This window comes from Metopolophium dirhodum, chromosome 1, assembly GCF_019925205.1.
Source record: "Metopolophium dirhodum isolate CAU chromosome 1, ASM1992520v1, whole genome shotgun sequence".
NCBI lineage: Eukaryota > Metazoa > Arthropoda > Insecta > Hemiptera > Aphididae > Metopolophium > Metopolophium dirhodum.
Genome location: NC_083560.1, coordinates 97,217,049 through 97,289,137, shown reverse-complemented (window position 1 = coordinate 97,289,137; position 72,089 = coordinate 97,217,049). Strand labels below are relative to the sequence as shown.

Sequence of the window (72,089 nt, the reverse complement as noted above, 5' to 3'; positions counted from 1 at the left end):
ATTTTCTAAAAGTAAGTTATCTAAATCGACAGGCGCAGCTACTACTCGATTCATTATTAAACGTAATGACCAGTCTTTATTTTTAAACGTACCTGGATATTTATGATTTATATACATTTTCAAATGAATTACAAACGATCCTTTTTGTTCAAAACAAGCGTCGTTAAATTCTGTTCGATATTCAACACGGTTATATAATTCTTTAGACACAACTATACCGTTAGACGGTACGGTTTCATTGCTAAAAGTCACCACGGTCGGCATAGTTTTAAAGTCACAAATATGAAATTTTTCTATATCTAAATATTTGCATAATAATACATAATGATTGCACACGTTAAACGTACCGGATAGAATAAAAGGTAAATCAAAATAACGTTCACGTATTGTGTTCAAGGCTTTTATTATTTGCAAATAAGATGACGTGTTGTTAAAATCTTTTTTAAACTCCTGTACAAAATTTATATAATAGAACAATTTTGAGTCAACTAATCTTTCTAATTTACAAACGGTCATACGAGCGTCGTTATAGAAATCAAAATCTTGACCTACGACTACGTGATATTCTTTTTCAGTCATATACAGCGGTGACGTGGAATACCGTTCATAATCGTTTACAGGTGATCTAGGTATAAACGTAGTGGTTTTTAAATAAGTACTAATTTGTGTAGACGTTAGAAATTTTGTTCGATTTACGGCTAAAAAATCTTTACCTGCATGGAATTCTATTAATTTCTGACATATTTGTTGTTCTTCAAAACGTTTATTTGTTTTTTTCAAAGCGTTTATGCTTATAAAATCAACACGATCTACAAAAGCTGTCAATTGTTTAGGTAAATTTTCAAAATGTTCACAATTATAATGTATTAATACGTCAAACGTATCATCGATAGGCTCATCAATAGCTGATGGTAAAACCGATCGAGTATTTCGTTTTACGTCATATTGTACATTGTTTTCTTCTTCGATTGACCATAGAGTATTTTTTGTACTTATGTTGTCAGGATAAATAATTTGTCGTGTTTTTTTTAAAGTATTTGATATATTTGTTTCTGACAAATTGTCGTCGATCCTATTGTCTGTAGTCGTTAAATGATAAACATAAATTATTATAAATATTGAAATTATTAACGTGTAAATTATTAATAAGATTTCAAACATTATAAAATCATTTAAAAGAAATCAACATTTGTAAAAATTATACAACTATATAACATATTTCTATGTTTAATCTTTTTTTTCTACAATAATATTTGTAGAGTGTCTTAGAGTATAAAAACTACGTGTACTTGGCGTAAAAACTTTTTTCAATTGATGACATTTGTTTTTATTTGTTTTATAAACATAATAATATTGTAAATAATAGATTGACAAAATAAAATAAAAAAAAAATACTTGAATAATTTTATTTAGATATTATTAAATTATTTTAGTAAACAGTCTATACGGATACAAATATACAAATATTAAATAACAAGACAATCATTTTAGTACATATTTGTATATTGTAATACAAATATTATTTTTTTTTATTTCTCTTGGATTCTTCATAGTTGTCGGAACCGTCAATGTTTTTACGTTTTAAATTATTTGTACAAAAAACAGAAGCTAAAAATTTAAAATTGTTAAACATTCTAGACGATATTGCTCTTTTAACAGTGTCACTCGTGCTGTTGAATAAAAATTCGTGATCTTCTGCTTTATTATAGATATCTTTGAACCGTTCATCTACGTGTAATTGATATTCATAATCTACCAAATTCATCAAAAGTTTCTTGTCGTATTCTCGTTCATCAAATGTTTGTTTTATTATTCTCGCTTTCGTACGCATTGTTTTGGCATCACGGGCCAAAACTCCGGCTGCTTTTTTCAGTTCTTTGTATTTCAGTATATCAAACAATGCACCGTTCATACACAAGTGAAAAGGTTGTAACGTACCGCTAACCGTGAATAAAACTGAACGATTTTTTATAAATGCGCAACAATGTGTGTTGATGCCAAATTCAGAATTTTTCGACACTCGTGGTAATATTGATCGACCAAATGGTCGGAATAGTCCAGATATTGTAAAAAGTTTAGGATCTGTCCATTCGCGTTTGCGACTTGAAAAAAATACTGTCACATTGTCAATAATCAATTGTTTGTCTAATAAATTATTGTGACCCGACTTTGTAGGATCGTAACATTTTAAACGTAAACAACGTTTCATTATTTCTGCTTCACTGAATAGCAGACGTGTTTGAAGATTGTAGACAAAACGATTTTCCTTGGTGTCTTTTGTTTTGAACGCCGTAATATCTGTCGAATCGCCGTTTACAAACCTCACACATTCCGTAGGCATTCTAACAACTGTAAAAGCGTGTAATCGTACATATATAGTACATTCATTACCCAACCTGTTGTATATGTTGACAGTAAACTGACCCGTGTCGTCGGCGTCACGTGCTTGCAAAGATGGTACAATTGTCGGATCTAAGCAAGATATTTGTGGAATTATTATAAATTGTTCTTGGAGTTCAGCAGTATTGGTTTTTTTTATGATTTTACCATCCAAAATTTGTCGAGATTCAATTTTTTGAGGTATTTCTATTATGTACCCGGTGTTTAAATTTTGAACAGTATTTGGTAAACATCTAGGTACTTTTATAGTAAACATTGGCGGTGTTAAACGAAAAATACCATTTTTTGTTTTTTGAACACTACTGTGTACGAAAAGAACAGACTTAAAATCTTGTACTTTTATAACGCGAGCACTGGACGAATTCATTTTATCTTGTTTTTGTATACTAAACAATTCCGAAAACACTTCGTTGGTGACTTTTATGTCGAATTCTTCTTCGATTTCAATCTGTTTTGTCCGGTCCCGGCAAAAATCTACAGAATCTATGATTTTTCTTTGTAATTTTTGCAACGTCAATCGTTTGTCGTCTATTGATTTAGAGACACAAGTTTCGTTTGGCATTTCTTCGGTGGATATTTTGTCACAACGTATAGAAGGTTGAAAATTTAATACGTCTTGAAAATTATCGTAAACGTCCCATAATTTCGAGCGTGTTTGTTCGTTGAATGTTCGCGGATTTTTTGCAGTCATAATGTAAAAAGAACTCACATAAATAATCGGCGGCCTTACGATAGTTGTTTTGTCGAAACTGTTTGTGTATTGTCAAAATCGTGGACTTTATATTCTAATTTTAACCCCTTCTACTATCTCAATTCTATTCAAAATCAATTTTGTATAAAATAACAAACCGGTGGTAATAGGGCGTTACCTTTTGCTAATTTGTTTTTGTTACACCGATTGACTATATAAGATAATATTTTCTATCAGATATTAACGTATACATTTTATATAATATCTTTTATTATATTTAACTAGTCGATTTTTTCTTTATCGTTCAAAATAATGACTACCAACATTGTGTTATATCGTGTAATTTTTATTTTATACGTATCAAGTTTGCGTATTGATTGCTTTGTTTCAAACTGTACGGAAAATTGTTTAAAAAAACAAATTTATTTTCAAAATAATGAGCGAAATTCTTACGACGTTTCAACGAGTTGTGTTCCTAGTCAAGACGTGTTGATATGTGAAAATTCCGTAAATGTTTTTAATACATCGACAATGTATAATTTTGAACGGTTTAAAATTATATACATAAATTTTACACAACGAGAATTAACTGAAAATTTATTAAACACCGGCGATCGTGTTCAATCGTTAACGATAACATACAGTTTTTTGGAAATTGTAAATCGCTGTACTTTCCAATGCGAAAAATCAATTGAAACAATTGATTTATCTAATAATAAAATTAGTTTTATAGAAATGGATACATTTAAATTTTTAAAGAAATTACAATTTTTAAATCTTTCAAATAATATGGATTTATTTTTTGACAAAACATTTATTTTGCGATTACAACCACAGTTTTTACAATCGGCATCTTTGTCGTCATTATCAGATTTAGATAATTTAAAAGTTTTAGATATACAAAATACATTAGTTATTGATAAATATTTAGATGTATTTGAATCTTATTCTTTTAACGATGAACCAATTATACAATCCATGATCAATCGAAGCTCTTTGGTATTATATACATCTAAACATTTTATCGTTACGTCAAAAAATAATTGTACAATGTGTGATTCAAATATGTTTTCTTATTATACATCAAAAAACGTACAATTTTTTTGTACAACGACAATATATTCTTATATTATAAGAAATCGTGAACAATTTGATAATATTTTTTGTTACAACTTATTACAAAAAAAAAATTTCAACGACACTAATGACGTGGTGGTAGAAACAAGAATCAATAATTTCAAAACAAAAACTATGCATCAGATATTGTTCGACACGTTAGTTATTGCAACTCCATATTTACCAAGTAAATCTTTATTTTTGAATTTAACCACTGAATTTAAGAATTTTGTTTGTGAAGATACAAATACAACTGTAAAGCAATTATCAATTTTAAACTGCAATAATACATCAAAAAATGACAAATTATCAACTATAAACGTTTCTGATTACAAGTTTAATTCAACTACACAGATTAGTCCAGTTATTTATGTAAACGAATCGTTCGGCGGTACCGTGAATGGTACCGATTTGGATAATCGTAGTTTTGAACAACAAATACATTTAAATACGACTACACAATCTGATACAATTACATCAATACATAACAATACTGTTCAAAAGACACTTTTACACGATCAATTTAAAAAAGAAGAAATAGAAACGATCACAAACGTGTCGTACACGGAAAATAAAACCGAATCGGAAAGTGTTTTTGATCGTGTTTACAATGAAAATAATTCGGATATGAATCCACAAGTTGAGAAAAATTTAAATCTTCAATTTCTTACAGCCATAGACGATAAATCAAATAATTTAAATATATTTGTTTCGCCAACAATAAATGAAACGTGGAAAGAAAATAATCGTAATTTAGATTTAGACAACAACTATTCGGATACACCTACACAATTTCGTTCTTTTTTACCAAAAACAAATATAACATCAACAGAAAAAACCGACGTCGTTGCGACATCTTCTGCGACAAATCTAGAACAATCTGTTTTGATATGTTTTCTCGAATTTATTATTATTTTGTTAACAATTATAAGTACATTGATTGCTTTTTTTTTTATAGGAAAATATTTTGCAGATAACTTTTACAGAAATATCACGGAAATGAATTACACGCCCGGACCCGACATTGAAATCGATGGACCTAATACCTACGAAGCTCTACGTCCTACAACATATTCATCAACTTTATATACAGTTGACGATGACATCACATCGATTACTACGGAAAATCCAATAACGCTTATAAAAACAACAGAATTGTAAAATTGTTTAAAAAAAAAAAATTGTATTTTAATTTTTCGTCATTTAACGGGTAATAATTTTTATTATTTTATTCAATATTTTTTTTTTTTTGGTAATATTATGATATAATATGTTTAAGTTGAAAGTTGCAATCCTTTGTTACACAAAAAGTTATAAATAATTTACAATACGTTTAACTCTATTGTATTTTATTTACTATTAGATTATAGTATTTGTATTTTAGTTTTTAGTTATTTAACGGGCAATAATTTTTATTATTTTATTTAATAAAATTTAATATGATAATATTATATAATATTCATTGTTTTTTTTTGTTGGTAATATTATAATATATTTTTATGCTAAAAGTTGCAATCCTTTGTTACACAAGGATAAAACATAAATAATTTACAATTTAATACAATAATCATTATGGTTTAAAAATTTCTAATTTCTATGTTAAAACTTAAGATTTATGAAATAATGTATTCAATATAGTGTATACAACAAAGTACGAGTATTGGTAAAGTAAAAAAATATATTTTCTTTTATTTGGGTAAAAAATATCGTATGTTTCCTTTATTTAACTCTTCATGTCTTTCTACAAACCACCATTCGGACGGTATCAAAGTTTCTATTGTTAATTCTTTGTTTAAAAATCGTACATCTGTAGTAGACGATCGTGAATATGGCTCACGTGAATCGGTGCATTGGTTAAAATTAGACACTTTTATAGTTTCGTATTGTGGAAAATTCGGAACGTTTAACTGTGGTAATTTTATAAATTGATTTTTATCAGAATTTTGTTTTTTTGTTTCGGGTGAGTCAATTTTGTAAGACGTTATAAAATCTGATAAATTAGGAACCATATTTTGTTTTATATTTGTCTTGGTTTGTGATTCTTCAAATCTTACAGATTTACCAATAGATTTTCCTAAATTTTTACAACCTTTATCTGACGACGATATGTAATTTTCATTGAGATTACAATGGTTTACGTCTTTTAAATTTTGTTCACACATTTGTTGTTTACAAAATATATTTTCTTCATTGTCTACGTCGGCCATTTGTCTAAAAGAGTTAGGAATTGAAAGTATTGGTGGATGTACTACAGAGCTAGTTTCGTCGTGTTCACGATGATTTGCAAACAATGTTGTGGGTCTAGTAAACGACGTCTGTGGCTGCAAGTCTGGATGTAATTCATAATACGCAAGACATGAATATTTACCGTGGGTCCCGTTTAAAATGATACCGTGATCGTAATACCACCATTCTCCAGAACAACACATTGTATAAGGTATAAAGGATTCGGGACATTCTGTAAAATTTTCGCACTTATCAAAAGATACGATCCATTTGTCGGAACAACAAGTGTTGACCGACCGATCAATCAATCGTAAAACCTCGTATGTACAATGTACTTTACTGTTGGCTAATTTTGAAGTAGTTTCGCTGCGTACGATTACCACTGTGTTTTCAGAATCGGAGGTGTATAAACAAAAATGATAACGATAATTTAAGATTCTATTAGTAAATCTAATCTTGTCGTTAGAACATAAATAAACCATAGACATTATAGATTTATATTTAGAAGATTTTGGTACATTTATGTAACCGGTAAACTCGCGAGTATTTATACCTTTTTCTTGGTTTAGAATTAAAGTTTTTATTTTTTTTGACGAGTTATTATCATTTTTTGAAACTATTTTTACAGTCACATTGTTAATTTTAAAGAAATCATCCGTTAATTTTGAACTTTTTTCATTTAATTTACAAAAGGAAGACATTGTTTTTAATTTTTTTTTTTTATAAAACTTGTAAATTTGTATTATAATAACTATATTGAAAAAAAAATACATAACACATTCAGATACAAATAATAATTTTTTTTATTAAAAAAATATGCAATCGTTATTGTTGATTTACAATGATGATTATGGACAAAAAAAATATTAAACATATTATATAAATTTGACTGTTGTAAAAAAAAATACAATTTTCAATACAATACAATTTCAATGTTAAAATTCATAGGTTTTAGTCCTGTTACATTGTAACAGTTCTGACATTATCAGCGTAAACAACTTCGAATATATTATTTTCATTTTGATGATTATATGTTTTCAATATGATTCGTAAAATAATTATTAAAAATACAATTAAAACTATAACCACTGTAAACATTGAAAATGAAAATACAACGTACGTAAAAAAAATTTAAAAATAGTATTATTATCTATATATATATATATATATATATATATAATCTAATTACAAACTGTTTTCAAATATTTCCGTGTAGAGATTTTCTTCATAATCTATTGATTTATTTTTGTAATCTCTATTATTTACGATCACGTCAACTGCATCATCATTATAACAAATGAATTCGTTGTGTAAAACATTTCGATTGTTATTGTTTTTTATTTCATCTACACCGTCTGCTGTCCAACGACCATAAGACGTGTCGTGGTTGTCTTTTTGAAGTTGTAAATTTATGAGAAAATATATAATCCAAATCAGCGCTATACACGAAATGAACAAAAACACTGTCATAATTATACAAAACATTACCAAGGTCCATATTAAATACAAATAATAATTTTGAAACGTCATTGGAAAAAATTCAAAATCTTCATCAGAATATGTATTTTTTATATTATATTCTTCGTCGAGTCTAACCAATTGTTTTATACGATTTTCATTCAACGCGTTTGGTGGAAATAACAAATCGTCCAAACAAGTTATTTCTTGGACAACTAATTCATCAGATTTGTTTTGCATATTTGTCGATGAACATTCAGCAGATAGTGTATTATTTTTATTCAAAAACATTACGTGTCCACATGAAATGTTTTTTTTTAAAAACAAATTTAAATAGTAAACATTTTGTTGGCAATCACAAACATAACTTATCGCTCGAGTATCATTGAAGTCTTCGTATGTTATACATAACAAAAACCATGGTTTTATTTCTGACAACGTTTTCAACGTTCCCAATTGAACAGTTTCTCTGAAAACGTTTGTCATCATTAAATTTAACGTTATTAAATTTTTCATCGATGATACGTCGAATAATGGTAAACTTTTCAACACCAACAATGGGTTGTATGATAAATCCAACGTTTTCAATTTAAATTGGTGAACAAACATTAATGTATTTACGTGCTTGATACAATTGTGCGAAATATTTATATGTTCTAAATTATATTCGTGTTTGAATAACGCTTCGGGCAAGTATTTTAAACACTCGCTGTATGTGAGTTTGAATGATCTAACTCTGTTGTTTGTGTTTAACAAAGTTTTATGTCTCATCAACCGTTCTCCTCTAAACGATATTATTTCAATATCAATGTCCGTCACGTTGAATAAAATTGTACGATCAAAAGGTTTGAAAATCTTATGGCATTGCACCGAATTCATTAGACATTTACACGTTTCACAAGTAGTGAACATATTTGATTTGGTATCCGATACGATTTCCATATCGTTTGTCATTGTTTGGATTAATTTATTGAAACGTTTCATATTTGCAGATAGATTATTTTCTATATAATTTCGTTTAGTCGTATAGATCGACGGAAAAATTAAAAAAAATGCGTAAATAAATGTAGAAAAACGCATTGTTAATAATTATTATACAAACTAGAAAAAAACTATATATAGAATATAATTTTATAAATAAAAATAACGTAAACAGTTTATTTTTTTTTTCAATCGGTTTTTAATTTCTTGATAAAAGGCTCTATACTCAACTGTTGACTAGTGCCGTGTCTTTCGAACTGGTTAGGTATTGCAAATTTCAAATCTCTTTTAACACTTTCTGATGGTGTCAAATTATTCGTCACGGCTGTTGTTATTTTCCCCTCTTTTGATTTTTTGATTTTTATATCGTTCAGTCGCCGTTTTAATTTAGAATATATGTCACAATCGTCAAACTTGACCGTTAACGCGTAGACAAAAGCGTTGACATATTGTTTCATACCGTTTTCCGCAGTTATTTCTACAAATTCGCATTCCGGATATTTTTTAGTGATTTGTTCAAACGTTTGTTCTTCAGCGATTGTTTTTAAAAAATGTTTTGTATTTTCATTGGCGGCATACGTATTAAATTTTGTCAAATCACAAACCCTGTTAACAATTTCGAATCGTATCAGATCTCTGTCTTGTACGAATATATCATTTTTATTAGCGCATAATGCATCTTGCATACGAGATTCTTTTAGACATTCGTGAATCCAAGCACGACTTTCAACGAGCGGTAGACTGGCTAAACTCATTATTGTATTTTTCATGCGTAACAACACCGGCATTGTAGTACTGTATGTGAGTTTTTTTTTTTTTTGTTTCTGATCGCGTGACAAAACCCGTGTCGGCACACGTTGATTGTAAACTAAAAATTGCAAATGTTCACGAGCTTTACATCTTTCTTCAAAAGTATCTTTAGAAATAGAATTTATGGCTGCAAATATTATGTCATTTGCTCCTACCGGAACGTCGTAATATAAATAATTACCGTAGAGCAATTTTTCGTGTATTTCGTCCAATGTTATTGGTTTCAGATCAGTAACGTTAAAATTTAACAATACCGACACCAAATGTTTCAATTGATTTGGAATTTCGACACAATTGATATTTTTTGCAGACGTTACTCTAGAAACTGCAACGTACAGACTTTGAAACGTCGATTCGTGTAGTAAAAAAGAAACTTTATTAGATATAGTTCTCCCTTGACTCATATAAATTGACATAGTAAACGCAGGGTATATAGGAAAATTAAACAGGTCACCACGATCTATTATATTTTTTTGTGTATCGTTTCCGTCATTTAACATGTAACTTAAATGTTTTTCAAACACAACGTTTGAACATTTTCCGCGTTGAATTTTTATTAATTTTTTTGTCTTGTTCAAACGTACAACCAAAGTTTGCGCGGTATCCGGCTCATCGCTACGAAATTCTATTTTTTCCAAAATGCATAGAGAACGTTCAGTCATTTGATTCAAAAAATATATATTACCCACGACGAGTGGTAAAAATGGAAGATATTTACCGGGACACCATTGTTTGGAAAATTTTAACAATTTCAGAGGTTTGATTGACGACGATGAGCCGCCTTCCGAATTAATAAGTTCTACGGCTTGATGATATCTAAACGTCGGGTTTGGTAAATACATACCAGAATTGCAGAAACGTTTTCCGAATATCTTCTCGTGATCTACACTTGGTTTTTTTTCTATAACCCATTCGGACGTGGGTATTTGGTGTTCGTGTACAAGAGCGTGAACTTTGTCTGTCAGATATTTGTGGTACATTGACAATATCGTGTCGTCTGTGTTTACACTCTGTGTCATATTTTCATAAAACATGGCACTTATCAATGCGTAACCCCAGTCGTCTAAAATGTTTTCCGACGATAAAGTTCCGATAAAATTTACTTTTTCATTGTACGATTGATCGGTACAACGTTCGTTACGAGACAAATGAAATATTTTAGCGGAAAAAGCCGAAACGATGTTGAATGCAGAACATTGACCAGCGTGACTAGAGTTGTGTATATTTTGTAATTGATAACGATCACCACATATCACCGCTCCAATATTGTATTTACGTAATGTCATCATTATTAAAAACAAAAAAGGTTTCGGTATTACGGTATATTCGTCTAAAATCAATAACGGGTTGACAAAGTCTTCGGAAAGTATGTTCAGATCAATAATCTTCAAAAGACTGACAATAGCGTTTATAAAATGTTCAACACTCATGCAACTACTGAGTTGCATTTCAAGCGTTTGATATGTGAAATATTTTATTTTCAATAAACGCATTATAAACGACGCCGTAGTAGAACCGTTAGCAGAAAATCTATAAGTATGTAATAAATCACGTTTGTAAATTACGACATTTGGGACGATTCCAGTGACTAACGATAAATGATTAGCCAACGTCAACATTGTAAAAGTTTTACCAGTACCCGGGCCTGCTTGCAAAATTACAATGTCTTTGGATTGAGATATCACGTAATCGAAAACAACACTTTGTTCTTTATTGAGATTACTACGTGCGTATAATTGTCTTTCGAATCGTATGTCTTCAATGTCTTTTTCCGGAGTAGTTTTCGACATCGAGTACTCATGTTTGATTTTTAAACCATACGGTATTTTGTAACGTTCTCCGGTTTCCAAGTCTAATATCGTATATGTCGGCGAGCATTTTGGTATTAACGGTTCGGGTTTAGGGACATCGTTGATATTTAACTTATCGACAATTTTTTTATAAACTTCGGAATTTTCCATTTTCCAAAACAATTGAATATGCACTAAACTGTATATTGTTGTAAAAAAAAAAAATTGTCACGTGTACGAGCCAAGGCGGTCATGCGGTCACTGATTGCGATATAAATAAATCTCGTAGTTTTATAACAGTATCGTCATTAATTAAATGTCTATTTATACCCAACAAAATCAACAAAACTATTAAGAATAAAAAAGCCAACAAGTATACACCTGAAAAAGCAAAAACCAACACACCTATAGCCATCAAAGTCGCGTAGTCGGTACAGCTACCCGTAATGGACACTCTGTCTAGAAATTTTTTATTAAACGCGTCATAGTCTTTTTTGTCAAAAGTAGATCTTTTTACAAGTTCACGTAAACTCGCGTTCGTAGCCATCTCATTCAAATCTATATCCATACCTTGAGAGAGATCATATACTTCAGATTTATCTATAAAAACACCGTCACTATTTGTCGATAAACTATTTATGTACACCGCACGTTCAAAAAATGCTAAAATAGTAAATTCCAAAATGTCATCAGAATCCAGTAGCAAATCAACAAGATGTTGAAAATTGTAATCAACCGTTGCCATGTTAAAACGTTGCCGTTGCTCAATTTCACCGCTACGCATAAAAGCCATCGGAAAATCGACTGGGTTTATGCTTTGATATCCATAAGGATCCCACCAACCAAAAGCAAAATCTAATGCCATAGCTACGAGTAAAATCCAACTTATAGGGTTGGTCGCGTACAAAGTAACTTTGGCCAACATTAATGCAGATTTTGCGGCGATTTTTAACACTACTCTGGTTACCATAGTTTTAGCCATACTTCGCACCACAGCCGTGATTACTGGTCGTGAAAAAGATTTTTCCATCAATGTTATCATATTTTTTGTCAGCACCGGTTGAAGCGTTTCAATGGTTTTTACACAAAATTTTCTGAGTTCAGACAAAGTCGTTTCGAACGCCAGATTTATTGCAAGACTTTCCCAAAGCTCTGGCGATTTAACCATTTGTATCAAAGATTCTATTGTAACTTGTATAGTTTTTTCAACTTTTTCAGATGTAGTCATTATAGGTTCGTTGTTTTCTACGTCGTTCCTGTTGTTGTCGTCGTAGTCGTCGTCGTCGTCGTCGGTGTTGTTGTCAATTATTTGTGTAGATGATTTTTTTTCGACATTGCGTTTGGAACGTGTTGATTTAATAGGTTTTTCGTACGGAACATTCATTAACTGTGGTAATTTAAAATTTGTGTTGACATCCGACCGCCAACCTTTGACCGTTAATAACGGATCGAGTTTTTCGGGCAATTTTACTAGATCTGTAGGCAAAGCGAAAGGTTCTTTAGATTGGTTAATTACGTAACTACGTACTGTTGATTTTACAGTATTGATGAGATTCATTCCAACAACCACGTCCAAAACGTGTTCTGTCCCCGTGTACGAACACGGCCCGTATTGTTTACCTTCTTCTTTGATCATAACGGTATCGTAATAATTACAATAAGTTTCGTTATTTACGTACGTGAAACCGCAACCGTATGGGTCAGAAGTGTCTTTTATTCTAGAATAACCGGTCGGCATGTCGTTTACACGTTTTTCGTATTGAACATCGCTTCGATAAAATGGTTTTTCTAAAAAATTTACAGTCTCTTGGGGTACCACACGACATTCCCCAAACGCATAGTTCAACCAAGGTGTGACGGTTCGAGCTTCTCCATTTTTTTCATACGTAGGTTTATCCGTCATGTTAAAACACGCGGGCTGACATTGTACGTCCCATTTATCGTCGCCGACTCGGTAATAAGAAGCTATATGATCGGGTGTGCACATGTCTTTTTCACGAGTCTTATTGCATGATAATTTTTCGCATAATCGTTTCGATATTTTAATGTCAATAATTTTACATTTGTTTTTCAGTGAAATTGGTATATAAAAATCTGCAGAAGTCGCGTCACGCACAGTGTATTCTAAATAGCTGGCCAAGTGAGGAGCTTTTTTTAACAAACGTTCCAACATTCTTACTTTAAAATTATATTCCGCGTATTTTTCTGCATTCTTGTGATCTACGGAAGTATATTCCATTTTATATTACTTATAAGTGTATTTGAAAAAAAAATCCGTCGAAATAGTTTTCTATATTATATAATCGTAATTATATACGTAAAATGTGTGAACCTACTAATATTATGTCGTCGTCGTCGTCGTCGTCGTCAAACGAATCTTATAAAACAATTTTAAATCGGATCGAAACTATATTGGATAAAACTATAAAAAACTCTAAAACAAACGTATTGTGTTTAGACGGAACTTCTTGTTGTAAAAAATCATCAATATTACAAGCGATTACAAACGGCCCAGTGTTAAAAGTTCAAAAATTTAGAAACATTGTAAACAGTACAACTTACGCACCGTCAACAATGGGATACGTATGCGCCGGTATGTTAGATGTACTTAAAAGTACAAATGTAACCGTGATGGATAGATCACCGTTGAACGTTTTAGAATGGCATTTGTTGTGGAAACTCATGGACGCGTACGTAAAACAATTTGGAAATACAACTCCAAATCTTCAGAATAAAAAACATGTTGAATTTTTCGATTCTTTCGATGACGTTTTTGATAATCTAAAAGACACAAATTTTTATAAATTTTTTCGCTGCCGTTTAGATATCTTGACCGTTATCGATAGCAACATAGTCCGATGTCGCAATACACATTTGACTCGAAACATGGGTTCTGACTCGGAAAGAGCCAATTGGAAATTTTATACATTTTTTCAAAATAGAATGTATACACGGTTATACGATTTTATAGATTTATCTTGGTTTGACGAGGACGATACGTGTAATCAAAGAGACGCAATCGATACAATTTCGACAATATTGAAACGATGGATGTTAAAAACACCAACAATAAAACCCGCAGACGTTGTTTACAGACAAATAAAAATGCCGAATTCCATGGTTACAAAAGATTTGACGTTACGAAATTATAGTTCTTTTGTCTATAGATCTATGATTAAAAGTCATGTGAACAAAATTGTGAAAAAACATAAAACGAGTTTAACGTGTGACGACGATGACAATGATATTATTTTAGACGTACCAAAATTGGCAACTATTGCAGAACCCATTTCAGGTTTGTTAATAAAAAGTGCTGAGTTTACAATACCGACTAAGAATTCAAACGATTACGAAGACAAAAACATTAATAATGATTGTACGTACAATAGTGATGCAGACAGTTTTATCGAAAATACCAACAACGAAGACTATTCTGATGAGTCTGAAGACGAAAAATAGTAATATTAATTATTTACTCAATGAAAATTTCAATAAATATAAACTTTATTTATAATTATATTTTATACTTTTACATTATAAACTTTTACGTTTATCAAAATATTAAAAATATGCTCTACTGATTATATTATTATTGTGTGTGTGTGTGTAAAAAAGTATAACATGTATAATGTATAATTTATAATATAATATGTTATTGACGATATAGCTTTATTTAGACGTTTATAAGACATTTTTTTTTTTTAAAATACAAACATTTAAACAAAAAAAAAATAATTCATATATTGAAAGACTATATTATTATAATATAATTTAATAAAATTGTATTTGTTATAATTATTTAATTTTTTATTATTTAAAAAAAAGTGTGTCGTCAGTGTCGTCGTCGTTGTTGTCTCTCCTTGTACGATAATAGTGGATAGTATTGTCGTGCGTGTTGATTCTGTTGTGACAAAAAATAAAATAATAATATTGTAACAAAAAAAAAACATATTATTAAAAATATTTACATAAGGAATATATGTTTACGACAATTTAAACAATGCTTTACGCTTCGGCGATTGTGTATTTTTGTGTTTTGTCCGGATGAATAACATGTTAAAAATATCTGTACATCAAAATCTAGATACACTATCGGAAAAACAAAAAATACAAATCGATAATTTTTCAATCGTACACGCTGTCGGATTATTAGATAGACACGGCAATGGTTATAATTTTTACGAAACGCATGTCGCTACACTTTCTTCTGATAATGATCGAATTCACAATAAATTTCGCGTGAAATATCCTCACGACATTGTGCCATTCTATATGATAAAATTTTATGGAATTGAATATTTCATAGACACAGACACGGACTATGATCGAAACAGTGTTTTAAAACAGAATAATGTCACATCTACTACACTAGGTGAAATGTTTAAAACTTATGGAATATACGATACCGACATTAATATGCATTTTTATGAGTTATCGAATTATTCGGAAAACAATTTGTTTCAATTGTTATTGAAAAAAATTTACGAAAACAAATACTTTTTTGTACCGATATTTTTCTGCGAAGCGTTAGAATTTTTAAAAGACGATCAGAGTCAAATTTATCAATTGAGCGCTAAAGGCGAATTGGATCCACGCATAATTGAAAACAATGAAAAAATTACTTACAATTTTAATAAATACAAAGATATATTGTATTTTTACGAATCTTGTAAATCTTTGAAATATAAATATGTAGGAGCTTGTAATTTATTCAGTACTAAAACAAATCGTAAAATTTTTTCAAATGACACCGCAAGATTAATAAAATATTTTCGTATTCTGACGAACAAAAACAATAGTAACGTGTTTAAACTCAAAAACAAAAACGGTAGACCTGGTGTAAGAATTACTTGTGATTACATTTTAATACGGTCAAATGCCACAAAACAGATGAAAATCAATTGTGCAGCGTCGATAAACGAAACTTTTAGAGAAAGATATGAAAAATTCCGCAAGTAATGAATGAATCGGACAATAATATTGATTTTACATTGGAGCATAGAAATCGTAATAATAATAGAGTTATTTTTTATTTTTATTTGTCGTATCGGCAAACAGGTAAAGTAACATCCTTTATTGATCCGGAGACTCACCTACTGTCTCTTGGTATTTGAAAATATTTTTTACTGCTTGTTTTCCAAGGCTGAATATTTTACGATACAGAGACATACCTACCGTCTCTTTTTGGAGACTGTAAGATTTTTCATTATTATTCGACGAGTAATGTTTACGATTTTTCAATTCAGAGACCTACCTACTGTCTCGTAAGACTTTATTATTAATTTTCTACGATTGAACGTTTACAATAATTTTCGACTCGGAGACCAACACTGTTCTCGACTTATGGAACAGCGTTTAAAACTCTTTGTTGTGGTGACTTACCGCGTTTACCTATAATATTTTTAAATTTGGAGACTTACGTACTGTCTTTTGAAATTAAATATTTTTTTGGGTTTAGAATTTTTGATCTGGATACCTAACTACCGTCTTTTTCTACGTGAAATCATTGTTAGTACATGTGAATAAACCGTTGAACCCGCGAATTTAAAATTAATTTTTTTTTTTTTGTTTGACAAAATCTAAATTTAGAATATTTTTACTGCGGAGACTCACCTACTGTCTCCCGAAACTTGATATAAATATTACAATTCAATTTTTTCTCGTAAAGTGTTTTGATAATATTATACAGACTTTTGCGATAGAGAATTATTATAAAACGTCTTTGAGTACGTATAAATATTATGTAATAATGTTTAAAACCTAAATTTAACAGATTCAGAGACCTACATACTGTCTCTCAAAAGTTAAAAAATTTTGTTATACTTTTCGATCTATAATTTTATTATAGAGAATTACAAAACGTCTTTGTGTGTGTATACAATATTAATATTATGTAAAAATATTTTTTTTTTTTACAAATTAGGTTGAAAATCTAAATTTAGAACGTTTAGAGACCTACATACTGTCTTCCAAAAGTTAAAAAATTTTTTTATACTTTTCGATCTATAATTTTATTATAGAGAATTACAAAACGTCTTTGTGTGCGTACAATTAATATTATGTAAAAATATTTTTTTTTTTACAAATAAGGTTGAAAATCTAAATTTAGCACGTTTAGAGACCTACATACTGTCTTCCAAAAGTTAAAAAAATTGTTTTTATATTTTTTAATTAATAGTTTCATTATACACTGGTTAAGTACATATTATTATTATTATTATTATTATTATTATAAATATTGATACGTAAAAATTTAGTACAGAATTAAATCTAAATTTATCATATTTGGTTTCAGAGACCTACGTACTGTCTCTAAAAACTGAAAATATTTTTTTTCACGTGTTACGTTCAGAATATTAATATACTCAATATCGACATGCCGAATGTAATATTTCTCTTTGTCATATACAATTAACATTTCATGTAATATTACCTTAATAATTAAGAGACCTACGTACTGTCTTTTTTTCAGGGGACAAGAGTACGTACGCCGCGTACCGGTTCCGCCGGCGCGCGACGGTCGACGTCGTCCCCACTTTTTTTTTGACAGTCGTCGGTACGCGCTTGCGCCGTTCCTTTCCCGCGCAACAATTCACCCCTCCTTCTCATAATATGTCTATAGACTTTTTATTTTTTTTTTTTCGTCAATCGAAAAGCATAAAAATCGCTGAGAGTCTCACCCTGTTCGGAACATACTTTATTTATTCTACATTAATTGCACTTTGAGACAACCGTATGATCCAAAATTTGATAAATATCCGGTAATAATTAGATACCAACCTGGTTTTTTCAAAACTTAATCAATATTTTTTTTTTTTTGAATTAAACTCATAAAATAATCATTATTGTTTTATTAAAAATAATCGCATTTGATAAACTGTAACAACTTGATTATTTGATGTAAAAAAAAAAAAAGTACAATATTCGTTATTAATATAGCGTTAAATCAACAATACATTACATTACATTTTTCATCACAAATATAGATTAGTCTGATTAACGAAAACGTTTTCGTGTTACGTAATCCATAACTGCAGAATAGAATATAAATTATTATAAATATATGGATATGGATAATACTCGAAATGTAATACATCGCGAAAAATGTATACAAAATAATAATAATATATAAAACTAGTCAAAGCAAAAGATTATGAAGAAAAAAATAACGTTAAAAGATCAATCGACAATGACGTTTTGACGGTAAATCCGATAGCAGAAAAACATCCGACCGATGACGGACAAAAAATTATAGACGTTGATTCGAAAAATAACATGGAACAAATTTACGAAAACAGTACAATAATATCGGTAAACAAAGACGTGTCGCTTACTTTAAATAAAATAATCTTCGATAATAATCAACAATTTACAGAAAACATGACAATCGATCGCGTGTTAGATTTGAACCGAGCCCGTCGATATATACCACAATACCCTCGTTTACCAACAAATTTAAACGGTTATAAAATACAAAATGTCGAGACTCTGACAAACACTGGAATATATAAAGATTGGAACACCAAAAGTGAAGATTGATCTAATATATGTACGGTCATGTTGGAAGCCGTGAGATTTTTACATACTCAAAAATTAAAAAATATCTCAGAATACGAGTCTGAAGTTTCGACAATAAAAGCGTACGTTGATGATTTTATTAGCAGAGTTTTAACGGTTTTTGACGTTAAAAGTCCAGCAAAATTTGAAAAACAACCTTGGGGTAAAAATCTATATAGTTTTGTATTGATGGCCTCGTTTTTGGCACAATATTTATTGCTCAGAGATTCGATTAATCGTGAAAAGATATCAGAAATAATAATGAAAATAATACCGGACCCAGCGCACGTTTTTAACACAAATCGTCATTCGTACCATTCGGCACAACTACTCGGACCGTGGTTATTAGCATCTTATTTTCTCAACTCTTTGGACACGGCTGTTCAAAATAAACAATACATAAATGCTCGTAAAAACGTTTTAGCTACGATTACGTATAAAGTTAACGATTCCGGATTGCATATAGACGGTTCTTGGATCAGTTACAAACCACCAATTCCAACGTATTGCACGCTTTTAGAAACTATTTCTGAAAAAACTCTTTATTATTATTACATGGATAATTCATTACGCGATAAACAAACATTAAAAGATGTTTGGCCGATTGTCAATAAAATATTACTACATCCCACTATACCTCTGGGCAATATTGGGCTTTTTGGGTGTAAAACTACAAATAAATCATTTATAGAACCAGACGCTCCGTTTGGCATCCGTGTTCGGCTGTTTTCCCGGTATATACGGTTTTTTACGTCAGACAGACAATTTAACGTACGAGCACAAGCATCGCATTTGGCTTATTGTCAATCAAACGCCAACACGCGGTATTTAGCTCGATTTTGGGTACAATATCGTGTTGTACACACAAAAGAATCTGTCGAGGAACAACTTAAATATCCAATGCCCGGCTTAATAGGTTTGTTTGGCGAAACGTCTGTTCCCAACGCACCTACGGCCCAAGTCAAACAAAACGAAAGTTTAGTGGGAAATTTACCCGTATCTGCAAATTCTTTCGTGATGCATTACAAAAATTTAGGATTTATGTATCAAACTTATGAAATTGCAGAATTTGGAAATTATACTGTTACAGAGTACATAGTAATGAATAGCGAAACAAATAAAATAATTTTACGCATAGATATTGTGAATAAAAGCAAAGACGTCGATTTGGAATACGTTCTGCCAAACCGGTCAACGTTGACTATTGAAAGAAAAAATAAAAAAAGTATACATATAGAATACGATTTATACGGTCAAACCGAAGTACGACAAATTGATTACAATATAACGTTTCCGTTGATTTATTCAAATATTATATCGATTTACAAACACGAAGAAGGATCGGCATATGTAATGAATCTTGACAATATTCCGATTATAGCGTCTTTTGAAGACTTGGCAGACGAACAATTATATCGAGTATTGAAAATAAATAAGACCGATGTAACGTTTTCGTTTAATACTGAATTAAATCAATATGTATGTGATAAAACGTTACAAAAATGAAATAAACCGTTTGTTTGTAAATATTATACAACAACAACTATCACCACCACCACCACTTTTTTTAAATTGTAATTGTAACATCTGTTGAGTAATAGACTATAAATACTGTAAGTAAGTAAGTGTAAGTCACAGTTATACAATCGAACATCCAAGCGTTGTTACAATGGATATTTTCTAAAATATTTACATTAAACTTAATTAAATGTAAATATTTGAGTTTTTATTTTTCGAAAAAAAAAGCAAAAGTTTGTGTTTTATTTATATTTTATTTTGCATTGTCTTGTTTTTATAAATCTACATTGTCAATGAATGATTAACTGAAAATGTACAATTTGATTAGAATGATGATGATGATGTGCATGAAAGACAGCGAATTCAAAAAAATTAAAAGACTACTAAAGTACTAAGTATTTATCGGTGAGTGTTATTTTAAATTCTAAACAAAACAATGATTTATAATGTACATATTTTTTTGTTTCAGTGTCCAAACATATTCAATTTTTATTAAAGTTTTTGTAAAACACTGTACGAAATCGGGTAAAATGGTTTAATTCAATATTTTTTTAATTCATTTTTTAAACATTTAAACATATAATAACAAATATAACATACAATAAACCATATTCTTCAATATGTTTAATTTAAATTGTAAAAATTTTTAAACAAGTTTTTGATAATTTATTTATATTATATAATAGTATTATTCGACATCCATATCTTTAATACGTTTGTTTACTAATTTTTTTTATTTTGAAAAATTTATATTATATATATTAACGTATTGTAATTTTCTAAAAAAAAAACTATGAATAATAATAATAATAATAACAGTAAAAAATTTTAATATTATCCCCAATTTTGCAAAGATATTATATTATATAGTTTCACTATACGCGTTTACTGTATTAATACATAATCGATACAAAATGGATAGTTTAGTTCTATTTAATTCATGTTTTTTAATATTTTAAACTGGACTGTAATCAATATTATGTAATATGTTTAAAACCTTTTTGAATTTAACATAATATGTTTTGAACGCAACGTATTATAATATCATTAATATTGTTGACTTCAATTATATTATGATATATTTAGTATATATGTTTATAAAATTTTTTTACAATCTTTTTTCAAATATAGATCGCATATTTTTATACATATTAAGTTTTTGAAAGTAACTCAAATGAAATCTATTATTAATATACTAACAAGTTTTATTTATTTTATAATATTGTATTTTAATCCCATATCAATACCCAAAAACGTATAGTAGATCTTTTTACTGTTTATATTTTTTTTCTTGTCTTTTGAATATTATCTATTTCTATTAACGCAAGTCGTTCTCGATCTAATACATACATTTAATTGTTCTTAATTGTTTTTCTTTTACATACAACTCGTTTTATTTGCATTATTATGTACTTTGTATTTCAATAAAATCAATATTAGAATATTACAATCTTTAACATTAATTACATGTTTTGTCTTGTTTTGTATATTGAGAATTTTAACACCGAAATTGTTTCGTAGTGATTGCCGCTCGTTAGTAGTAAATTAAATATTTGGTTTTTCTTTTTATCAAAAAGTATATCTTGATACGTTGCGTTTTCATTTTTTTGATAAATAAATTGAATATACTTGTTTTTTTTTTTGATAATATAATAATTATACATCAAAGTTTTACTACTTTAAGATTTTAGTGTATTCAGTTCTTATCCTTAATTAATGAACATTTTCAATACTAACCCGTAATAATAGATAAATATCTTTAGTAATCTGTACCGTCAATTGAATATATTAGTTTTTTTTTGATAAAATTATTCTAATAATTATACATTAAAGTTTTTAGAATATTCAGGTTTTAATTTTTACTTAATTAATAAACATTTAAATACTTTTTTTTAATAATTTATATTGAGTAATTCACAAAAATAAATTTCACTCGATATAGTAGTAATGTCAGTAATATCCAGTAAATGTTTTATCATTTTTACAGTCTTATTTTATTTATGGGATTAAAATACAGATGCGATTAATTTACAAATTTTTTCTATGTTTTTATACTTTTATATATATTTTTATTAATTTTTTTTACGTATTAAACATAACTAAAACTATATCAACAATAATTTTTTATCTATGGTGTACGGTGAAATACATCTTTTATTTAAATCGTTGTGAAGTATTCAAACACTTTTTTTAAATGATTTTTTTTTTCCACAACCCAAATATATTATGGCTGTATAAATATTTTTTTTTGTATTATAATTAAATAATTTTTTTTTTATATTTATATTAATAACATGTTGCATTTTTATTTGATGGTAATACATTTTTATTATTTTATTTTCACGACACAAATATAAACAAGCATGTAAAAATTTTTTATTTCTATTAATAGCATTTTCATTTTTATTTAATGTAATACGTAGAAATAATACTTAATTTTATTTCTTTTTATGTAAAAATTTTGTAATAATGTAACGTAATATTGTAAACAATATTACATATTGTTTAAAAATATATTTTTATATAATAATGTATAATATTTTTTTTATTTCTGAACACAAACCCCAGCGTCCATATATTAATAATAATAATAATATAGTGTAATCAATACAAAACGAAAATTTTTGTCAATTGTATTTTTTTTATAAAAAAAAATGATTAACGCCACACCGACGTGTTCTTCGTTTTTTGACGAGAGCGTTTTCATGGATTGTAATGTTTTTAAAAACTATAATAAACCCATATCGGTATTCAATCGTGCCGACAAATTTATAGTTGGCGATATATTCGGTATAGACGTAATGACTGTTTGTACGCCAAACGAATCTGGATTTAGTTTAAACCCCATTACGCCTTGTGCAAAAATAAACATATATAGTTTGGACGCTTCTCGGTGTAGAACACGAGACACTTATTCTCACAAGTCTATAATGGTCGTAGACAAATGTGCGGAAAACGGCAAAGAAACAGAAATAATAAAATTAGAAAAATTTAATTTTGACATAACTGAAAAAATAGTTTTAACAATTAACGAGAATTTAACAGATTTTGAAATGGCTATAATGTTAAAATATTTTACTATACAATCGGCTTATCTGAAACCTGAATATCATATAAATATCACTAACGAATTATATTTTAGAGTGTCTAAGTTTTTTGCATCAGACAAACGTAATTGGTTTGTGATGGATAAATCTAAACGTTCGATAATAATGCGTAATGATTTTGGTGAACTTATCTTGGATAACCGTATAATAAATGTACCCGAACAAGACTTTTTATATTTTTACGATAAGTCTATAATATAAGTCTGATTGGAATCAATTAAAACACATACGTTTTTATAATATATTTTTTTTTTTATTATTAATAGTGTTTATTGACAATGTTTAATTTTATATCTTTAACATAATATAAAATAATATCATTGTGCAGAACAAAATGCAACGTAATGCGTATAATATAGTCTAAAATTACAAATGACAAACATTACCTGAAAAAAAAAATATAATAAATAATGTAATAATAATAAACGAAACGTTTTTTTTTCTATTCAAATAAATACTAATAATTTTTTACAAACAATTGTTTTCTTTTATTTTACAAATACATTTTATCATTTCATATAGTCACATGAGTTCTAGACTTTTGACAAAAATTTCGTATTCTCTATAAGTACTACACAATAATTGATCTGTACGTTTTCGTAAAATTGATAGTTTAGGCGAAAGTTCATATATACAATCCACTTCACATTTTTCTTCTGCACGTTCACTGGCATCTACAATTATAGTTATCAATTTTGTTCCGTTACCGACCATAAATTTTCTTGCTCCTAAATATTTTGCATCGATTGTGGGTTGTTTCCATTTAATCAACATGGTGTCTTGCGTTAATATAAAACCATCGTAAAGAGACTTATCGTAATCGTCAGGTCTAGGTGAATCGTAAAATGTTTGCACACATATTGGTAAATAAGTAGAATTGTCAAGACTTTGCACGGCACATGCGTCCGTCAACAACGGTCTCAAATGATCTAAAAATTTTACACTCGTAGACGGTTCGATGACGTATAATTTATCAAAAAACGACACACATATCGCTTGTACCAATACAATACACATTGACATTAATTCTACTTGAAAATTGATAGAATCTAATAATTTTAAACCGTTACCGATATATGGTTTTGTATGAACAGCGTCGGCGTCTGGCCACACAAAAGCCATATCGTTTTGAATCATCATTTTTGCTTTTACTCCATTCCACTTGTACGCCCATTTATAAGATTTTATAGGATCAAAGCATGACCATATCTGAACTTTTGGCACAACACATGCAAACAAGTCGTTTAAATTTTGATTGTCTATCGGACATTTTATATATTTTAAAAATTTTAAAAATTCTTTAAGCATTTCATTTTCCAATTTTACTAACATGTCGTATTCTGTATCTACATTGTATTCCGTTTCGCACGCAATGTTATAGAAAATTCCATTTTCATCGATTTCTTTGTTGTACGACAATCGTGTTTTATACTCTGACGTTGTTTCATCGGACGACGATATTGGCGTGAGTATTATTCGATAAATACTTTTTACAATTTTTCCCAAATTTTTCATCGATTTTGGTAACGGTAACAATGTCTCTATGGCTTGAGTTCGTAAAATTGGAAAAAATCTACCGTCAAACAATACAGCTACGTGATCACGAGTTTCGATTTTTTTTGTTTGATACACTCTAGACGCCAACCGTGATCCGTCGTCAAAAATTAATATTACAGTTTCTCGAAAAACATAACTTTTATCGTGTAAAGTTTCACAAACACACTGTGAAACCGTATCACTGTTGTTTATTGGTTCTGCACTGACTGAATCTTGAAACAAAGCGTGTACTTTTTTAAACAAGTCTTTGTGTATGGGTAAACGCAACGTACTCTCGCGTTCGTATTCAGAACGTAATACGCGTCGTTGATTTTGCGTTATTGTTTCGCCGTCCATATTGTGTAATTGTGGCTACGACAACGACTGTAGTGGAAAAAAGTAAATCTACAATATTGTAAACGACCGATGTCGTGAAAAAAAAAATTAATGATTGTCCTATGTCAAATTGTTTACTGTGCATATGCTGTCTCTTGTCGATCTTTTTATACTTAAAACGACAAAAAAAAAAATAAGTAAAAATTTATTCGTTTATGGCCGGGCATGATATAATTTTATTGACATTTGGTATGGCGTAGAACATTGCGGCCACTGTTAGCAAACTTGTTGTCATACTACTATAATAGCCTAAGTACAATAATTTAGATTTTGCGGCCATACCTTTTTCGTCACCTTGTGTAATTACTTTATAATAATTGTACAAATAACAACTTATTATTATAACGCTGGTCATTATGCATAATATTAAAATCAAACTCATGGTGAATCTTAAAGGTTTCCATGCTTTTTCACAAGCAGTTGGTATTAATTTAGCACCCAGCTTAGTGTTTCCAAACGAAGTTGATTGCATTTTCAAAACTTTCTATATAATTATCGTCGCAATTAGTGAAATACAATACTTTATATTTTTGTAATAACTCGTAAACGTGTTTGGCCTGTGTTTTTGTAATAAACTCTTTAGAATAATCAACGCTACGATAACTATATATAGGAACTTTCCAAATTGTATAAACGTTTTCCGTTTGTATACCAAACGTTGTGTTTGTCACGTTTTCTGCGTCAAAAACTGGAGGTGTTTGTTCTTCTTCCTACATATAACAACATTAGATTCTATTATTATTACTATATAAAGACATTTTATTTTAAATTATATTCTCACTATGACGTTATAATACACACAATACATATTATTCATTTCTTATATTAAAATAAAAAACGACAACGACTCACATTTTTTTCAAAACGCGTTACAATTTCTAACGCTTGAGTTCCATGTAAAAACACAATATCATATGACCCAGACTGTGGTAACAGAGTAGTATTAGATAAAAAAATACGTTTTGAATTAAATAATTCTTCTTGCGGTTTAAATGAAAAACAAGATCGAGTGTTTACGTTTAAAAGTACGCAATATAAAGTCATAATAATAATAATAATAATAACAACAACGACAAAGCGTAGTGTCGGAATAATTTTTTTTACCAACGACTTGAAATTATTATGTTAAAAGAATTTAATATGACGATGATATTATTATTATTATTATTATAAAAAAAAAATAACTAAAATTCCACCTCCTATTTTTTTTTTTACTATCCCCACCTATAAGTAAAAATACGAGTTGTAAAATCTGAACATTATAAATTTGCTTAAAGACAAAAAATGTCTACGGACATTATGCATTTTTGACAAACGTTCGCATAAAATTTTAAAAATTGTAGTTTAAAATAATTTCTGATATTTTTGAATACGTTTTGAAAAAACGCATTAAATTAAAAAACGTGAATAATAATGTCTGCAAATGTCAACCGATTACCGTTTGAAACAGCAGCCGTACGTCGTCGAAAATTATACGATCAGAACCCTAAGGTGTGTTTTGACCAAATCAAAACAATGATTAATTAATTATTTTATTGTGTTTACATTTTTTTTTTTTCAAACAGTTATACAATTACATATATTGTAAATCACCTGCGTTATTATTTTACGCAACCAGTGCATACGAGCGTAAAAAGTTCAAAGATCAATTTAATGCTACAAATGTTCAAATTGTTTCAAGTCGTGATGCTGAATTATTATCCGGACCAGTGTTCATGGACAATCGGAAAATAGTAATTGTCACATATTCTTGGTACAACGTACCGAATAAAGACATTGTTCAATTGATACGTCTTAATTAATATTATAGTATTATGTACGAAATAAAAAATATATTTATTTCAAATATGTTTTTTGTTTTTTTTTATTAAGTTGCAATAGTTGCACATTTAGGACAATGTTATAAAAAAAATATGATCGACATATGAATATAATTTTTTGTATTCTATGTTGTGATATTTTCTATGAAATAAAAAAATATCAATCCGATATAGATTCTGCAGAACTATTTGAATCCATAAGAGTGTCATAGTGTTCTGTTTTTAAAATTTTTAGAAATTTGCGTTTTAAAAGTTGTAAATAGTTTTTAAAATCTCTAAACGAATGATGATCTGGTAATTGAGTTAAAATAGAATTCAAATGGTGAACATCACTTGTTAAGAAATCTATATTGTTATGATTTTTTATTAAATCATATTCAAAATGTTTTTTAACCTCATTTTTTGATTTTGTTACCATTCTCTCCAGATCTTGAGTAAATACTTCAGGTAACATATGAGACTTTAAATGTCTTGCGATTCGAGCCGCAATGGTGTGTATAAACAAAGCTGTAATGTCATCATATACCCAACTATGAGATATAACATTAAAAATCGATACCAGCCGATTTAGTGACGTGATTTCCTTACTAGTTTCGTTTATATAATCTTTCATTGTTAAATCACATAATTGTTCTTTTTCATTACAGGTCAAAGCGTCATTGTTATACTCGAACGGCCATGTATTGTTTACCGGGGGATATTCTGTTTCGGGAGGAGCAACCGTTTGAAGTTTAACAAAATTTAGAAAATCATCATAGTTGGTGAAACATTTAACCGGTATATCGTTAAAATTAGTTTCTTCGATTATCGCAGGCATTGCGATATTTTTAAAAGATTGCCGTTGTAAATTGCTTTGATTTGTCGATATACTAGATAAACTACTGTTAGTATCGGAATCCGTGTTTGAATAGTCATTATCCCATAATTTTAGTATTTTATTTTTTTCTTCTTGTTCAGCCGTTATTAAAGATTTTTTTTTATTATTTTTTTCGTTATAAACTATGGATCTCATTTTTGGTATATGATTGGCTTGTTCGTTTTCGGAAATATCTAAACAAAGATCAGATCCTACTTTACGTTTACAAGTTTCCACAGCTATATCGTTTACGTTTGATGACTCGGACGGTAAATCTGATACATCTGACATTGGTTGATCGTCATCTGACAATATTGGCAAATTTAAATCTGACGGCTCGGTTGGAATCAAAAGAGCCGTATCCAAAGGACTTTGTTTAAATATGATTTTATTAAGTAAAAATTCGTCTTTTGATTTTTTATCTTTTTTTAAATCTTTATTGTAAGGTTTAGTATCTTTTATAAAAATGCCACTCCTTTTTTTTATATCACTATTTTTCGGTAATATTTCCTGTTGTGGTACAATATTTTGATTAATTTCTATTTTTTCGTTTTCAGACATTGTTGACGGTATGATATTATTAGATTCCGTTTGTATGTTTATGTTATCGTCGATATTTTCATCAGAGTTTAAAAATAAGGAAATTGCGTTTTCAAATCTGTTTTCAGAAATTGGTAACAATGTTGTTTCTGGCATTAACGGTAAATTAGATTCAATATGCTGTCGGTGTGCGATTTGTGCGTTTTCGGTATTTGAATTATTAACAGTTATTATATCATCATCATCATCATCATCATCACTGTCGTTATTAAATTTCCATGTTTTTGCAACGTCTGCGATATTGAAATTTGTATCATTTTCTACTGAAATAGGCCACGATAAAGTTGGTGATAGTTCAATATGTTGCGGTTGTAAACTAGATCCTTGTTGTTGTCTATCAGTATTGTTTTCAATTTGTAAAATTTCCGACTGTTGGCTTTCAATATCCACGTCGGCGTCGTCTTCGTCATTTTCCGAATTGTCAGAATTGTGTAAATAAAATTTCTTAATTTTACGTATATTTTTTTTCTTGAATTTTTTTTGTTTTTCAAACAATTTACCCTGTAGAAACTTTAATTTTCCTATTACCCGGGTGTGAGTCTTTTTCAAAGCTACTCGTGCCTTATATAACGCTTTTAAAGGTTCTTCAAAAACTTTTGAAACGTTCGGATCAGTTTCAATATAGTTTAACAGCATAATTATTATTTGTTTGGTATAAGATTCGTATTCTTGGTGTTGATTCATTAAGTCTTCTATTAATTTTTGTAAAGAAATTTTATTTTCATTTTTACGGCGGCTACCGTGCTGTACTGGTGGTAAAGACATGGAAATGTTATTAAACATGTCCGAATCGAATGTTGACAATTCATGTGCCACAGCGTTTACATCTAATTGGTCCAAATCCATAGATTCGTTTGTGTTATTTATTTTTTTCTGAAGAGCATCGCGTTCGTTTATCAATTTTTCTATAAGCTCGATATGTTGATTAAATTCTGGTCTTTCATAAATTTTTGCAATTTTATCACCTAATTCACTTATGGTTTGCTGTAACTGCGTTATAAATAATTGTAATTGTGATATAGTTTGTGTTGATATCATTTCGTCGTTTGTCATTTTTTCTTTTGTTTGTACCAATTCTATATTTAAATTTTCAATAATCTTTGAATTTTCGGAATTTTGCAACACCGTTACATTTGTATTTTGTAACTCTTTTATTTGTTTTTCTAAATCTTGAATTTTTTCCGAATACATTTGTTTTTGTTCTAAACGATTTTTGTTACAACCATCTAAACTCTGTCGTGTATCGGATAATTGATCTTTTAATTTTTGTATTTCATTTTTTTTCACCTTGAGTTCTTCCGCGAACTTTTCTAAATTCTCTCTGTTACGTTCTTGCATATGCAGCTCAGAATTGTCATATTTTTTTTCATTCTTGTCTAAATCTACAGTTATTGCTCTTATTAAATCATTCTTTTCTGTTTGCTCTCTACTGTGTTTCTCTTTCAAGCCAAGTATTTCCATTTCTAATTGTTTTATTTTATTTTTTAAAGTTTCTACCGCAGCCTTGTCCATCGTTTGGATTTTAATTGTTGACGGTTTTTTTGCTGTAATAATTTTACGATTTGGTTGGCGGTCGTCAATACTTGGTGGTGGTGGTGGTGGTGGTGGTGGTGGTGGTGGTGATGTTTTTTGTATAGAATTTTTTTCGACTATTGTTGGTTTTTTATCTTTCATGTACGTGTCTAATATATGATTTACTACAAGTTTACAAATTTCTTGTATTTGGTGGGAATGTAAATCAGTATTGGGCAAAGGTGGATTATTTTTGTTACCAAATAATTGCGAACAAGTATTATTAGCATAACTGGCAATAGCCGAAAATTTGTCAAGTTTATTTTTAACGTCGTTAAAATCCGTTATTATATGTTTCGTTATTTCTTCGGCAGAAGTTGTCGTGTTGTTAGATTGAAAATTTATATCCGACAATGTATCAGGTTTGACGTTATTCCATTTACGAGTATCGATATTTAAACCGTATACACTATTTAATAATTTATCGTCAGTTTGATATTGGTACATGCCTGCGATTAAAATTTCTAAAGGTATAATATTTTGTCCAGAAACGGATTTCATTACGTCGTTTATAGCGTAAATATTTACATAATTACCGGATATTTTATTTGTTGGTATGTGTCCCCGATTGAATTCTTTCACAAGAGTTACAAGTTCTTTAACGTGGTTATGTAAACGTTGGTCTTTTTCAAAAAGTTTTTCAGTTTCTTTTTTTATACGGTTCATCAATGTTTGTTTTTTGTCAAATTCTAATAATTTAAAATAATTTTCATTGTTTTGTTTAGTTTCTATGTCATGGTGCAATTTTATTAAATCATTTTTTACACGGTCGTACGCTCGAATAGCGTCGTAAATGTCTATTACACAATCGTTATAAATATTTATCCAAAAATCTACTGCTGAAAAAATTTGTTTAGTAATATTTACGGACACGTCTAGTTTTTCTTGAATTTGTGTGGAAACTTTCTTATGTTGATACGCATCCAAAAAACGGTTTTGAACGGTAATAATGTTTGTTCGAAACTCCGTTACGTGTTTGTTTATATTTTCTATTGAGATTTCTAGGTCTTTAATTAATTGTAAAGTATCTATGAAATTTATTGTGGTTTGGACGTCAAGATCAGGGTTTAAACGTATTTGAATAACAGAATATGTATTTTCACTACTTTCAGATGTTTGAGGTACAAAATTTGTTGAAAATAATAAACTCATTATTTTGCTAATTAGTAGTACTGTTTACGTAATACTCATTAAAATTTTTTACCTTTATTATTTCAATACTACTATATTCTGAATAAAGCGATATAATTATACGTTTTATTTCTAATAAATCAACGTGTTACAAACATATTGTACATTATATATATATAATTTTTTTTTTTTACTAAACAATAACGAAAAAAATACAACTTTTTACAGATCTTTATTATTAATTTTTATTTGTGTTTTATAAAAAAAAAGTACAATATATTACAATCATATTTTCTAAAAAAAAAAATAAAATTTAAACAAAATAAAAACGTTACTATTACGTTACTATATACGTTACTATATACGTTTAACAAAAAAAAAAAAATACAAACATAAAAATATTATAAATTATGTATATTCATTAAATAATTATCAATAATATTATCCGGTCTTAATATCGAAAGAGGTATGTCTTGTGCGCGAAAAGATTTCAATTTATCGTTTAACGTTCGCACTCGGTCTATTCTTGAAAAATCTACTAACCAATTGTGTACATGTATAAATTCTTCACGAACATTTATTAAATTATATACAATTCCACCGACAGTTTTATTGTAATAATTTAGAATTATTTTATGGTTAAGAACCCACATAAAAGCTCGCATAAAGGGGACGACGTTTACGGGAAATTTTCTATAAAATTGTTCGTCAGCTAATATATAAACGTTTACTGCCATTTTTGGAGATTTGAATAGATTTTTTATTCTTTGTAATATAAATTTTACATTACGTACCGTACAATTACACAATTTTAACAATATTTCTGCAAATTTTTGAATTATTTCATTAATCAATAAAAATCCAACGGCTCGAAGTTGTAACGAATTTGCAGTAAAATTTTCTGGGATTATGGATATTGGTTCAAACGAAAATAAATCGGTATTATAACTTCTAATTGTCGAAGGTATTATGAGATGTTTTTTTAAAGAAAAGTTACGAACAGGGGATACGTTTATTTTATACTCTAAACTTGCTCTATCTGCGTCATACGTTTCGTAACTTGTTATATCGCCTCGACATTGTGGACAAGTGCTTAAAACCGTCGTACTAAGAGATATTATATTGTCTAAACATTCTTTGCATATGATGTGTTGACAATGATTGATTTTAGAAAACTTTTTTACAATATTTGAATCCATGCATACAGGACAAAAATTTGCATTCAAAAACCATACACTGCTGGTTACATGATTTTCAACTTTTGAAATATCAAAATTTGTTATAAATTTTTGAAAATTCTTAAATCTTAACAAATTTGGATTTTCTTCAAAAAATAGTGTTTGATCGTTGACCGTCCAATTCTCTATTACCTTTTTTTTAGACACCGAACGATTTTCATTTGAATTGTTTTTCTTATGATTATCGAGTTTTATTAAAAAATTTTTCAAAATATTTAATCTTGTTGAATGTTTAAATCGGTCGGAAGAAAATTCTTTTTTTTCTTTAGCCATAGGATACGGTTTAGTTGAATACGGTTTTACTAAAAAGCTTTGACGAGTACGTTTTAATTTATTATTTACCATAATTTTCGAAACACCAGCCAAAATACCGTTATTGTTTACGACCGTTGGAATAACAGCAATTGTTGTTGTTGTTGTTGTTGTAGTAGTAGTAGTATTTGCAATCGTTGTAGGTTCGATTGATGAATCATTTGTAGTTGTATTGTTTAAATTCATTTTTAAAAATAATACTTATCGTTGTTTTTAAAATGTAAATTAATATCAACTATTTGTAATTTTAAATGTACCGCGTTTAAAAACGCAACTTATAAGGTTTGAGAGACTTTATTTTCTTTGACAATAATATTTATAAAGTCTCTTCAGCTGTTTATATACAAAAAAAAAAAGAAACTTGTGTTACGTACGCACATACCCACACTCGTATATATATATATGTGTGTATACTGATGCCCCTCCCCTCGCACAATAACAAAAAAAGATTAAAGTACTGATAGGGTTTTAGTAATATAAAATTATAATAATAATTGTAAACTCTTTAATTGATTGTTTTTCCACAACAATGAAAAAATATACGAGTGTATTAATACTATTATCGATAATAATTTCTTGTATAGTCGTTATATCATATTCGTTGATATTATATCATGATTGTATTGTTTCTACGCCACAAAGATTGGCACGTAATACGTATAATTCTAAACATAAAATGGCGTTAAAAAATATAATGTATTCCGAACCGTTTAACGTGAACGTTTCTGCTAAAATTCCGCTATATTCGCATAATGGTCTTCCAAAAGATATTAATTATTATAAAAATATCGATATGCCGATTCAAAAAAAATACACAATGACTGTGTACGATACATGTCACGATTTAATATCTTTAGAACGACTACGACGACAAAAACAACAAGAAAAAAAAAATCATCAGTCTGTCATAGATTTTTCGACGAAAACTTTGAATATAGACGATTTTGATACTTTGACAAATTACAATTGGTTAAATAATTTTATCATAGACACGTGCATAGATATATTTATTAACGTTTCAAGTTTACAAAATACGTCATCGGAAATAGAAAAGTTTTCATTTGCAACATTGTCGTGCGGATTGATTTCAGCGTTTTTATCCGCAAAACAAACACCAGATCCTTGGATAAACAGCGAAAAGTTTATAATACACGAAGACACTGTCCTCATTGTTCCAATAAATATCGACCGAATTCATTGGATTATAGCTTTTTTAAATTACAAACAGTTAACTTGCACGATTATAGACCCTAAAAATCCATACGCTAAAAATCGAAAATTTTTCAACAGTATCATGAGCATGATAGCGCATACTTGTATGTTTATTAATCGTGTCCACACTTTGGAAACGTCTACATTGCTCAAGAACAATAACTTTCCGGAATTGTACTTGGAACCTATGAATAGTGCGTTAAAAATTCCAATACAAACAGATAATTATAATTGTGGAGTTTATGTTTTATATTATGTACAAATGATGATTGTTCGTTTGAAACAAATAGAATCGGATTCAAAAATAGTTACGATTAACGACGAATTTAATCCTTCGGAATACAGGATTTTTTTAAAACAATTAATTATTAAAAATTCAAACGCGTTGTTATATATGTGTTTATATTGTAGTAATTTATATGATAATCACGTAAAAACCGAATGGTTACATTGTTATCGGTGTTGTCGTTGGGTAGGACTATCATGCATACCTAATGATTTAAATATGAATAAATGTTTAAAAGAAAAACGATTTACTTGTAAATTGTGCGCATTTGAATAACGTTAACTTTTAACACCGGCAATTCCGGTATTGTATTTTTTTTTAATATTAAAATGTCGTCATTTATCATGTTTTGATAAAATACATAATATAATATCTGTCGTATTCATAATTTAATTAAATATTGTTTATTTTTTTTTTGTTTTTGTAAAATATTTTATTAAAATAAAAAAATGATTTTTATTAAATGTTGAACAAAAATGTTTAACTATTTAGTATAAAATTTAAAAATATATAATGTTATAATACGTATATACAATTTATTTAATAAAAAAATTTTATATTTTACAATATTGAGTTGTAATGATGTGTTGATTATGCTTTTGGTATCTCTGATGATTTTTTCTCTTCTTTTTCTTCTTCTTTCTTTTCGGGTACATTATTCAATACGTATATTGCTGATTTTACTCTCATCATTATCCAAATGATTAAAACAAAAACCACAATTATACCTACGACTATACCTAAAACATAAGGTATTCTTATACAAGGTTCGTCGGTTAACAAAAGTTGACCACCGGGCGTTACAGAATTTGCCATATTTTTTTTATCACGTTTATTTGACAAATTTAAATAATTAGCTTATCAGAAAAAACGTACAATTTTTTTTTTACGATACTATATTACTATATTGCTTCAAAATCAATTTTTTTTTAATTTTCATCATTGTATTTGTGTGTGTGTGTGTGTGTGTGTGTGTTACAAACGTATATATATATATAAACAATGTTTTATAGAGTTTTTTCTATAGCCGAATAATATTTGTTCAATTCCTCAAAAGCTCTTGGATTTTCATTCGTGGGTTGTGTTTCTGTCGCAGCTTTTCTCTCGGCGTTACTCAAACAAAACATTGTCTCGGCAAAACAACGACCGACTATCACTTGATCGTCCAACATATAAACCGAAAACATCGGTATAACTGCAAACATAAATTCTGCGGCAAATTCTGTATTTTGTGTCGTACGTACGTCTGTGAGTTTTGCATACGTTTGAAGTTGTTTGGCCGAAGTGTTTATGTGTTTAGCTGTGTGTCCGCAACATTTTGAAATAAATTCTAAAATTTTATCCGCACTGTCGACTACGTTATAAACATAATTTACAACCGACCGTTTGTTTAGTCGACATAGTACGGGTATTGAAAACCGTATTTCTGCTCCTTTTACGTCACGTTTATGCGGTTTAGAATATATTTTTATGTTTGCCATTTTTGCCACAGCTTCGGATATCGAAAAATCCAACGGTAAAATAAATTTTGATATTACGCTTCAATGTATGACAAAACGTTGGTGTTATACACTAGGTACACTATTTGCATTGTCACAACTCATTTTTTACTAATCACTAACTTACAATTAACTTACTCGCTCATGTTACACTTACTTTATACTACATACTTACCATAGACACTACACTTTACATAATGTATAACTTATTTCAATTTCGTTACTGCTGTCTCTGATTAGATATTGGTTTTTTTCTATTTCATTTATAATACCTATGCTCACAGCTAATAATTTCTATACATTATTTATTTTTTTGTGCATTTTGTGCGTACACTACTCCTATGTACAAAACTCAACTTCTAATTCAATATTTCTCATTTCATTTCAATTGAACACTAACACACGTGCCTAGAGTTAGAGTAATGAATTCTACGGATTACTTTTGTTTGTGTTTCTTATGTACTTAAATACACTTCAACTCAGTGTATTTAAACAAAACACTTTGTATTCTACATTGTAATACATTTTGCATTATGCTACTCTTTTTCATTTTTTTACACCACCACATTACTTTTGTTGACATTATGTGTGAGCATCAATTAAATAAGACTCTGTTGTTGACACTTCTGAGAACATCAACAATACACCAATGTATGCGCTACAAACATGTACCTACACAAGGATTAATCGATTTCAATTTTGTAAAATAAATCAGAAAACCGTGTTACTTTGTTACAGAACAATGCGAGAAGTGTGGGCTGGAGAAAACGCTCCCGGCAGAGATCCTCAGTTGCTTCCAAGGAGAGTGAGAATGCATTTTGTCGCCGACGGAAATGTGGACAGGAGTATTGTAGGGCCCGCCACTTTAAGTGCGAGGAAACAAGCCCGAATCATTTTTCTACATGCTGCAATAACGGTCTGATGGCCGTTTCAGGACCGCGTGTGTTGACACCTGCACTGCATTTACTACAGAGGTTGTTGGTTGAAGATTCGGTAGAAGGTAGACACTACCGAAATAACATCCGCCGGTATAACAACACTTTGGCATTTGCTGCTTTCTCCACCGACCTCAAACACACGGCGCTTGCCAGGTCGGGGACCGAATGTGTTCACTGTTCATGGGCAGGGATATTGGACAATAAGTAATGACTTGATCGGGAACGATCCTATCCAACGCAGATTCTGCCAGCTGTATTTCGTCGAATCCGGCGAGGCAAACCGGATTCGTAGGGACCAGCAGCAATTACTGCCTGCCGCACACCGTCTATTGCCAAGTGTACTCGAAGACTTAGACGGGCTGTTACGGGACATCAATCCATTCGCACAGGCTTTTGAGTAGGTAATATATTTAATTAATTTTACTGAACAATTCACATTTGCATTACACTACACTATAGACAAATCATGTTCACATTGACATTTAGTTTCTCAAAATCGGCTAGCAAGTACGCATGTCATTATTCCAATTACCAATTGTTATAATTAATTACACTATTTGATTAACCTTATCACAGTGTAGATTTACCTGCCTACTTAAACTAGGTATACATTTTGGTTGTGTATTTTTTACTTTGTTTGCATTCATACATTTTCAATTAGTTACAAATACTTACTTTAATAAGTAACTAGAAAAAGATAAATTCTTATTCGCAATCACAACACATTATTTCCTAAATATATTAACAATGTTCAGTCACAAATTAAAAGTTAATTTTATTTTGTTCATTTTCAGTTACGGATACAGATTAATTTCTCTTAAAAGTATTCATATACTTGGTAGGTACACGGAAAATTCTTTACATACACTGCTTTTTAATATATACTATGCTACATAAGTTTCTGATTGATGTCAAGTGCTGGTTCTCTATCCCAATAATTGTTGGTCAGCAATTACATATACTAGCGTCATTACGCTTCAATGTATGACAAAACGTTGGTGTTATACACTAGGTACACTATTTGCATTGTCACAACTCATTTTTAACTAATCACTAACTTACAATTAACTTACTCGCTCATGTTACACTTACTTTATACTACATACTTACCATAAACACTACACTTTACATAATGTATAACTTATTTCAATTTCGTTACTGCTGTCTCTGATTAGATATTGGTTTTTTTCTATTTCATTTATAATACCTATGCTCACAGCTAATAATTTCTATACATTATTTATTTTTTTGTGCATTTTGTGCGTACACTACTCCTATGTACAAAACTCAATTTCTAATTCAATATTTCTCATTTCATTTTCAAGTCGAAAATTTAAGCATTATTTCATATACACAGACAGAAAGATAAAATATTACACACAAATTATTATAAAATCAATATATTTATCAAAATATAATAAGTACGTTACTGTAATGTTACAGAATTATAATTTAATACACACAAAAAAACTAGATACTTTATTCAAAATTTACTATTTAACGTTATTATAATGTTATTGTTGTTGAAAAAGAAAATGCAGGACATAACAATAATTTATATATAATAATATGTACTATCATATAACATGTTATTGTAAGTAATTACCAGCTGTCTTGAATGCACTACAAATAAGTACCGCCTAGTCGATTGAAACTTAAAAAAAAAAAGGAGAAATATGTTTTTCATTGGTGCGCTGAGAATAATACCCGTTTCCTTCTTTATTGTTATATTGTTATATAAACACACTTGTTGAAAATAAAACGTATTCAGTACGTCTTTGGTCTCTAGTTTGTTTCACTATACACATTTTCGATTTGAAAAAATGTATCCGGTATATCAATTCATTTTCGAAAATGAAATTTTTTTAGTACACACATATATTTATAAAAAAGGTAAAGGTTAATGTCATTAATGTCGCGGTTGTGTAGCTATTATTATAAATAATTATAAATTATATTTTTATTTGTTATAGGTTTATACAGGGAATATTTAGTGCTCGAAGATGATATTGTCAATATTTGTGGAAATTCAGTAGACCAAAACGATGTACTATTTACAAGGGTACTTAGATCTCAACGTTATTACTCTGAACCAAAACTTTACGTCGAAGCTTATAAAATGACAAACCGAAAAAAAAGTGTAGCTTTTACTAAATGGATATTTGGACAATAAATAATTATCGTAAAATAGATTTTTAAAATTCAGCAAATTATCGTACAACACTTAATCAATTACTTAGATTTATTATAAATTTTAAATATAAATTCTATATTTTTTATTTTAAACTTATCAAGTGGTCTGTGAAGGGTATAATAGGATATAATAATCAATGGTATAATAGTTGGAGTATTCCGGCATTGTATCGATCAATTCACTCGTCGCATCCTATGGGGTAATAGTTGGAGTATTCCGGCATTGCACCGGTTGTCAGATCGTTTGATAGATTTAATTTTTTCAACAGATTTTTAAAATTCAGAAAATTATCGTACAACACTTAATCAATTACTTAGATTTATTATAAATTTTAAATATAAATTCTATATTTTTATTTTAAACTTATCAAGTGGTCTGTGAAGCGATTAATGGTATAATAGTTGGAGTATTCCGGCATTGTATCGATCAATTCACTCGTCGCATCCTATGGGGTAATAGTTGGAGTATTCCGGCATTGCACCGGTTGTCAGATCGTTTGATAGATTTAATTTTTTCAACAGATTTTTAAAATTCAGAAAATTATCGTACAACACTTAATCAATTACTTAGATTTATTATAAATTTTAAATATAAATTCTATATTTTTATTTTAAACTTATCAAGTGGTCTGTGAAGCGATCAATGGTATAATAGTTGGAGTATTCCGGCATTGTATCGATCAATTCACTCGTCGCATCCTATGGGGTAATAGTTGGAGTATTCCGGCATTGCACCGGTTGTCAGATCGTTTGGTAGATTTAATTTTTTCAACGCGATTTTTATTATATATCAACATTTTTATAACTTTGTAGTTATATCAGTAGATTTTTTTTCTATTTTTTAAGATTCGTGAGGTTAATTAGATTTCTAATAGATACGGTATTAATTTTATTAGATATTAATATTAGGTTTTTTTTATTTTTAAAGATTCTTACACCGTTACCGTCAACGGTAAACGCGTTTCTACGGCCAATACCGCCTCGGCTGCTAACGTTAAAAGGGTTAGGTTGAATCTCGTTAAGGCTCCAGGGTTTGTAGAAATTTTGTCGTCCGCAAATAGAAAAATAGTTTGGTACTATGCTAAAAATATCGGCAATACAACGATTTATTCCGACTTTATCCGACCCCTCATGCCTGAACTAGTCATTTTATTAAAGACCTCCGTACAAAAACATACTATTAAATTCAACCTGAAGCTCGAAGCTACGTACAACCGGCCCAACGTCCCCAATTCGTCGGAGAACCGGGCATTTAAAACAGTGGCGACAGAAATTTACCCTGACAGCGATATAAGAACTATTGTAGAGAGAGCGTATATGAAGTTGGTTCAGGAGAAAGATGATTACATCGGGAGGGGTAGTGGATTTACACTGGAGTCGATCGATGGGCTGTTGTTGGCCGTGTATAAATATACACCGATGGGCGGCTCGTCGTATATTCAACTACCCGAATATATAGATAGAAAACGGGGGACCATCAACCCACAAAACACGGATCAGGAGTGCTTCAAGTGGGCGATTTTGGCGAGGCTTGTAGCCGAAAATTTATCTGATAGATATAAATATTGTGTCGGAGAAAATTATAAAAAGCATGAGAAAAATTATAATTTTAACGGTATATCGTTCCCGACACCACTATCAGACATCACCAAATTTGAAAAAAATAATAATAACGTCTCTATAAATGTATACGGCCTCGACAAAAAATTCCAGGCACCCCGTAAGTACCCAACGTACGAAGTGTATCCGTTACGTGTGGTCGACGAAGAAAAAAAGGATCATTTCGACCTGTTGTTGGTGACGGACGGCGAAAATAACTCGCACTATGTTTACATTTCGAATTTTTCACGGCTCATACGTGCGCAGAAAACGAGACACAATGGGGGAGTAGTGTTTTGCAAGAGGTGTTTCACATCATTCGATGACAGGCGGCATAAATACAAGTTGAGCGGACAGGAGGCCCTGGACCAACATAAATTGATTTGTGGGGCGCACAAGCCAATTTTACCGGAGATGCCGAAGGAGGGTGATTGTGTTGAATTCAGGGCGTGGAAAAACACGGTTAGGCACCCGTTTGTCATTTACGCGGATTTCGAGGCGATCTTGACGAAGGCGGAGGAGAAAAAAGGGGGGAACACAACAATTATTCAAAATCATGAGCCGATGAGTTATACATTTTTTGTGAAGGCGAGCGATGACGTACCGGCGGAATTATTGGTTCAACACGAGATACCGGCGGGGCCGGTAAAACATAGAGGGAGCGAAAACAGGACAGACGTGGCGAGACATTTTGTGGAGACGATAGTTGATGTGGCCCGGAAAATTGAAGGTCTGATGAAGACGAATATACCTATAACCATGACTGAGGACGAAGAAAAAACACATAAAGAGTGTAATGCGTGTAACTTATGCAAATGCATATTAGCCGGGGGCGGTAAGGTTAGGGATCATGATCATTTAACGGGTAAATTTAGGCAGACCTTGTGCTCTAGGTGTAATTTAGAGTTACAACAGCCTAAATTTGTCCCTGTCTTTTTTCATAATCTCTCAAACTACGACTCGCACTTCATAATCACTGAACTTGGGTATGATACACAGGCGATCAACGTTATACCGAACAGTGAGGAGAAATTTATATCTTTCTCGAAATATATAAGTAGTACCTTCACTGTTCGGTTTATCGACACGTTCCGGTTCATGGCGTCGAGTCTGTCGTCCCCGGCCGAAAATTTAGTTACACCCGAACATGAGAACTTCCGTGAGACAGCCAAACATTTTGTCGCCGGAGATATGCCGCTCGTGACTCGTAAGGGGGTGTACCCGTACGAGTACACAGATAGTTGGGAGCGGCTGGAGGAGACGAGGTTACCGAGGAAGAGAGAATTTTATAGTACGTTGACAGAGACCGGGATTAAGGAGGAAGACTTTGAGCACGCGAAGTTGGTTTGGGACCACTTTGGCTGTACGACGTTGGGCGAGTATTCAGACCTGTATCTCAAAATCGATGTATTGCTGTTGGCTGATGTGTTCGAAAACTTCCGCGACGTGTGCATGAGGGCATACAACCTGGACGCCGCCCATTATTTCACCGCCCCTGGACTTAGTTTCGATGCGATGCTTAAGTTCACGGGGCAAAAGCTGCAGTTGCTGGACGATTACGACATGTTGTTGATGTTCGAGAATGGTTAGTATATTATTTTTAAATGTGTATATAATATATAATAATCTTATTTATTTTTATAGGTATACGTGGTGGATTGGTTCAAGCGAGCAAACGATATGCGAAGGCGAATAATGCAAAGACCCCGGGGTATGATGAGACAAAAGAGAAATCGTGGATAGTGTATCAGGACTGTAAGTATATTTTTTCAAAACTTAATAATATTTTCATACTTATTAAGTTTTTTTATAGGTAACAACTTGTACGGGTGGGCAATGTCCCAATACATGCCGTACGGTGGGTTCAACTGGATCGAACCTACATTAAACGGACTTGATGATTTGAACGACACATCACCCATAGGGCGAGTGTATGAGGTGGATGTAACATACCCACAAAAATTACATGATAAGCATAACGACCTGCCTTTCCTGCCGCAAAACAGCGTGCCTCGAGGGTCGAAGGTGAGGAAGTTGATGGCGACATTTGAGAAAAAGGAGAATTACATCATACATTATAGGAACCTACAGCAGGCCATTAAGAATGGTTTGATAGTTGAAAAAGTAAATATTTATATTTTATAAGATTTTAAGCAGATTTTTAACATTTCTCTTATTTTTTATAGGTACACAGAGTTATTCAGTTTAGCCAGTCGGATTGGTTGGCTAAATATATTAAGTTAAACACAGAGATGAGGAAGAAGGCTAAGAACGATTTTGAGAAAGACTTTTTTAAGCTGATGAACAATGCTGTATTTGGTATGTTACTTTATACTATTTATTATATTTTTATTAATATTTTTATTTTTACAGGTAAAACAATGCAATCGAAGAGGAAAGAGATGAAGATGGAGTTGGTGTCGTGTGAGAGGAGGTTGCAGAAACTGATTAACAAGTGTACATTCAAACACTGTACCAATTATAATGAAAACCTAAACGCTGTCGCTTTAGAGAATACAATTATTAGATTCGATAAACCTATATATATTGGTAAATATACTTTTTACCACTTTTATCATACATCTATTAACACATTTTATTATTTTTCAGGATTTGCAGTACTAGACATATCAAAAACAATGATGTATGACTATCATTACAATGTAATGAAGAAACACTATGGCCCTAGATTAACTCTTATGTATACTGACACAGGTAAATATAATTAAAATAATCTCATGTATATATTATATTAATTTAATATCATTCTTTTTCTAGATTCACTAGTGTATCACATTCAAACGGATGACTTCTACAAAGACTTGGCGGCTAACAGTAGCTTGTTGGACCGGATGGATACTGGTAACCTACCCAGTGACCATCCGTGCTATGTGATAGAAAGAAAGAAGTCCCCAGGATACTTTTCTGATGAAGTGGATGGTGATATAATTACTGAATTCTGTGGATTGAGAGCCAAGTCATATGCTTTCAATGTGTATGCCGGACCGGAGGAAAGAGTTGGTGGTGAAAAAATCAAAGCGAAGGGGATAAGAGGTCATGTGGTTAAAAACCACATGACTCTTGAAGATCATAGGAAGTGTTTGTTTGAAGAAGATGGATTGGAATTATATACAGAGAATGTGTCGATAAGATCATTCAACCACCAACTGATGACGATAAAAACAAAGAAATTAACGTATAACAGCTATGATGACAAGAGGGTGGTGCTAGAGGATAAAATACATACATTAGCACATGGACATTATAGTATAGAGTGAGTTAATACATTTATATATTTTTAAATTATTGTAATGATTTTACTTTTATATTTTATAGGGAAGATGAACCCGAGGATGAATGGCCTGAACTCGTGGCACTATGAGGTAGATGACAGAGGGCGACGATTGAGTAAACTGGATAAAGAGTTTATGAGGGAGCTTCTTTGTTACACAACTAAATAGTTTTATTTCAGAAACTTTACTTATTTTTTTGTTATATAGTTTTATTGTTTTGTTATATATTGATTATTGTAAATAACTTGTAAATATTATCCTATTAATTGTTATATAATGTAAATACTTGATAATAGATTATTGTGTAATTTGTAAATATTTTTGTAAAATATTAGATTAGTGTATAAATTTGTAGTATTAACACCTTTATAATGTATACTTTGTATGTAAATGTATAATTTTTATATTGTATAATTTGTAAATACTCTATACCGTATCAGTATGCTTTTGCTAGATATGTAAGATAGTTTACAATGTTTTCTTGTAATATTTTTTTTTTCCTGTATAATTGTTTAAGGTATAACCATGTTTTTGCCAATATATTTAATTAAAAAATCTTATAAATGTATAAATAAAATAAAAAACAATGTTAAAATATTATTATGTTTATTAAATAAAATGTATACAAAAATCTTTAAGAATTATTTATAAACCATTTCCTTATAGCAAATACTTTATAGAATGTACATTGTTTTGGATTAAATTCCATATGAAAAATACAGCAAGGTAAGGTTTCTTCATCGCATATTTGATCCAAACGTGGACATCCAAGGTCTTCGATGTTGATTATTGCGACTTGAGGTATAAATTCTGCGAGCATCTGTTTTTTCTGTTCGCCTTTGACATAAATGCAGGTGAATTTTAATGAGTTCAATATTCTACTTAATTCTTCATACTCAACATCACCATATTCTATAGTTAGTTTATGATAGTTATGTTCCAGCCACTTGTTAGTTTTTTCACTCTTGTTGTCTTGCATAGTTTTTGAATTTTTAAAAATCCAATGTTGAGTTGCCCACGTTGCTGTGTCGACTATAGACATTTCTTTAATAAAATATTTATTTTTTGTTCCAAGAACGCAATGCATGTCTACGATAGCCGACGACATAATTACAGGTTTTATTAAATTATTGTAAATATTTATATCACTGACAGAGGACTACCGCACACAATGGGGTATACAGGTCGACTGAAATTATACTTCAATTTCTCATATATTTAACCAACTAATTAGTAAGTATATTAAATAAAATTAAGTTTTCTTAATTTTTTTGCCTTCAATGATCTCTAAACGTGAGTTTAAATCTGAAATATATGTTCCATGATTCGGTAATGAATTTTCATCAAATATTCCAGTTATACGATTTACTTCAGCTTTTAATTGAGCCACGTCAAGCCCCTGGATAGCGATTGCTGTACTAGTTTCAGCACAGTTATTAAATAGCTCCGACATACGATTTTCGCAATTTAATAAAGACTTATTACTTGTTTGTATATTATTTTCCAACAATTGTATCTTATCATGTAGATTAACAATATTACTTTTCAAAGTATCAATTTCTTTCTGTTGGAGTTTCGTATCATTTAGTATCGTTTTGTTACTTGACTGAATATCTGAAATAATTCTCCTAGTGTCACTCACCTGAGAACTACCAAACACGTTCATAGTTATAAAACGACTGACACTATTTTTTAACATCACGTGTATTTATCCAACTATTATGTATATTATCGAATCCTAGCCACTTGACGTACATTTGATCGCCCTTTTTGCGAATAATTTTCTCGATTAAATATTCGTTTGGGAAATCGGTCTTGCTTATTTCCGAAGAATAAAAACAACCGGCAATAGGGTTACTCATATAATCTTGCAACTGATAAGTAGCGGGCAATGTTTTATTTATTTTGATAATCTCGAATATTTCCGTAGACCAGTTTGGTAAATAACCTTTTGTAAATACGCCTTTCTGTGTGCTTATACGAACTTTATCACCGACTTTGAATTTAATTTTTTCATTATTAATTTTACGCTGTTTTATTACCACTGAGGCGGGGTCGGAATCTGCTTGTATTGGTGTCATTCCTATCGTCCTGTGTGGTGAATTATTGTATTCGTCGAGCAACTTTGGTAGAATTGAAACCCATTCGTGAGAGCCACGTGCAGTAAACTCCTTATACATTCTCCCTTTCAAAGTACGATTCATCCTTTCTGCGATGCTAGCCTTTAGAATACTGAAAGTTGAATATTTGTGTATGCCATACTTGCTCATCAAAGCGTCAAAAGTGGTGTTGTAAAATTCTTTTCCGTTATCGAGTTGTAAAAGTTTTGGTGAACGTTCGACTAATATTGTAGCCATCGCGCTAGTAACTTCTTTACCTGTCTTAGACTTTAACGGTTTCGCCCAAGAAAATTTCGTAAAACAGTCAATTACAACCAGGATGTATTTGTAACCACCATTTACTTTTGAATATGGTATCATTTCAACCAAGTCAGCTTGCCATAAATCATTTTTTCCATAGACGTTAACTCGACGCCTAGTGAAATTTTTCCTTGCTGGTTTATGAAGTTCGTTAGCGATTTCCCGTTTAGACATCTGGAACTCGCTTTATTAGACCGGCCTCACGTAATTCCTCGAAAATCGATATTATTTCGTTTGAAACGCCTGTATTACCAGCGGCCTTTGACGCTAGAAGTAGACGTAATCGATCGACCAACTCGTTTGGATTGTCCCAATACACTAAGTTATTTTTCTGCAATTTCATAGACAGTCCACTGCCCGAGGGAAATAATTTATTGATGATTGATGTATATTTAAAGCCACCCTTTTTTATTATTTTTCTTCCAATAGCTATATGTGCTGATGTCTGTGCCAATATAGATTTATACACATCTAAATCGTTATCGGTATAAACAAGCGGATTTTTCAAAAAATCAGGTCTGAATAAGACCTGAGGTTAAGTTATAAACAGTACCGTCGTCAATAAGTATAGTGTTTTCGATGAATTTTACTTCTTTATCGCCCAATATAATATGGCCATTTGGAAGTTTTTTCGGACCGTATATTTTATCCAAGTCTGTAGACTGTAGCCAATTTTCAATTTCCTGTTGATAGTCGTCTGCAAATGAGTTTTTCGAGCTGACGTTAATATTTTCTTTGTTTAAACGAGGTTTATTCGATATTTTAGTTAATGGATCGATTATTGGTTTTAATGTCTGTGTCATTAGTTGTTGAACATTATCCGAGCCTGTTTTTAATGCGATATATTTACGTTTAATACTTTCCTTAGCTTTGACAAGCTCATCTAGAACAGTAGTTGCATCCGTCATGACTACGTTTTAAATGATAATATTTATTAATTGTATCGCCTTATATAAGCACATAAGTATCAAACCCAAAACGATAACGTCCGTTATCACGCCCACAATCTTTACAAATAACAACAAATGTAAACATCTCACGGTTCCAACATGTCATACAAAAATTTTTAAATTGTACATATGTCATGTCCCCTGAACAGTGCTCTTGATATACATGTTTTAAATTAGTTTCATCTTGTTTGAACAATACTATTAAATTTGCATTATCACGTATCAGCTGTTTAGGTACTTTTGAATAACTCTGAGCCAGATAAAATATATCAATTTTATTGTGGCGACCTCGAGAAAAATAATCTCTTATTACATTTTGTTGTTCTCCAATAACATCATCCAAGATAAAAATTGAGTTCGGTAAAACTTTCTCGGGTGGAATTACTTTATCATTCTCGAAAAAGGTAAAAATGTTGATACCATCAATACCGTCAATAATACGTTTCAGTAATTTATATTTCGGTTGTTCCAGCGTCTTGGAGTATATGTAAACGTTTTCAAATCGCAAACCGTTTTCATCGACAAGTAGAAAATACATCAGATTGGTTTTACCACAACCAGAGCTCCCAAGTACCAACGACCTTATCGTATTTGGGAAAAGTTCACCATGTCTCTGTTGAATTGTCTCGGGAGAATCAATATTATAAATTCGGAGTTTTTTCTCTTGTTCGATAAAGCGCATTTTTTTTTAATTTTTCACTATAAATATAGGTGCTATGTTAGCGATAGCGTCACACGATGTCTCACGTTCGTAAGCGAAACAACAATAAAGGCTCCGGTCTTATTAACTCTGTTATAAATCATTTACCCGTGGAATTACATTTACCTGGTTATAGGTAAGTCGCTACAATATATTATGACTAATAAATCCGTTTTAAATTTTGTGATTAATTGTTTTTAGATTTGCTGGTCCCGGAACCAAATTAAAAGAAAGACTAGCGCGTGGAGAACGCGGAATAAACCGTCTTGACGAGTTGGCCAGAGCCCACGATATCGCATACGAAGAAAGTAATTCACTAACCGATAGACACAGAGCGGACGAAGTATTAGAAAATCAAGCTTGGGAAGTGTTTAAATCTAAAAACACAGGTATCAAGGAAAAAGCTGCGTCTTGGCTGGTCACTACAGCCATGAAGGTCAAACGTAAGATTGGAGCTGGTTGCGGATTTAAACAAATGGTTTTGGCTGCTAAAAATTCGATCAAAAATAAAATTAACGAAAAAAATATAACTAAATTAGTAAAAACATGTCTGTCAGCTGCGAAAAAATCTAAAAAATCTAAAAACAAGAAGACTAAAACTCCAAGGATTATACCGATACCGAAAAAGGGCGGTGTTTTACCATTAATACCTATTTTTGCTGGTTTATCTGCATTAGGTGCACTTACCGGAGGTGTCGGTAATATAGTAAAAGTCGTGAAAGAATTAAATTCTGGTAAAAACACTCCTATTCATTTAGGCAAAGGCTTATATCTAGCACCTCACAAGGGTAGTTCTTATAAAATCGTAAAAGGTAAAGGTTTATACCTAGCACCATACAAGGGCGGATCAGTTAAGAAGAAGAAGAAGTCTAGGTCAAAAAACTAATTGTTACGTTACCCGATAGAGCGTTGTTCGATTATGAAGTTATAAAATACGCTGTCATGTTGAAAATACCTCATTTCATTGGCGTATTTTCTAGAGACAAGTTGCCACAACGTTTAAAAAATCAAGAGTCGGCTGTAGTTAATTTAGACACTGAAATCGGTACAGGTACTCATTGGGTAGCGTATAAGAAAATCGGAAAACAAGTTAAATATTTTGACAGCTACGGAAACTTACCCCCTCCGTTAGAATTACAGAAATATTTCAACGGGTGCAGTATCGAATATAATTACGATAGACATCAAAAATATAATACAACAAACTGTGGTCACTTGTGCTTACAATTTTTATCATGTACACTATAACGTTAACCGGCAACTCGAGTGAATTGTCATGCGACTTTTTTCCACCTATAGAAGTCAGTAAAAATGCTAAAATCTGTCTGCTGGGTTTTCAAACAAATAATTCTATACCTAATGTAAACGAAAAATGCAGCAAAATAGGAATCACAAATAATATCGCTGGTAAGCGTACAAGCGGAAGCTATACAATACCCACTGGATCTTATGAGTTGAAGGAAATCGAAGCGGCAATAATACGTGTATTACCTAATTCAGATACTTTATTCATGTTGAGAGCAGATAATATTACATTAAAATGCTCAATGTTTTGTAGCGAAACTGTAGATTTTTCCATGTCTGATAGTATAGGACAGTTATTGGGGTTTAAAAACCGTAAGTATGGTGCTAATGTCAATCACGTATCAGATGCGTTGGTCAATATTACTAAAACAAACTGTATATATATCGACTCAAATCTGGTTATGGGTTCATTCGTTAACGGTAAGCAGTGCCATACAATACATGAGTTTTACCCGAATGTACCTCCAGGTTATAAAATAATAGAGGTTCCAACACATTTGGTATTTTACCCAATTAATTCTACATCTATAACGCACGCGAGTATAATTTTAAAAAATCAAGACAACGAGTTGGTCGATCTGCGAGGCGAGCCAGTATCGATACGATTATTAATTCAAGACTTGTGATGGGTCTGAAATTTTGTAATATAAATAGGACTGCATATTATGTAAAACCTGTCAGTCGTATTAAAAACAGTAGAAAGGTAACAACTCCGAAGAAGAAGAAATATTCGAAACGTAAACAAGTTGATCATAGTCTAACAGCAGATAATTTGGCTTTTCTACGCTCGCTGAACGCTATTTAATATGGACGATTTGTATTTGGATGTAACGGCTGGATACACCGACGATTGTAAAATAACTCAAATTGACTATCATTCTTTTTTACCGTATTCAACATCTGCTCTTTCCAATAACGATGAGGTGCGTATTGCTCTGCATAACACAGAGTCTTATACTTTACCATGTGAGAGTTATATTTACATCGAGGGGACAATAATCAAACCTGTGGAAATAACTGACGAGATTAGATTCATAAACAACGGACTGGCATTTCTTTTCTCTGAAATGAAATACGAAATAAACGGTACTCAAATTCAGAAACTCGTCAATCCGGGTATATCGTCCACATTAAAAGGATATTGCTCGTATAATAAAACAAATATTTCATCGCGTCATAATGCTGCTTGGGATAGCGACATTAAAACTGCTAATAAAGATTTTATCGATAACGACCATTTTAACGGATGTATTAATCTTAAAGATTTGTTTGGTTTTTGTGAAGATTATAAGCGAATTTTAATAAACTGTAATCAGCAACTTATATTAAATAGAGCATCGATTGATATCAATGCCATCAAGCAGTTTAAAAATAATGAAGTTGTCGCAGACGCTCCTAAACTAAAAGACGTTAAAATAAACATAACAAAAATATTGTGGCGGATGCCTATAGTGAGAGTTAGTGACAGAGAAAAAATTAGACTGTTGAAAGTAATCAATAGTCAGAAACCACTGACATGTGCGTTTAGATCGTGGGAACTGTGTGAATATCCATTTTTACCTCAAAACACTTCGCATTCGTGGAAAGTGAAGACATCCAACAAATTAGAAAAACCTAGGTATGTAATAATCGGTTTTCAAACCGCTAGGAAAAATAGTCCGACTAAAGCAATGTCGTGTTTCGACCATTGTAAAATAAAAAACCTAAAGGTCTATTTAAACGCAGAAGTATTCCCCTATGAAGATTTTCAGTGTGACTTTACCAAGAATAAGATGGCGACATTATATCGCACGTATGCCGAGTTCCAGAAATCTTACTACGGACATGAAGATGTGAAACCTCTGTTGAATCGAGCAGATTTCAAAAATCTGTCTCCAATTATAGTTGTTGACATGAGCAGACAGAACGATAACGTGAAAACATCAACCGTCGACCTCAGGATTGAACTAGAAGCAGACGAAGCGTTCCCAGCTTCAACATCTGCATATTGCTTAATATTACATGACCAAATTATAAATTATAATCCATTTAATGGAGAAGTAAGAACCTTGTAAATACTTATTGTAAACCTTACTATTATTTTAATAAATAAAAAACTTTTTTTTAAGTATCACGCTTGTTTTATTTTCACATAAATTAGTCATACAAATATTAAAATAGACGTCGCTTAACATCACGTACTGGCGTCGGATGCTTGGCGAAGGTTGACTGAGATCGTTTGTGTGATGGCACTGGATGTTCGGTGAAAGTTGGGTAAGGTTGTGGTGGTGATATCGTCCTGAATTGGTAGAAAAAATCAGGCCCATCGTTTACCTCGTATGCCTGCGGGTTGCGAATCTCGGCTGGTGTCCGTGCAGGTCCATCAATATGATCTAGTGCCTGGGAAAAATAAATATAAAATAAATATTGTGTTTTTATTTTTAAAACTATGTTTATATAAATTACCTTAGCTAAAATATCATCCTTAGGCTGATTAAATCCATCACGTGCAGATGAATCGTCGTGTATGCTGAATATATTGCTGACCGGCGAATAGCTTGGCGACGTTGGTGTATCCATTTGACCATTCTGTAACTAAAATTGTATTAAATATTTTTTTACATGTACTACTATATTTATGAATTACCTCATGCGTCAACTGTTGTAACACAGTTTCAGCTAGTTGTACGGTTGCATACATTTGTATTTGACCGATCATGTTTGGGTAAATTTTCTCCGTTCGATCGTCTTGTACGTTTTTAATGAATATTAACATATCTTCTAAATTTTTCGGTGGTGATTTAAGGTGAGCAGATTTCTCATGTAGATACATCGCAAATTCGTCAAACTGCCTTGTAATTAATGGAGCAGTGTTTACTTCTTTCCGTACAATACTTTCGAAAATACTACATTCAAGATATTGAAGCTTAATAAAGTCCTCCCGATTTAACAGTACTCTGCACCCGTCCTGAGTTTTTGACTCTATTACTAGCACATTTTCTCCGCCATACACCATACTGGATATTTTATGAAATTCCGTCTCAAGAAATATGATGCGCTTGTACTGGACCGTATCTAATATAAATGATAAGATATGCCCCATCATAGAGAATATGCGTCTCAGGAAATCCGGCGATATTTTAACATGACGCGATGGTGTTAATAAATGAACGGTGACTTGAAAATTATCAGTAGGATCGACACCGACAAGTATGAATTTGCGTGCTGTAAAGTTGATCGTGTAGCTTGTGGTTTCGATGAGTTCAGCCGGTGGCGATGGTGGTACATACGTAAAGGTCTTCTTCTTGTATAATGCAGCGTTGTCTTCAATTGAACCAGCCATGTTTTTAAAAATTGTTTATTATAAAAATAATAAAGACTTGGAAAAATTGTAAACACTTAACAAATATAATAAAGACGGAGGAGAATCGTACGTGTGTACACTTGACGACAGACTGATTGAATGCCGACTCTTGCGGAGCCTATATAGTGTCCGTTTCACATTCACGTGTTGTAGATATTTCTCATATTAAATAATATAGGTTTATTTCATGATTTTCGGCTATTTGATCGTTTTCAAAAAAACCTACACCGTACTCCAAATGTAGACATACAGTAGATATTTCTGAATTATATCAATAATCGTTTATTTCGTGATTTTCGGCTATTTGATCGTTTTCAAAAAAACCTACACCGTACTCCAAATGTAGACATACAGTAGATATTTCTGATTTATATCAATAAGCGTTTATTTCGTGATTTTCGGCTATTTGATCGTTTTCAAAAAAACCTACACCGTACTCCAAATGTAGACATACAGTAGATATTTCTGAATTATATCAATAAGCGTTTATTTCGTGATTTTCGGCTATTTGAATAAATCTACACCGTCATAACAATAAATATATGCGTCATACGATATTTAATAATAATATATGTTTATTTTTAATTTCACACTCAACGTTGATAGTAGTAATTACTGATAAGGAGATTTATACACCGCACACGTTACGGATAATCGTTATCACTAATGAGGAGTTAATTACTGATAAGGTTACGGTAGTTGCATCAGATGCTGATAGTAGGAGTTAATTACTGATAAGGAGATTTATACACCGCACGCGTTACGGATAATCATTATCACTAATTAACTGATGGTGCGGAGGGTGCGGAGGGTGCGGGGATCAGCGGTCTGAACTCCCCAAATGATACTACTCGCTTCAATGTATGACAAAACGTTGGTGTTATACAATAGGTACACTATTTGCATTGTCACAACTCATTTTTTACTAATCACTAACTTACAATTAACTTACTCGCTCATGTTACACTTACTTTATACTACATACTTACCATAGACACTACACTTTACATAATGTATAACTTATTTCAATTTCGTTACTGCTGTCTCTGATTAGATATTGGTTTTTTCTATTTCATTTATAATACCTATGCTCACAGCTAATAATTTCTATACATTATTTATTTTTTTGTGCATTTTGTGCGTACACTACTCCTATGTACAAAACTCAACTTCTAATTCAATATTTCTCATTTCATTTCAATTGAACACTAACACACGTGCCTAGAGTTAGAGTAATGAATTCTACGGATTACTTTTGTTTGTGTTTCTTATGTACTTAAATACACTTCAACTCAGTGTATTTAAACAAAACACTTTGTATTCTACATTGTAATACATTTTGCATTATGCTACTCTTTTTCATTTTTTTACACCACCACATTACTTTTGTTGACATTATGTGTGAGCATCAATTAAATAAGACTCTGTTGTTGACACTTCTGAGAACATCAACAATACACCAATGTATGCGCTACAAACATGTACCTACACAAGGATTAATGAATTTCAATTTTGTAAAATAAATCAGAAAACCGTGTTACTTTGTTACAGAACAATGCGAGAAGTGTGGGCTGGAGAAAACGCTCCCGGCAGAGATCCTCAGTTGCTTCCAAGGAGAGTGAGAATGCATTTTGTCGCCGACGGAAATGTGGACAGGAGTATTGTAGGGCCCGCCACTTTAAGTGCGAGGAAACAAGCCCGAATCATTTTTCTACATGCTGCAATAACGGTCTGATGGCCGTTTCAGGACCGCGTGTGTTGACACCTGCACCGCATTTACTACAGAGGTTGTTGGTTGAAGATTCGGTAGAAGGTAGACACTACCGAAATAACATCCGCCGGTATAACAACACTTTGGCATTTGCTGCTTTCTCCACCGACCTCAAACACACGGCGCTTGCCAGGTCGGGGACCGAATGGGTTCACTGTTCATGGGCAGGGATATTGGACAATAAGTAATGACTTGATCGGGAACGATCCTATCCAACGCAGATTCTGCCAGCTGTATTTCGTCGAATCCGGCGAGGCAAAACGGATTCGTAGGGACCAGCAGCAATTACTGCCTGCCGCACACCGTCTATTGCCAAGTGTACTCGAAGACTTAGACGGGCTGTTACGGGACATCAATCCATTCGCACAGGCTTTTGAGTAGGTAATATATTTAATTAATTTTACTGAACAATTCACATTTGCATTACACTACACTATAGACAAATCATGTTCACATTGACATTTAGTTTCTCAAAATCGGCTAGCAAGTACGCATGTCATTATTCCAATTACCAATTGTTATAATTAATTACACTATTTGATTAACCTTATCACAGTGTAGATTTACCTGCCTACTTAAACTAGGTATACATTTTGGTTGTGTATTTTTTACTTTGTTTGCATTCATACATTTTCAATTAGTTACAAATACTTACTTTAATAAGTAACTAGAAAAAGATAAATTCTTATTCGCAATCACAACACATTATTCCTAAATATATTAACAATGTTCAGTCACAAATTAAAAGTTAATTTTATTTTGTTCATTTTCAGTTACGGATACAGATTAATTTCTCTTAAAAGTATTCATATACTTGGTAGGTACACGGAAAATTCTTTACATACACTGCTTTTTAATATATACTATGCTACATAAGTTTCTGATTGATGTCAAGTGCTGGTTCTCTATCCCAATAATTGTTGGTCAGCAATTACATATACTAGCGTCATTACGCTTCAATGTATGACAAAACGTTGGTGTTATACACTAGGTACACTATTTGCATTGTCACAACTCATTTTTAACTAATCACTAACTTACAATTAACTTACTCGCTCATGTTACACTTACTTTATACTACATACTTACCATAGACACTACACTTTACATAATGTATAACTTATTTCAATTTCGTTACTGCTGTCTCTGATTAGATATTGGTTTTTTTCTATTTCATTTATAATACCTATGCTCACAGCTAATAATTTCTATACATTATTTATTTTTTTGTGCATTTTGTGCGTACACTACTCCTATGTACAAAACTCAATTTCTAATTCAATATTTCTCATTTCATTTTCAAGTCGAAAATTTAAGCATTATTTCATATACACAGACAGAAAGATAAAATATTACACACAAATTATTATAAAATCAATATATTTATCAAAATATAATAAGTACGTTACTGTAATGTTACAGAATTATAATTTAATACACACAAAAAAACTAGATACTTTATTCAAAATTTACTATTTAACGTTATTATAATGTTATTGTTGTTGAAAAAGAAAATGCAAGACATAACAATAATTTATATATAATAATATGTACTATCATATAACATGTTATTGTAAGTAATTACCAGCTGTCTTGAATGCACTACAAATAAGTACCGCCTAGTCGATTGAAACTTAAAAAAAAAAAGGAGAAATATGTTTTTCATTGGTGCGCTGAGAATAATACCCGTTTCCTTCTTTATTGTTATATTGTTATATAAACACACTTGTTGAAAATAAAACGTATTCAGTACGTCTTTGGTCTCTAGTTTGTTTCACTATACACATTTTCGATTTGAAAAAATGTATCCGGTATATCAATTCATTTTCGAAAATGAAATTTTTTTAGTACACATATATTTATAAAAAAGGTAAAGGTTAATGTCATTAATGTCGCGGTTGTGTAGCTATTATTATAAATAATTATAAATTATATTTTAATTTGTTATAGGTTTATACAGGGAATATTTAGTGCTCGAAGATGATATTGTCAATATTTGTGGAAATTCAGTAGACCAAAACGATGTACTATTTACAAGGGTACTTAGATCTCAACGTTATTACTCTGAACCAAAACTTTACGTCGAAGCTTATAAAATGACAAACCGAAAAAAAAGTGTAGCTTTTACTAAATGGATATTTGGACATTTAATGCTTTATTTACGGGAAAATGAAACATTATTTTCCCAAGTAATATAAATTTTTAACCATTATAATAGCAAACGTTGATTTATTTTTTTTTTTTAGACTGTACAACAACCGTGTACGTCGAACGTTTTAATAGAAGAAATTAATATGTCAAACGGACTAGAATTATTAGGATCACCAATAATTGTAACAACGGAAGAAAATTTGGTAAATATAAACATATATTATAATATTTATAATTGTTAGAAGGATTTTATTGATAATTTTTTTTTTTGTTTACAGACAAACGACAATATCACAGATGTTGTTTTGGAGACGCGAGACTCACATCCGCAGCAATACCTTCAACGACAAAGTGAAATTGTTACCGATCCTGTTACTACAATACCTACAGATTACGATTCGGTAATTTAAAAATGTTTCTCCAAATGATTTACAATATTATATTTGCATAATCTACAATTACTAAATAGATATTTGGACATTTAATGTTTTATTTACTAAAAAATTGTCATAATATTTTATAATATAATATTTTTTTTTACAGCCAATCGATACGGATATCACTGGAAATGTTGTTTTGGAGCCGCGAGACGCACATCAGCAGCAGCAGCAGCAACACTTTCAACGACAAAATGAAAACAATACTTTTGTTTTTGATTCTATTGCTACTATACCTACAGATTACGATTTGGTAATTTAAAAATTATAAGATTCTTAAACGATTTACAATATTTGCATAATATACGATTACATTGTATATAAATCACGACAAACAATTTATCTGTAGATATTTAACAACTTTTTATACTTGTAATATTTATGTTGTGTACACACAACGATACGACGATGGTACTATATGATTTAATATAATATATATTATTATTTTTTTTTCTATACGATCAGCGATATTACGATGATAATGGTTTTCCGAGAAATGAAGTGGAAGACTTTGATGATGAAAATTTGCCAATTACAAATCTTTCAAGTATCAACAAATTATTAGAAGATCCGTTAGTAGAATTAAGCGAAAAATTATGTAAATGTCACATTTGCCATGATGAGTACAAAATAATAGATTTTACATTTAATTTGGATTGTGGACATATTTGTTGTATTCTGTGTATGAGTAAATTAGATAAAAATTCTTGTTGTCCATTTTGTATGTCTACAAAAATAGAATTTTTTATAGTTATGGATTATGTTACAAATAGTTTTAACATGCCGACAGAAAAATTAAAATGGCTTTTAATAAAAAGAGATGAAACCGATAAAAATGAAATTTTTAAATATTTAAAAACACGAGCTGACATTTTAGCAAATAATAAACGATTAGTCCGATTGCTTAAATTGTAATGTTCAAAATATTCGTAATTATTTTTATATGTCAATAGTGTTTAATTATGTATCGTAGACATTTATCGTATAATATTTTATATTAAATAGTAATTGTATAATTATTAATGACCTTTTATTTTGATATTTTATAATAAGTCTTATAATATTATTATTTTTTTTCAATCAGGTTCAGAATTTATTTATATTATAATGATTGTAATTACATATTTGCTGAATTGTATAATGTTTTCAAATATAAAACAAAATTAATTTAATTTTGAATTATTCATAATATATTAGAAATTATGTTACAAATATTCTACTATACAAAGGTTTAAAGACATTAAAATTAATGTTAACATTAATAGTGTATTATGGCGGTAAAAACCACACGGTCGTTGACTGCTGTAATGCGATAATGATTAATTAGAAAGTGGGCCTTTAAAACTTAATAGTCTATAACTCTGTACGCAATATGGTAAAATTTATAGGTTTTCGTACGCTTGACACGGTATCGTTATCGACAATCGTTTTCTCAGTAACGACTAACGAGGTGCAATATTGTTTAACAGAATTTATTGCGCAATATCCATGTTAAGTATATCTTAATAAGTTATTTATACATAAAGACAACAACAACGACGACGAATTAACATTACCAATAAAACACGTACAAGAAAAATTTCTTGTAGAAAATATTCATTTATGCAAATAATAGACGAAAACTTAAATATAAATAAGTATATCATATTATTTGATAATATAATATTATTATAATATTTAATAACAATGGATAAAAAATATAACGAGTACGGTGGGAGAGGGGTAAACGGTTTACAATTTTTAAAATATTTAAAAATTAAAAATTTAATATAATTTTTTTTTTAATTTTTAATCATCTTAAAGTTTTCTTTTTTTATATTTGTTTTTGAATTTTAAAATACCTGTTAAAACATTATCATCGTCGTTGTCGTCGTCGTCGTCGTCGTCGTCATTGGTATCGTCATCGTCTTTTTCTAATTTTTTATTTGGATTTAACAGTTTTGAAACTTTATTTTTTAAATCTGCAACTTGTAAATCTACAAATCTATCATGTTGAGTAAACGTGGTCTTTGATTTGTAATGTTGAGACCAATGCGCTATACAATATACCAGTCTAAAAACCATAACCATAGAAATAGTCTGACTCGTTGTCATTTTGTCAAAACCGCTGTTTACCATAGAATAATTATTCCAACGTATCATATATTCGTTTACCGAACAAGTTAATTCGTCTGCTGTGGGATTTTGTAAAATATTATATTGTTCAAAAATATCAAAATTATCTACTTGTTCCAATTTATGTTCTGAAAAAATAACACTACGATCTAAAAGGTTTTGTAACATTGGTAGCGATATTACTATTATTTTATTGTTTATGCAAATCGGTTCCGGTAACGATACTATTGTCAAGACATAATCAAACATATTATTTCCAATACATAATCCCATTATTTCTAAACACATGGCTAGATATTCTTCGTTGTAGTACGGTAATAAATTTCTAGTGTAAAATTGTTGAACCGTCGATATTAAGCCTTCCCATGATTCCAGAGATACGCTCATAACTCATGTGTTTTTGTCACAGGTCAATAACAATGTTTTACACGTTGTTGTAACGGTATTTTATAATCGTTATTGTTGCGCGACAATATAAACTCCGTGATCGGTGTAAGTTTTGCAATTCGAGTTTTGATAAATTGATAAACGTTTACATAATCTCGCGCCGAAGGTGTTGCTATTTTACCTCCGTAATTATAATACACTATTGTCGATCGGTATTCGTAATAAACAATACTCACGGGCCGACGACAAACGGCCGAAAAGTTTTTACCAAAAAAACTGTCCAATTGTTTTACTAAATCGATTAAAGATAAATTTTCTAAAATTTTGTCAGTATATTCGTGAGTGACACACCCACTGTATACAATATCGTACATTGATTCTCGCGGAAATTTTTGCCAAATATACATAAATAAAACAGTGCGTATTATCGATACCATGACAGATTCGGTTAATATTATTTTTTCGTCGGATCGCGATTCTCTACGTAAATATAGACCGTTTTGAATACGACACACTAGACCATTGGAATCTGATGATAAATCTGTATCGGATAACGTATATACATATCTTGTTTTATTTGATTGTTCATTATACGCGATTGGTATTTCTGAACTTGAATTTTTAACATTTGAACCAATGTCATCAAAATTATTTTCGAAAACAGACGATGCGTCGTCGTCGGTACGTGCACAATTAGAATCTAATGACTCGTGCATATTCGCCGAATCATATAATAAACAATTGTTTTTATACAATTATTTCGTTTCTAATTATCGTCCTATATCTATTGCGTATAAGTTGCACGAAATAGTAAAACCTAAACGTAAAAATTTAGGGTTTCGAATCAAACGATTCAACAGTGAAAAAGATTATGAACATTTTCGCGTCAACAATTGTGACAGTTTTGGATGTACGACTTCCATACGGTCGGCTATAGAACAATTGTACTACGAAGGATATACACACGTTTTCAACATGCGTGGTCCTTTTGCCCAAATCTGTAAAATCGCTAGATTGTATAAAATAACAGTATGCGATAACAGAATGCGACGACACGTCGCTGACCAATATTATAAAAAAATAGAAATCGTAAACCGTTCAGTGTAATAGATTGCAATATTATAGTGTTATAATATATATATATTATGTAACTATAGTGTATTAAAAATAAAGTTTTTTTAACTTGGTACGATTTTTTACAATTTGAAGAAAACGATATAAAAGATTTATAACAACAATGACGTCTACTGAACAATATATAAACGTTCCTCAAATTATGGATAGACTAACAGAATTAGTTTGGTCAATATCGAGAAAAACTTATATGTTTACGTTTAGTGAATTACTCTATACGACTGTATCGTTAACAGGATCGTTCTTTTTACTAATATTATTGATGCCAAAATTTATAACGTTTTTATTTCTGATATTAATTTGCATAGCAGTGGGTATAGTATTTCATGCGTTTTACCGAAAAACCAAAGATAAACCTGAATCTTTACCAATTATTGTAAAAGATCATTATAAACCTAACGAAAAACGGTCATTGAATGCAGAAAAAGTAAAACTGTTAAGAGAAACTAAAAAGGCTACGTAAAATATAAATATTATTTTATTATAATGTATATTAATATATATAAAAAAAAAAATAACACTAGAGAATTATCAATATAGATATAGATTTTATAGTTTTATTCACATTTTATAAATATTATATTATAATATACAATATATATATATAAAAATAACAATAGAAATGTTATGAATTATATATTTTTACAAAAATATTTGTAGTTTTCTTAATTTTGCCAAACTGTTGTAGTTGAACCGCCGATATTTTTTTTATTTTTAAAAATCACTGCGGTCGGACAGGTTACTTGATTGTTTAAATTATTAAACAGTCGCCATATGTCAGTTGTCAAACACCGAGCAATACATTCGTCAAAATTTTTCAAGTTCATTTGATTGTAATATGACAATTCTGCATTCATTATTTCCACAATCGTAGGCATATTGAATAATAAATTCAATACAAGTTTACGATCTTTTATGTTTTTAAAAAATTCGTATTTCTCTCGCAGTTTGAACACGTCTAATATACGAAATTCATTGAAATCATGATTTACAATCTCTAAACCAAACATTATGTCTGGATTTTGTTTTTTGAAAATTTGCCATTCGTGTTTTGGATTTTTTACAATAAATTCTTTACCAATGACTATTGAAGAATTTTTGTGTTTTATAAAATTGTTAGACAATCTATGTTTGGGTAAAACGTCTCCGTAACGTAACACGTATTTATACGTTTTATCAAATAATGTAACATCCATATTATAAGATATACGATATGTTGATAGGATCTGGTCCCATATAAACGCGATACAGTTATCGTTTACAATATCTTGATCGGTATTGTTTTGCTTACAGACACGCTTACGATTATACGAATCTGAACGCGTTTCGGAAAATTCTTCGATGAATTTTTTCCAAAACCTGATCAATTCGGATTTTCCATATTTTTCATCTAAATATTGACAAGCTTGTTGGTTTATAAAATCCAAACCGTCGTCCAATGTTTCTGTAGAAGGCAACGTGTTTTTTATTGTAAATTTAGTTGACATTTTTTGAAATTCTTTTAATTTTCTTCGGTCTTTATAAATGACTAAATTTAACGTGTCTTCGGGATCTGTATATTTTAAATATGTAAAAAGTTTAATAGCTTCGATCCAGATGACATTATCGTCAATTACACGTATCGTATAATAATTTCCAAAACAATTTATAAAATTGTCAAAAAAAAAAACACTTTTTACGGATAATTCGACATCGTCTATAGACAAACAATCAGTTATGTCACCACCTGTTTGTATTTTTTTTTGATAATTATCGTTTGATATTTTTGATAAAATTTCATTCATCCCGTCGACGTTGATGTATTTGTTTGTCGGTATTTCGTTTGAAATTTTTTGAAGATTATCCAAATCTAAATCTTTGTAATCTCGTATATTGTTTTTACTCACAGTTTTATTCAAGTCCAAAGTTTCAGGTGCGTGTATTTTTTTACAAAACGTTTCAAACTCGTACCAAAAAACCGACGACTGGTCCGTTAACGTTATTGAATTCATAATAAATTTTTGTAACCCGTTACGATTATTTAAAATATCGAAAACCTTACTGCAGAAATTGTACGCAGTCTGTTTGTATTTATACAATATACAAAAAAGGTTAGGTGGGGCTTAAGGTTAAAACATTTGAATCGGTCCAACCGGACGCGTCACAGCTATTTGTCTGACCGTAGCTTTGTAATGAATTGTCGTTATGTGAAATACAAATGTTACAAACATAATATTTTTGGATTTAGACCAAATAAGCTTTATTTATTATACAAATGTAATTTTATCGATATTGACTTTTATAACGCGTCTGAAAGACGACAAAACTATTGGGTGTGTAAAAAGAAAAATTATTAAAATATAAAAATATACACATCGCAGCAAAACAAAATTGTAACGCTCTTATATCAGATTTTTTTTTGTTATAAAATTATTGTCATTACTATACCGTATAGTAGTGTATATTTTTACAAATAATAATTATTCAAATAATTTTTTGAGAAAATATTCTAAACATGGAAACCGGATATTTGTCTGACAAATGAGCCATCAGTATAAAAATTGAATATATTATAAATGTCAAAACTATAGTAAAATTTAACGAATAGCTTGTAAAAAATGTCATTTTTTTTTCATTAACATTTTGTTGTTCAGAAAAAAATACAATAGTTTCAAACAATGTGGGTAATTCTAAAGTGAGATCTGGTCTCATGTGTATAGGAATTGTTATATCAAAATTATAAATTTCTTTAACCATATTTTGTTTAGCAAATCTAGGTATTATTATTTTGCGTAACAAATCCATGTTGAATAATTTACACGATATACTGTTTGCGGGAATATAATATAATTGTCCGTCGTCGGTCATTCGATTTACCCATTGTACAGGACGTAAACTTTTAAATTCAGCGCTAGTTAAACGCATTTTATGAAATACAAATATTTATTATATGATTTTCAAAATAATATTTTACTATATTATTATAAATTGTTAGAAAAACATTAATTATTAGTCTTATTACCACTTATTATATTATAATAATAATATGTTTTCACGTATGGGTCTTTATTTGTTCGCCGCGAGAATTACGTTTCTGGAAATAACAAAAAATAGGACGTACACGATAGTTTCGCAGAAAATAGAAAAAACACGTGACCGAGTGGCGCGCGCCGGAATTGATACTCGACGCAGCGTGCGCGTTCTCTCGTCTCTTTGTCAATATTTTTTTTTGTTTTAACACAATGAAAAATTGTTGAAGAAAACAAACATTCTCATCCGCCGGTTATAATATCGTTAGTTGTTATGATTATATATTATATAATTCAATAATTAACCAATCGTCGGGCTACCATGGATCATAAATTGTTGACTTTAGATTTTTTTTTATCGTCAAACATAATATTATATTATATTTTTTCTCGTAAACTATATGTATATTCACAACGCCATCTGTCGTGATTTTTAATTGGTCTTAGAAAAGGGGAGGGATATAAGCTCCGCCCATGTATACGGTCCTAGCGGACGGTTACGCGGACGTGACGGCGTCTGTATAAGGATAAGAGGGGGGGTAGGGGTACACGATGAGTCGTACGAGTGTAATATTGTGTAATTGCTACGACCCGAAACGAAAAAAAAATTTTATTTTATATTAGGATAATGATTTGATATATTTTTTGACAAACGCGTTTAGGCTGAGCGTTTGATAATAAATCTGTCGGAACCGTCGAAATCCGCGCGAATAGACGTTTTTTGTACTACAAAACTATCGAAACGAGAAAAACGACACGTTTCAAATGTTTCTCCATGATATCAGTATATTATGTATGATATATTTTTTTTTTACGTATTGACGTGAAAACAGACGTTTTTTTGTAATATTTTATCGCGACAACAAGATGTGTATTTAAAATAAGAAAAATATAATTATTTTTTAGTTTTTTTTTCATTTACAGAAGGTGACGATATTGTTTTTTTTTCGAATGGTTTTCGGACAACACGTAGCGTTCACATCGAATGCTTTTTTTTTCTTAAGTGACTTTAGTATCTGTCTTTTTTTGATCTGCTATTTAATTTAAATCTTGTAGACAAATATCTTGAACATTTATTATTTTTTTTTAAAGTTTTGATCAGCCATATTTATTACAGATTTTTATGTAATTTGTTCGTTAGAGTTGATTTTTTGACTATCTATATTGAAATTAAGTTAAATTATAATGTCAATGAATAATGTATTATAATACAGAAAACATTAGTAGTTATTATTAATGTCATACTGTCCAAGTCAACAATTGTATAATATTGTATTAAGTTTTATGTGTAACAATGTGAGCAAGAATATAAAACATGGTTTTTCTTAATATAACGTAGTTAACATACGTTTATATTCTTTTGTTGCGCACACACCGATCGGACGAATATTTCTAGTGTTGGGTATCGATATTATTACATTATTTTTATCGTCGCATGACCCTTCGGAAAAATCCGGAAATTTATTCAAATAATTTATTCCGGGATTTATAGTTCCATATTTTAATATGTTATTTGGTTTTGACGGATTGTCTGGACGAACACCCGGGTCTATACTCAAACACTGTAAACGGACTGTACCGAATTGTGTGTCGCCAACTAAATACGATAATAAACCTAATTTTGGATCACATCCTGTCTCGGACGTTTCATTAAATTTTTTATTTCTCAATTCTTCGTGTACACATGCTCCGTGTTTTGAAAAAAATTTCATAGGTCCTTGACATAAAGCTGCACATTGATAATCTACGGCGCTGTATATCAATTCAGTATTACAGTCGTGTTTAAACATTTTAATGGAATCTTCTAACGTTGGTAGATTGACTATATTTTTACCTTTGCTTATCCGTTTGGTAATTATTTGGTTTCGCTTGTCTAAACCGATTGAAACTTCGTAAATATTATAAAATAATAAAAAACATAAAACAATGGACACTACGATTAATAATTTTATAATAACCGATGATTCAGTCAACGACGAAAACATTATTTTAAAAAATTTTATTATTATAATGTTTATATATGTATATATTATATATAATTTTATTATTATATTGTTTGTGTGCGAGTTATTATTTTAAAAAATTAAAAATTATAAATATCATTTATATCTCCAATATAATAATCATACGGTTTATATAGTTTGTTTTTACAAACATTATGTCGTTTCATAAAGTACACCGATTAGGTCCGTACGAAGCGTTAGAAACTATAAACGGTACTATAACTTTTAGAGAAAAACCGGGAAATAAACTTACTAGTTTACAAAATAAATTTAAAAACGATTTCCAAGAGGAATTATTTAACGAAAAAATCAACTTAAATGTGGATATATCCGATAAGGATACAAAAAACCACGTAATAACAAATATAGACAGTTATATGCCATATTTACCGTGCAAATCAATATATAGATATTTATCGTTTTACCCGAAAAATTGGGCTAATTTTCATAAAATGGAAATCTCTGGAGATCAAAATTATGATGTACAAAAAAACGGTAGACAAAATCCAAAAACTAACGTTAAAAAGGTGACAGGTTTCAATTTTGATGTACAAAATCAAAAAACTCGTGACGATCTAACAAAAGTTCTTCAAGATGCAAATAAAATGCTATTGAGTCAAAAACCGAAAAATCCTTTCAACACTGATTAACTTTTAAAAAAAAAAACGATTTTTGCAAAAAATTTGAGGTTTTTATTTGTTTTTTTTTTATCATAGCAGTTTTTGTAAATACTATTACTACGTGTTTTACTATTCAATATCAATATAATATCGTTTATTTTTAAAAATAAAATGCACATAGTATAATACCTAACGTTAGTCGTCGGGTTTTTTAAAATGGTTTACAAAAAAAAAATATTGATCATTTTATTATAACTATTGTCCGTTAAAGAGTTAAAATAAAATATTATACATTGTATATAAAAAAAAAAAAAATCATTGTACTAAAATATTATGTGTACACAAATTATGTTTTTTTAATAATAAAATTTTTAAAATAATCTAATTCAGAAAAAGGTTTGGTCATTGTATTTTTTAAATCTGGCAAACGTTTCACCATATTCGACAATCCTAAGTACATAATCAAATCGTCGTATTTATTTTTTGACATTTGGTTGACGACGTGATTTTGCAAAACTTTAGATTTTTCGTTTGTAGGTTCGGTACCAAAAACACGTACCAATCCGGAATCCAATTTAACGGCTACTATGTAATCGTTCCAGATTGGGCCGGAAAAACTTAAATTTTTTATAATTCCTTTATATTTTACGTATTGATAAGCTATATAGTCTTGACATACGAGAGCTAAACGCGCAAAAACAGTAATTTGTATAGTATTTTCGCATTCCACGTCCAATTCGTAATCGTCGTACGCTACTGTAGTATCAGACACTTTTAAAATATTTTGATCCGATTGAACGTCTTCATTTAAATCTGAATCTTTGACAAATCTCAAAATTTGTCGAAAACCCATTCGAAACGTGTACGTAACGCCCTCGTGTAACAAATACAAATAATAGCAACGCGTTTGATATATTTTATTGGCATGTTGTAATATATTCTGTAACGGCACGTTGTCAAGTGCTGCGTTAACAATTGTTGGGAACTCGGTTTCGAATGCCACCGAAACTGTGATATCCATTAAATCACGATATATATATTTTTTATGGAATAATCGTAATTTAGCTGTAACTGCTATTATTTTTGACAACACGCCTCCAGTCGAACGATCGACCCGTAATATTATCTCGCTGGGTTTTAATTTTAAAACGTGACAATCGATTTCTTCATTTTCGTCTGAAAAATTATTCCAATAAGCTTGATTAATATATATATGTGTTTTTGGATCTGTGTAGTCGGTCGATAATTCTAAATTACACATAAACTGATAATATTCTCTGGTATAATTTACGTTAAAAACGTCTGAGTTTTCAAATTTAAGATTTTTGAAAATAGATTTCGTAGAAAATTCTAATTCATTTCCGATTGGAAAAGCTCGATGTACGTCGGGTGCAAGATTTTTGTAAAGTTTATCATCCAAGTTCCAATTTTCGTTTACGTATTTATTATTATTTTTTTTCCGTTTTAAATATGGTTTTACATAATCAAAACCATACGACGACGATATTGGCTCGTCTATCGCCGGTAATTGTTTTTTTACAATGTCCATACCTGCAGTTTCTGTTTTTTTTGTAAATTTTACAGTTTCCAAACAATCACTAATGTCAAGTTCCACTTTTTCAGCGTTGAATAAATTTTCTACATATTTGAAACGATCAGCAATTTCTTCAGTCATAGTGATATAATATAGTGTTGTATCGAAAATATAAAAAAAATCTTATCCGCACAATAATATTTATAAAACAGTAGATGAATGTTGAATCCGTACGGTTGTGTCGAATCGATGGACGTAATATTAAACTTATTAATATTGGTGTGTATAACGTTATTAATATTATTGTACACGGTCCAACAACCACACACTACTACCGATCTAATGATTATATATAAAAAACTTTTGAAAAATGACCCGTCGATTATAGCTTTCACTATGGGCTGGATAAAATCACGAAACGCTTATAAAAACGTGTATTCTAAAAAATCACAAAACCGCGCCGATTTGATAGAACTTGTAACACGTTATGAAATTTTTCCGACCACCGAACAAGGTACACCCAACACCAATGTTTCTAAAGACAATAAACACGGTGTTTTAACCGAAGTCTCGAACGGGTTTGTGGTCTCCGGTATAAATAGTTCTACACCGATCAAATGTCCGGAAAACTATGAAGGTCCAAACTGTAAACTGAAGCCTATATGTACAAGCAATGAAAAAGGAATTATTAAATCGTTAGCCTTGGAGCAATTTAACGCTCTGCAGTTGTACAATTTTTATACACCGTTATCGGCATATGGAGAAACGTCGGACGAAAAAAAAATACATCCCAGACTTAAAGTGCAATGTATTGATTCGTCAGGCGGCTACATTATGATACCGTGTCCCGATAACAAATTGTTGGATGAAAAAACAATGACGTGTAAAACTTATGATCTGTGTATGGATCATTTGGACGGTTTTAAGCATAATTTTACAATAGTTGACGGGCAACCTCGATTACCAGAAAATCAATATTACATCTGTAAAGAATCCAAAAGCGACGTACGCGTGTGCTCCGATGGCACTGTGTACAGTGAAAAACATACAGCTTGTATTTTAAAATCCGAATGTTACAATCAGGGTAACACGCGAATACGATTGAGCGACAAGAAATATGTCCAATGTTCTGGAGATTTAGGAACCGTAGAAACTTGTGAACATGGAGTTGCCGTCACTGATGGTATAATTTATTGCAAAGTGCCAAATTGTTTTTCAAAAAAATATACATATGAAGATTCTTTAATAAAATATACAAAAGGCGCGGTTACATGTGACGAAACCGACATACCGGTTACGGTTCTTTGCAACAATACCGATGTGCATAGACAATATAATTATTCGTGGGGAACCGATTTTTCATTTGATTTTCATACGTGGCCCAAAGAGATATACATCGAAGACGATAAGTTGGGTAAATATTGTTATGCGCCAGACGATTCGATTATTAAACCGGACGCCGTGGTGCCGTTTCGTTGGAGCGTTGCTATGACCGACGCTTTACCGTTTAATCCGAAAACGCAACAATTTGTGTGCGAAAACGAATCGGATTATGTTTGGAAAATAAATTATGTAAAACAAACGGTTGAAAGTCTTGTTCCTAGCCAACCAAATGATTTAAATTTGTCTAAAAACTTTGTAAATATTAATACTCCGTGTATGAAAGAAAATGATCCAATAAATTATGAAACATGGTTGACTGATTTATCAAATGGAGCAGTGAACAATTATCTTTCTAGTTTTGAATCTAAAAGTCCTCACAGCAATATAACATCCGATCCCGCAGGACTTCGTATGATTTTTATGTTAAACATATTTATAAATAAAGTAGACGCTTCGGAAATGTACGACTATTTCAAAAATTATCCGAACGATGCGCAAATATTATGGCCGTCTGTAGTACCGAAACGGTCTAACCTAACCAATAAAATAGAATATGAATACGCTGCATTTGCTATGGAAAAAAAAACAAATAAATTAGAAGTATATTTAGATAATAAACCGCCTATAGGTTTCAAAAATCCAGAAAATTTATCAGAAAATCATATCAATTTAATGCAATACGTGTTTTGGCCGAATTATAAACCAGCTTTGGAAAATAAAAACGCAAAGATTAAAGCTGTATATTTATTTCTGATCGAGGGCCGTATGATGGCTCAAAATTATAACGTATCTATTACTAGTACTACTAGTACTACTTCCTAATACAATTTAACTAAAAGTTAAAAAAAAATATGCGTCCGACATTAATTGTTCACGGTATTTTTAAATCTCAAATATTTATGAAAAAATGTACATTTAATTCTTTTGAAAACCGATTACGAACAGTGTTTGATAATATTTTAACAGCTGACGATATAATTTTTCGCGATACTCGTGTAATCAGAGTTGACGACGTTTACGTTCGATCATGCGAACTATATTTGGAACGTTATCATTTTAATAATCAATCTAGCGACAAATATTATAATAAAGTTTTAAGTGACCCTCTCAACACTTCGGCCGTTGTACCTTTAGCAGGTCAAATCCCACAAACTACAAATGACAAAATGCCTAGATTTGTTATTTGGTACGGTTCTGAAGAACTTACAGTATGCGGTACGTGTGTTTATAGATGTGGAGATTTATCAATGTTACCTACGGCTGTTAACGCGGCTGTAGAATGGGCCGCCCACCGATACGCCAACGTAACAAATTGTGTATACACGTCTGTTATAGTGTTTGATTTAGACGAAACGTTGATAACAGACACAGGTGACGATTTCCTAGAAAATTATAAATGTGTATTGTCTACGGCTAGAGAAAATTTTAACCATGTTGTATTATGGTCGCACGGTGAAGCTTTACATGTAGACACTTATGTTTCTAGAATGGATTTTAAATTTGATCTAGTGTTGAGTGCTGATCAAAATAACGGCAACAATTATTGTAAAAATTTACTACATTTGTACAACTATTTTGGCCCAACTGTTAGATTTTCGTCTGCAATACTGGTGGACGATTCTGCGTACAATTGGTGTGCCGAATACGACGGTTTAATAATACCAACACGGAGTATAAAAAATATATACAATGTGGCGATAGCCATAGAATACATAAAATTCCGGCAGATTGAAAACCACAACACTTTGCTCAGACGACAAGATAAAATATAAAAAAATTTTAACCGTATAACTACTAATGCTATTAAATTTTAATTTTGATCATAAATTTTTGTAATATATCGTCAGTTTTAGTTATTTAATGATTATAATAATATGTCGTCGGTTTATTTATTTATTCATTAACAAATAATTTATATAATAATAATAATAATAATAATTATAATAAAAATATAATATAATATTATTCATTATCACAAACAACTATATTTTAAATATTACACTTGTATGTAATATGTACTTATGATAAAAGTGTAACGTTGATAATAATAATATTTTAATATTCTCGTTTTTTTTTCCGACGATCCATAACAGTATTCTCAGAAATCCTATAAAATGGTAATTATAACTGAAAACAAAATAGGTAAAACAAACGTTTTATCATATACCAAGAATCAAAGGTATAATTTTACTAAATATGCGTAAAATATGCATACACACATAAAAGTATAATTTATATATATATATATATAAACTAAACACATGGATTATGTCAGTATATAAAAACTCGACATCTATATCGTTTGGTGTTATTAATACTTGACCGTAGAAGAGATACACACTTGTGTGAAAAACATTTCATTTTGTTCATTTAAATAAATTTTAAAAATTTAAAAATATTTTTTTTTTATATCATCATGATTATTATTATTATTATTGTTTACAAGTATTAATCGTGTAAAAATGTCTTGCTCATCATCGTTGCAGTCTACGTCAGCTTCGACATCTGAATCCGAAACAATAATATCGTCTCAAGATCAACCGACGTTACTATCATTGTCGTCTCCAATAAGATTTGTTGAATTAGTCGATAAGAATTTAACTCATAACAATGATATTATTGACGCAAATTTTTTTATGCTAAATACTTTAGACCTTATGGTCAGGCATTACAAATCAAATCCCGTTTTATAT

The 72,089-nt window shown here is 30.5% G+C and overlaps 4 protein-coding genes across 4 annotated transcripts; 2 read left to right on the top strand and 2 right to left on the bottom strand.

Moving 5' to 3' along the window:
• Positions 1 to 11,722: 11,722 nt before the first annotated feature.
• On the bottom strand, positions 11,723 to 13,711 carry LOC132947552 (uncharacterized). Its single transcript, XM_061017859.1, has one exon. It carries the CDS (start codon positions 13,709 to 13,711, stop codon positions 11,723 to 11,725), a length of 1,989 nt encoding a protein of 662 aa, XP_060873842.1.
• A 23,143-nt stretch (positions 13,712 to 36,854) lies between these two features.
• Positions 36,855 to 42,266, top strand: LOC132947544 (uncharacterized). Its single transcript, XM_061017851.1, has 4 exons — positions 36,855 to 36,957; positions 39,024 to 39,112; positions 40,153 to 42,182; positions 42,230 to 42,266. The coding sequence occupies exons 1-4, from the start codon at positions 36,855 to 36,857 to the stop codon at positions 42,264 to 42,266; spliced, it is 2,259 nt and encodes a 752-aa protein (XP_060873834.1).
• On the top strand, positions 42,108 to 44,614 carry LOC132935292 (uncharacterized). Its single transcript, XM_061001785.1, has 8 exons — positions 42,108 to 42,427; positions 42,487 to 42,597; positions 42,656 to 42,966; positions 43,029 to 43,161; positions 43,216 to 43,392; positions 43,453 to 43,557; positions 43,621 to 44,116; positions 44,179 to 44,614. Exons 1-8 carry the CDS (start codon positions 42,295 to 42,297, stop codon positions 44,222 to 44,224), a joined length of 1,512 nt encoding a protein of 503 aa, XP_060857768.1. The 5' UTR covers positions 42,108 to 42,294; the 3' UTR covers positions 44,225 to 44,614.
• A 7,012-nt stretch (positions 44,615 to 51,626) lies between these two features.
• LOC132937300 (uncharacterized) lies at positions 51,627 to 52,979 on the bottom strand. Its single transcript, XM_061004131.1, has 2 exons — positions 52,137 to 52,979; positions 51,627 to 52,084 (listed from the first exon to the last, which is right to left on the bottom strand). The coding sequence occupies exons 1-2, from the start codon at positions 52,830 to 52,832 to the stop codon at positions 51,662 to 51,664; spliced, it is 1,119 nt and encodes a 372-aa protein (XP_060860114.1). The 5' UTR covers positions 52,833 to 52,979; the 3' UTR covers positions 51,627 to 51,661.
• Positions 52,980 to 72,089: the final 19,110 nt, after the last annotated feature.

Coding starts and splice junctions, on each gene's coding strand:
- LOC132935292 (XM_061001785.1), top strand. CDS start 42,295: ATGAGGGCATACAACCTGGACGCCGCCCATTATTTCACCGCCCCTGGA. Junction 43,393..43,452: donor CGATAAACCTATATATATTG/GTAAATATACTT, acceptor ATTATTTTTCAG/GATTTGCAGTACTAGACATA. Junction 44,117..44,178: donor CATGGACATTATAGTATAGA/GTGAGTTAATAC, acceptor TATATTTTATAG/GGAAGATGAACCCGAGGATG.
- LOC132947552 (XM_061017859.1), bottom strand. CDS start 13,711: ATGGAATATACTTCCGTAGATCACAAGAATGCAGAAAAATACGCGGAA.
- LOC132937300 (XM_061004131.1), bottom strand. CDS start 52,832: ATGGCTGGTTCAATTGAAGACAACGCTGCATTATACAAGAAGAAGACC. Junction 52,085..52,136: donor TACAACAGTTGACGCATGAG/GTAATTCATAAA, acceptor ATACAATTTTAG/TTACAGAATGGTCAAATGGA.
- LOC132947544 (XM_061017851.1), top strand. CDS start 36,855: ATGCGAGAAGTGTGGGCTGGAGAAAACGCTCCCGGCAGAGATCCTCAG. Junction 36,958..39,023: donor CGACGGAAATGTGGACAGGA/GTATTGTAGGGC, acceptor TATTTGTTATAG/GTTTATACAGGGAATATTTA. Junction 42,183..42,229: donor GAAGACTTTGAGCACGCGAA/GTTGGTTTGGGA, acceptor GCGAGTATTCAG/ACCTGTATCTCAAAATCGAT.